This window comes from Lathyrus oleraceus, chromosome 3 (assembly GCF_024323335.1).
Source record: "Lathyrus oleraceus cultivar Zhongwan6 chromosome 3, CAAS_Psat_ZW6_1.0, whole genome shotgun sequence".
In the NCBI taxonomy this organism is placed as follows: Eukaryota; Viridiplantae; Streptophyta; class Magnoliopsida; order Fabales; family Fabaceae; genus Lathyrus; species Lathyrus oleraceus.
Genome location: NC_066581.1, coordinates 390,727,491 through 390,799,579, shown reverse-complemented (window position 1 = coordinate 390,799,579; position 72,089 = coordinate 390,727,491). Strand labels below are relative to the sequence as shown.

General features: G+C 37.4%; 1 protein-coding gene and 1 long non-coding RNA gene across 3 annotated transcripts; both read right to left on the bottom strand.

The window, feature by feature from the left end:
* Positions 1–19,976: 19,976 nt before the first annotated feature.
* Positions 19,977–25,123, bottom strand: LOC127127900 (SNF2 domain-containing protein CLASSY 3). Its single transcript, XM_051057175.1, has 4 exons — positions 22,782–25,123; positions 22,511–22,666; positions 20,317–22,287; positions 19,977–20,203 (listed from the first exon to the last, which is right to left on the bottom strand). The coding sequence occupies exons 1-3, from the start codon at positions 24,876–24,878 to the stop codon at positions 20,335–20,337; spliced, it is 4,206 nt and encodes a 1,401-aa protein (XP_050913132.1). The 5' UTR covers positions 24,879–25,123; the 3' UTR covers positions 19,977–20,203; positions 20,317–20,334.
* A 4,971-nt stretch (positions 25,124–30,094) lies between these two features.
* Positions 30,095–33,335, bottom strand: LOC127127901 (uncharacterized). 2 transcript variants are annotated; one of them, XR_007805517.1, is made up of 2 exons: positions 32,977–33,335; positions 30,095–32,131 (listed from the first exon to the last, which is right to left on the bottom strand). It is a non-coding gene; the product is annotated as an uncharacterized LOC127127901 (long non-coding RNA). The 2 variants fall into 2 exon arrangements; XR_007805516.1 differs by having other exon boundaries at positions 30,095–32,114.
* Between the last annotated feature and the right edge of the window lie 38,754 nt (positions 33,336–72,089).

Genomic DNA, 72,089 nt, shown 5'->3' with positions numbered 1-72,089 from the left:
TCTTCCATCTGAAGCAATTCGTACGTTCTTTTTTGAGTTTGTAACCTCACCTCTTTCACCTTCTCCGCGCCTTCAAACGATTTCTCCAGAATTTCCCATGCTTATTTCGATGACTCTGCATCACTAACCTTTTCAAAGTTATCTACATTAACACATTGATGGATTATAAAGAGAGATTTATAATCTTTCTTCTTCAATTCTTTATGTGCAGCCTTTTCTTGATCCATCGTGGCTTCTGCAACCGTTGCTACTCTTTCCTTCACAAGATCCCAAAGATCTTGATAACAGAACATAACCTTTATCTGCTTGCACCAATTATCATAATTGTTGTTCTTGAGAATCGGAATATTTTCTGGAAAATGCCCGTTTAAATGATTCGTTGCCATGGTGATTTTCTTCCCACAAATCGATTAAACCGGAGCTCTTGATACCAAATGTTGGAAATCTCCCAAAACCTATGGAGAATTTCAATCAATCTTGATGAACAAGATTGTTATTACCCACATAATGACAATAAAATAAAAGAATAATGGAGAAAGAAATAGTGTAAAGAACGATGAAGAAGAAGAAGAATAATTAAAATTCTGCAAAGTTTCTCTTTGCCCACAAACTGTGGAAAACTTGTTATTCATTTTGCAACTGCAAAATAATGTGAATTACAATATTATGAATACTCTATTCACTTCATTACAAAAATAAGGGTTACTCCCTCTATTCATAGATTTAGTTAACTTGGACCTCAAGCCAAAGTCCAAAACTATAAAAGCCCAAAATAGCTAACACTACTAAAATAGGCATAAGTCAAAATCCTGTGTGAAGCAACATGTTTCGACATTTTGGCACACTAACACAACTTAACATACTAGGTGGTTCGACACTTCCTTGTTCTGTCGAGCAACCTACTTCGACACAAGGAATTACAATTCAACAAATTTTGTTTTTTTTAAGCCTAAATTGGGAAGTGCCCGCAAACCCGCCCCGCTCCGCCATCCCCTTTAGTGTCGGGCGGATCAAACTTTTAGGCCGACACCCTGAACTATTTCTGCTTACTTTTTTGGGGTTTTTGTGGAGCGGGTCTAAACAAGACACTAATGTCCATTTCCCACCACTAATTACATTACCTACATATTGAGAGTTGAGGCGTATATGACGGTTATTTTGAATGTTATTGTTCATAACAAACAAACTCATGAAATTAAATATAAAAAAGGAAGGAGAGTATAATTACAACGTAAAGGTATTTTTAAATAGATTTTAAATATTTTAGAAAAAATAATATTTTATAACCTTAATTTGGTGAGGTGATCAATTATTAAAAAAAAGAATAAAAATAATTATTATAAAATACTGAAAATTTTATAAACATATATATAAAATATTGATTTGACTAAATAAAAAAATTCTATATATCAATGGCATAAAATAATGTTTTAGATCAGAAAATTTTCATATATTAATTGCTTACATTTATGTTTTGAATGAGATATTTTTCATGCATCAATACTAGAGACTTTGCACCATCATTTATTTGATTTGACTAAGCAAAAATACTGATTTGACTACTCAAAAATTGAATACAATCAATATTTATCATTTTTTTTAAATTGATGTCATTAAATAGAAATATTTATTTGACTAAAAAGATATATAGAGTATTTTATATATATACATCACTTACTTTTTTGAATTTTAATTTTTTAGTCACATCAAATTAAGAAAAGTAAGTGAGATTGAATTTTAAAATGGAAAGTAGTAAAATAAAATATAAAATAAAAAATAAAACATAAATATGCATTAATTATTTTTTTATCAATTAATTTGACAAAAAAAAATTAATGATTTGACTAACTGAAAAAGTTCTATATGTATATATATATCCATTGCTTAAATTAATGTTTTGGATAAGAAAATTTTCTTACATCGATTGATTGCTTATATTTATGTTTTGCATCAGAAATTTTTATGGCATGACATTAATATTTTACCTGAGTTTTTTTTTTTTTAATTTGATTGGACTAAACAAAAGCATTGATTTGACTACACAAAAATTAAATACCATCAATGTTTGTTATTTTTGTAAATTAATGTGACTAAATAGAAATATTGATTTGACTAAGATAAATAGAGGACTACATGTACATCAATTAATTTTTTGACTTTTTCTTTTGCAATATTAAGAATTTAGACATATGTAATGGTCATTTTGCATTTAATTATTAGTAACATATAAAATCATAAAATTAAAGGGAAAAAAGAGTATATAGTTACAATATAACAAAAAATAACTTTAACTGGATTTTAAATATTTAAATAAATAACTAAAACTTTACATATTATATAATTTTAATTTGGTATGGTGTTCAATTATTAAAAAATAAATAAATAAGTTTTTCACAACATTTGACTTTCTTATATTATAGAGATTTAATATCTAAAATTTATAGTGTTTTTTTTATCTATAGAAATCTTCTTATATTCCTTCATATATAATTAATTTTAATTTTCATTACGACATTCAATAAAACTTAATAGGGGATTTATGGTGTCGATTTTAAAATAGGAATATTATACATATTTTTTAAAAACAAAACGATTAAAATACCTAATAAAATTATTTTATTATAAACTAAGAATTATCTGAAACAATATTAACTAATTTTTTATAGCACTTGAAATCAATTTTAAATATGCTTTTTATACATATTATTTTTTTAACTTAAATATTTGTTTAAATACTATTTAGATTTTAAATCAAATTTATATTTTTGATACATATCAAATAAATATTCTTTTTAAAACTTATATATTTGTTTAAATACTATATAGATGTTAAATAAAATTTATATTTTGGATATGTATTAAATAATTAAGAGTATATTGTTTAAATTTATAGATAATTTATATGTATTTAGATATAATATTTACCATAAATTTAAAGAAATATGTAATTTTGAAATTCTAAAATGTATAAATATTTTAAATGTTTTAGATATTTTTAAATATTTTTTTAAAATAAGTATTAATAATTTGGTTGGGATCCTAGGGTTTTAAACAAAAAATATTGATTAGACTAAATAGAAAAATTCTATACATGAATTGCATACATTAATATTTGGCTTCAGACAAATTTCAATCATTAATTGCATACATTAATGTTTTGCAACACATAGTATCTTTTTATTGTTCATGACATTGAGATCGAACAAAAATCTTGATTTTGACTAAACAAAAAAAACCTTAAATTTTTGCATCATTATAGGATTTGACGGAACCAAAACATTTATTTGAGTACACATAGAAAAAAGAATATCATTTATATTTTATATAAATTACTTTTTATTATTGAACATGATTAAATAAAAATATTGATTTGACTACACATACAAAAAATAGAATATCATCTATACATCAATTACTTTTTATTTTTTATTTTGCAGTGTTTGATACATTTAGGATGATAAATTTGTTGAAAATCCACCACAACCTATGAAGAATTTCAATCAATCTTGATGAACAAGATTTTTATCACCCACACAATGACAATAAAAGAAAAGAACAGTGGAGAAAGAAAGAAAAGAACGAGGAAGAAGAAGAAGAATTAAATTCTGCAGAGTTTCTCTTTGTCCACAAACTATAGAAAACTTCTTACTCATTTTACAACTGCAAAATACTGTGAATATAATGTTATGAATACTTTATTCACTTCTATTACAAGAATAATGGTTACTTCCTCTATTTATAAATTTAGATTAACTTGGACCCCAAGACAAAACCCAAAACTATAAAATCCAAAAATATCTAACACTACTAAAATAGACATAAGTCGAAATCATGTGTGAAGCAACATACTTCGACACTTTGACACACTAACGAAACTCAACACACTAGGTCGTTCGAAACTTCCTTGCTTATGTCGAACAACCTGCTTCGGCACAAGGAATTACAATTCAACACTCCACCTAATTCATTGTGTCTAAGCTATCTACATTCATTATAGCTCATAGTCTTCTGAACAATTCGACTTGCACTCCCTTTGTCATGATGTCTGCAATCTGATTCTCAATTCTGCAGTGTTCCACATTCATCTTCCCATCTGCTACCTGCTCTCGAAGATAATGGAACCTCATTTCGATGTGCCTGCTTTGACCATATGTTATTGTATTCTTCGCCAGATTGATAGCTAACATGTTGTCGATCTTCATGGTAATTTCTCCATGACTCTTTATTGTTATCTCTTCGACCAGATTCACCATCCATGTTGCTTGACATGCACAAAGGGAAGCATCTATTTATTCTACTTGCACGACGATAATGCCACTACTGGATCTTTTCTCGAACTTCAAGCAACTAGTGCACTACCTAGCATAAACACATAGCCAACTGTGGATTTTCGATCCTCAGCATCACTACACCAACTTGAGTCGGTGAATCCCACTAATTTGCATTCTTTTCCTTCATCAACTACAGGAAATAGAATTCCATAGTCAAGAGTTCCTTTTAGATACCTTAGTATCGTCTTCGTCGCTCCTAGATGTGATACCTTTGGCTTCTGCATGAACCTACTCACCATACCTACATTGTATGCTAAGCCCGACCTTGTATGACAAATGTATTGAAGTGACCCAATAAGTCTTCTATATTGGGTTGGATCGACATCATCTTCATCTGAATCTTTCAACGGTTGTAATTTGGGCTCAGTTGGAGTCGAAGTTAGGTTGTAATCTTGCATCTCAAATCACTTGAGTATTTCACCTGCATACCCGCTTCGATGCATCATCAAACCTCTACCAGTCTTGTAGAATTCGATGCCAAGGAAGTATGAAATATCACTTAGATATGACATTTTGAATTCCTTGTTGAGTTCACCTTTGAGGTCTTTGATCTCCTTCTTGCAGCTACCTGTTATCAACAAGTCATCAACATAGAGACATAGTATAGGCAATTCACTCTTGCTTCTTCTTACATATACTCCATGTTCAAATTTGCACTTCACAAATTCCTTCTCCCTTAGAAATCATCTATATTTTTGTTCTAAGCTCTTGGAGCTTGCTTAAGTCCGTACAGGGCTTTATGCAACCTATACACCTTTCTTTCTTCGCCATGTTTCACCAACCCAGTTGGTTGTGCAACATAAACTTTTTCTTTTAATGGGCCATTCAGGAATGCATATTTCACATTCATCTGACACATATGCCGGTTGTTCATGTTTGCTAGGCCAACAACCAACCTGATTATTTCGATCCTAGCAACAGGTGCAAAAACTTCGTCGAAGTCGATTCCTTCTTTCTGAAGAAATCCTTTGGCCACAAGTTTCGCCTTGTGTCGAGTCACTTCTCCTCTGGGATTCAACTTCACCTTGTATACCCACTTCACATCGATTTCCTTCTTGTCTTTGGGCAATTCGACAAGTGACCAAGTGTTGTTGACTTCGATTGACTTCAGCTCTTCGTTTATTGCTTTCATCCACTTTGAGTCTTTCAATGCCTTAGCTGCATTGACTGGTTCGACATCTGCGTAGAAAACATAATGTACAAGCTCACCTTCTTCACTAACCACATCATTTGATGTAATTAATGTTTTAAAAACCGGACTGAACTGGACGGTTCAACCGGTTAGACCGGGAATCGGAGATGAATTTGGGTGGATCAACCTTTCAAAACCGTTAGTGGGTCAAAACTGGAGTAAAACTGGAAAAACCAGATTGAACCGTCCAAAGCCATTTGAACCAAAGAACCGGGGCCGATTTTATAAAAATCGCTCGGTTAAAAAAAATACATCAAATTAACCATTTTTTAATTTTAATTTTTAATTTTTAATATGTCAATATCAAAATTTAACATACATTCCTCACTCACCAAAAAGAATTCCATGTTTTTTTACAACAATACAAACTTCTAAATTTTGTCACTGCATTATAGTTTTTCTTTCAATCACACTCCATCATCGTCACACTGTCTCTTTTAAAAATAATGATATCCAACATAATATTCATTGTCGTTCAAGTCATGGACGGAGCCACATGCGATGGTAAGGGGGCATGTGCCCCCATTATATTTTCAAGAAAAATTTAATATTATTATATATTTATATAACAATTGATAAAAAAAATACATATTTTAAAAATAGTAATTTATCAAACAATTGAAAGAGTATTTTGCTACGAATTTATATTTAAAATTATATGTAAAATTATATGATATATAGGCAAAATTATATCAAAAGTCCTTTAAATTATTTTTGTATAATAGATTGGTCATTTAAGTTTTTGTGTGTAAAAATTCGGTCATTTAAGTTATCAAACATGTGTACATTAATTTTTTTAACAATATGAATGTGTAAATTGTGGATGTAATTACTTTGAGTGGTTATGAAAATGATGAACTGCAACCAGAAATACAACAGTCACAATTTTCTAAATGTTCTAAACCAGAAGAAAAAGATTTGAAATCAATCTAAATGACCATGTTGTTATAAACAAACAGTATTGACCAATTTATTACACAAAAATAATTTAAAAGGATTTAAATATATGAATAATTGTTTAGGATTTAATTTGTGAATTATTTATTTTAAAAGTTAATTTTGAATTTAAAATGTGTTTAGTTAAAATATGGTTAAATTGATTTTTTATTTAATTTCAAAATAATATTTTACTAAATATTTTTTTTAAATTGCTTTATATATTTTTATTTTAATACTAAGATGTCAGGAAAATTACAATCAACTACTCATATCATCATCAATTACTTATATATAAAAGTAGATAGATAAGATTGTTGTTGATAATAAAATTAAAAATATTACATAAATAAAAAATTTAAGTTTTATTAATTTTTTAAAGATAAATTTTATAATATAATATATATTTATAATTTTAAATTATATTCATCATAGATATATTATGTTACAAATTCATAAATAAATATATTATCCCCAGAACATAAAATTTCTGGCTCCGTCCCTGATTCAAGTCAATATTGTTTGTGGTTGTCAATTAAAAATTATTTTTCGTAGTTTAACTCAAATTCGTTTTTTTTGTTTAATGAAGTATAATGTATTATTTATTTTTAGTATTCTATCTTATTTAATTTATGTTTTTTTAATATTTTAATCTTTATTTTAGTATTATATTCTATTATTTTAATATTTATTTGAATTAGTTTAATTTATTTTATTGTAATTCTTTAATTTGGTCAAATTATTCTTAGATGAAGCTTGAAATGAAGTGTAGAACTATGTTATGTTATTATATGTATTATCAATATTGTTGTATTAACTTTGTAATAGATTTTTTAAATATTTATTTTATTAAGTTGTGACTGTATGATTATGTGTGACATATCTATGAAATTTAGTTTCATATTATTAGTTTATTTAATAAACGGTTTGATCGTAGGTTTAACCTGTTGAACCAATTAAACCTTAAACTGCAAGTTTCACTAGTTTCATATTATTAGCTTAGTTATGTACTATCTGTTGAATGTTTTATGTCGAATTCTAAATAAAGTATATTTATGTACTATTTGTTGTATTATGAGCAAGGTTTTATGTTTTTCTTTTGTATGCCTATCTGATCAAGGTATTTTCGTATAAGGTCTGTTAGAACTTACATCGTAATCTAAACAAGGTTTTATGTCTGTTGAATGTTGAATGATTATTAACATAGTTATCTGGTATATTCAAAGTTCTGGTGTAATTTTTGTTCTATGGTAACAAATTCAAGTTCTTGAGTAATGTTTGCATACTGATAAACATCTAAAAGCTGGTACATTTAACGTAATAATTACAATTGTAACAAATTCAAGATGATGAAAATTGTTTCATCATGACACATTGATATAATTCAACATGTACATAATTCAATTGATACATTTATTAAAACTTGTACATATTGACTTTTATTGATATAATTCAACTGGTATATAATTGCTTTGATACATTCAACTAAAACGTCCATTCAAGTAAACCAACTCTTATAAAACTAGTACATTCAAGTAAAACTTGTCTGGGAATTCAACTTGGTACAAATAGTAAAACTGATACAAGCATTCTAGAGTTCCAATAAATCTTCTAAAACTAAAACATCATGAATATTAATACAGTGAAAATAAGAAAAAAAACATAATCTTCAAAAAAATTCCACTTTATCATGTTCTTCATAGCCATTTCTAGTTCCAACAACTCTTGTTTATATTCCTGATTTGTGAGTCTTAGTTTTTTAACCTCCATGTTTGATTCATCATTTTCTTTTGTTAACTTTTTCAGCCTACATTTTTGCTTCATCATAAATTGGTCCTTCTCATCTCCAACTTCTTCATAGAACCAATCAAAGAGGTCACACCGAGTCTAATTTAAGCTTTGTGTAGATTAAGAAACCAAACAACAATGTCATACGACCAAAAGTTTCCTAGAACTTTTCCACGAAAAAGATTTACCATGAAAGTTTACCTTAAAATATGGTCAATGTAGCACCTCAAATTTGCACCTATCATTGTGCATACCATCTCATATTAGGTCATAGCATATCATGATCCATTGCATAGCATTTGCATTGTCCCCAGTTGCCTCAAGAGCAAGCAAGCAAAGAGTTAGGTCAAACTGATCAGGAGATCAGTCAACCAATCAAGCAAGGGTGTTTCTCAAGGAACCAAGGCCCTAGGGTTTGCCCAACAAGTTCACATGACTTGGAGGTCCATTTGAAGTGTTCAAGTCAAGGGTTGAGGGCTCAAAGGTCATCAGTCAATGCATAGCCAGGCAAAAACCCTAGAAAGTCAACAATCAGTCAAAGCAGTGGATGGTGGCCATTCTTGTGGAATTTGGGCACCATGATCAATAATCAAGAGTCCATACAACATGGGACATCATTTGAAGTCAAGGTCTCAAGGAGTTAGGGTTTGGAATTCATTAGTTCATGCACAGACAGTCCAAAACCCTAGAAAAGTCAAAGTTGGTCAACTGTGGTTGATTCTATGGTTTTGATGGATGGAAATGGTTTGAGAGAGCTTATTCATGTCCTAATAGGCCTCATATATCATGGCAATCAACATCATGGAAGAATTTGAAGCCAATCAGAAAATTTCCCAAAATAGAAACTGGACCTGTAATTTTAACTGCCAAAAATGGAAACTTCTTGATCCTCAACTTGCATCATGATACAAGCTTCAAATGAATTTTTGCCCAACATGAAAGTTGAAGATCTTGTCCTCCCATTTTCAAAAAGTCCAAGAACTCTCAAATCCCATGAATGGTTGTCAAGATATGATCAATTCAATTTCAAAAATTTGTGAACTTCAACAAGCCATATCTCATGAACCATAAGGCCAAATTTGGTGGGATTTTTTCCTACAATCTCCATTTAACACCATCTTTCCAAAAATTCATTCATCATGTCCTAAAACCCTACCATTCAAAATGGCATTTTTGGCCTTAACTTTATGCATTTTCAAGTTTGACCAACCATTGACTTTTTGAATTAAGACTTTTCAACATATTTGGCTATTGGGAAATGGTTTCATATGTCATTTGCAACTTGTCTAGAGCCCTAACTTGGCCAGACCATGCACCTCCTTGCCAACTTGGTCAAAATAAGTAAATTTTGCAAATTGGTTTCATAAGTAAAAGCAAGGTTAGCACTTCATGAGTAGACAACAAACAGCAAATTGGATGGTCTTTGCAGCCTGTATTAAGCCCAAATCGTGCATGATTCACACCTCCATATCCACTTGTGTGCACATTAGTAAAAAGGCAAATCACTTCATTAAGACAAAACCAGTTTAGCATTTCATTAGTGGACCTTAAACAGACAATATAAAGTGAATTTTCTGGACTTTCTAACCCTAGCCACAAGCCATACACGCACAGAAACTTCATTCTCTCCTCTCTTGCATTTTTGCATATTGGCAATTTCTGCTCATAAACTCAAAAGACTCGAGTTCCCTTCATTGTTCCATTATCCATCAACTATTTGGAAGCTGTTTGCACTATCAAATCACTGCTGTAACACCTTCATCGTGTCCTGTTTTCAAAAGCACTCTCCCATGGCAGCTTGGAGCTAGAGTCAAACCAAGCAAGGTTGAGCATAACTTCTTCAAGGATACATCATTTGGGACCAAGACCTCCATCTGTTTAAGCTCATAACAGCCAAAACATCACTGCATATCAGATTTCTTCAAGAATAGGTAAGTTTTCGAATCACACTATTCCCAAATTCGTGCCATGTTTTAGATAGATTACGTCTTGCTGAGTCCAAAGAGCCTTAGATTGTTGAAAATGGTTAAGTATGGAGTGAGTATTTTGATTTTGAAGATTGGTGTTCAAATAATTTTCTGTCTGATTCTTCCATGTGAGCTTGGATTGATGGTAATGGATGTTATATTATGTTTGTGTTTGTGTTGCTGAAGCTTTTGATAGGCTTGTTATCGTTTTCTGGAGAAATTGTTCATGGTCGATTGTGATGAAGGTGATGATACCCTGTTTGTTCATGTCTTTAAACTTGCCCAGAATCCACCTGAATGTGCTGGTTTATTGTTTGTTTGTATGTTACATGAGCCTACTGTACCAATGCCCTGCTGTTTATGTGTTGTTGTTGGATTTCGTTTTTGATTGATTGCATGAAGATGTATGATACGTGCTGATGTTGCTACCAAAACCCTAGATTGTATGACCATTCCCAGAAACTTGAATTTCGATTGGCTGCTGTTGCTCCTTGTTACTGTTCCATTGGTTGCTAACCAATTGGAACATTTCGTGGCCTGGCCTTAAACGCAGGCGTTTTGATAAGTGGAAGGCATATTTACATCTATGCCACTCGGTCAACCATGTTTGACCCTTCTTCCATGTTTTTTGCTCATGTTTTATCCATTTTGTTCATCAACTTCAACAATTCATTTTTAATTCATTTCAACTCCAAAAATTATGGGATTTTTTACATTGTGACCTGTGGGATGTCTAGTTTTTTACCATGTTTTTTTAATATTTTTTTCTGATCATTGGATATTAATTGGCCTTAGGGTTTTTGAAATGTGACCAAAAATGATACATGTTGCCAAAACAAATGTGAAATACTCATGTTGTATCCAATGACCTTGAATTTTTGTGTGGAGAAACTAGACTCATTCACCTTTGTTTCCATATAAAATTTGTGCATTTATCATATGTGGATTGAGAGCTTTGATTTTTTGAAGTTAGAGGTTACATTTGGTGCCACACCATGAATGTGCATTTTCCCAATTTTGTTTGACATGCTTCCTTACATCCAAATGACCCCAAATTTTGCATGATCCCTCACTTACATGTTTAGTTCATGTGTGATTTTTCCTGGAATTGATTGTGCTGTTTTCCATTTATTTGAGAATTTTCTTCCCTGCCTAGTCAAATGTTGACTTTTTGTGCTACACATTGCCATATCATTTGGGAAATTCTCATACCATATTGTATGACCATGAAATTTCATATGTAATAACTAGACATCTTGAGCTTTGCATTGGTGTTAATCTCATTCATTTCTCATCTGTTTTCAATTTGATATGATTTTTTGAAGTTGACCCATGTTTGTTGACCTTCATTATGCATGCTTGAATTTGGTTTGACTTCTTGATTTTAATTGACTGCTTTCCTCTCATCCAAATGCCATGAAATTTTACATGCCTACCATGCTAGATGCTAGGATTGAATGTGATTTATTTGATGATTTTTTGAGATTGTTTGGGTTGACTTTTGATGCAAGTCATTCTGTTGACTTTTTTGTGCTTTCATTTGCCTTACTTTGACTTCAAATGTTCATGAAATGATAATAATGCATGATTTGAATGTGGGCCCAATTGTGATAGCTTCTTAAATGTTTGACCTTGACTTTGGTTGACTTTTCTTTGCTGTTTTGACTTTTTCTTTCATCCTTGACCCTAGGCTAGTCCTAGTGGTCTTTTGAGCTTACAATTGAGTTCCTGTTTCAGGTTGAACATCAAGTGGCCATTGAGATCACTTTCATTTGTTTGAGCTTGCTTGTTTACATATGAGCTAACCTTTGTTTTGTAGGTTTGACTCATGTGTTTGAGTCTTGTGCCATGCACTTTGGTCCTTCTGTGGTTGACTGTTTGCCAATTTCTTTTGATTTAAACTTTGGAACTGTTTACTAATTGGTTTGACTTTTTCAGGTACTTTAGTTGCTTAAGTTCTCTGAACTTGCTTTGCTTTGCTTTTTAGCAACTTGCTTGAGGTATAATCTCTTTTACTTCATGTAGTCTGGAGACCCGGTCTGTTATTTGACCGGGCAAACTGTCTGAAGTCCTCCTTAAGAGGCCATGCTTGTGTGTGTTTAAGATTGTCCCTGTACATATTGAAAGTCCTTCAAAAAGGCAATTGGTGGAAGGTAGGGATATGCAATCTATCCCCCACTACTCTTATTGTGTCATCCCTCTGCTCACACTGCTGTGTGTTGATGCATTGGGATACAAACCCAAGATCTTGTACAAAGTGTACAGTGTCAGAGTCTTCGAGTATAGAAGGGTTCCCACTTTCTGGACCCATGCTCATTTGTCTATTAGCTCTCCCTGGCCAGGGATAAGAGCTGTGAGGTCTCATCCTCACCTCATCCTTTCATCTGCTTCACCTTAGCCTCTCAATGGCAAGGTTAAGAGCACACTTACCCTATTCTAGTTGGCCCTAGTGCCTAACCCTTGTATGAGCCTCTTGTATGCATATAGAGTGTGCTTCTTGTGATTGTGTTTGCCTGTTTGCTTTGCCTCTTTAGGTTTAGCTTAGACTTGCCCTTGTGCAAGATAGGTTGTGCTTGACTTGCTTCCTGTGCAAGTCAAGTCTGTGTGGCTTACTCCTTGTGTGAGCCATGCTTAGAGTTGTTTGGCCGAACTACGGCAACTCTGATTCTCATGTCCAGATGAGATACGTAGGCACGAGATGCGATGTCTTGTCGAGTTTGACTAACAACTAACACTAATTCTTTTCTCTCGCCCTCGTTGCGATTGAGACCTCCCCTTTCTCTTGCCCTAGTTGCAATCGAGACCCTTGCTTCCTGTGCAAGCCGTGTCTAGGATAGGTCGGCCCTTGTGCCATTTAGCTAGAAACCTTAACTTAGGGTTGACTTTGCATGACAACATCTAGGCTCGAGTCGTAGTCTCCCTAGAGTTGTGTCTCCCTCTGTTATCTGGTTAGGCTAGAACCTTTGTCCCTGCGTAGGGGAACTACATCGCCCTGATCTTCACACCAGATGAAGTATGTAGGCAGGAGATTGAGCTGATCTCTCCGGGCGCCTTTCTTTTCTTTTTGTGTTTTGTTTGACAGTCATAGGCTGAGTCCCCGATTCCCTATCTATCTGTTGTGTTGTTTTGGTTCGGATGCTGACATAAGTCCAGTGATTGGCAGTCGGGCTCCACGTTTGCCTTTGTCTTGTTTTGTTTGTGTGCGTGTCAGCCGAGCTACGAATGCTCTGATTCTTCTCTCGTCCGAGAAGATACGTATGCATAGGATGCGATATCCTAGCGAGCATGTGTCGTTCCCCCGGTCCGAACTACTTCGACTCTGATGTCTATGCTTGATAGACTAAGTAGGCCCAGGATGCGGTATCCTGCCGAGTCGGTTTCAGTCAGTCTCTTTTGTCTCTTTCAGCCAGTGTGTGTGAGTTTGAGCAGTGTTTTAGCAACCATATTCCTTCCTTTTGTGCGTGGATCCCGTAGAGTACTACGGATGCGTAGGGTGCCTAACACCTTCCCTTCGCATAACCGACTCCCGAACCCATCCTCTTTGGTCGCGAGACCATGTTCTTTCCTAGGTTTACTTCGAGCGTTTCCTTTCCCTCTTTTGGGATAAATAACGCACGGTGGCGGCTCTGTTGTTTCTTTCTTTTCCCGCCGGTTTTTCGCGCGATGCGACAGTCAACCCCAAAATTGTTTTCTATAGTTTCTAACTGTTGTTTCCCTCCAAAGAACATCAATGTTTCCACAACAACAACAAGGTTTCCATCGCATATTCGAACCTGTGTAAACCTTAGAATCAAAACTTCCAGAACTCTTCGTTTTCCCTAACGATGAACAACGCACATAACTCGTAGTTATAGGACTCACGATTTCAGTCAACAATGGCGATGGCAATCAGTGAAATTTGTGCCCTAATTTTATTTAGGGTTTGTTTCTGAGTAAACGCGCAGTGAAGACGAAGATGGTGATGAAGAAATGTCACCTCAAATGCCACGCGTGCAATAATAGATGATGTTTTTAGAGTTAGACTAAAAAGACTGATATAACGATGTTTGAATAGATAAAGGATCACATTGTTCTTTTTAAAAGATAAGAAACCAAAATAGACCCCGAGGTAAAGATAAGGGAACAAAAAGGATATTTAGCCATAATCTTTCTTACACAACCTAATATATCTATTTTGTAATGCATGAAGAGAAAATAAAAAGGCACTTGGGTTGAAGAACTTACCAATATGTAGTTGAAGTTGAAGCACTTAGATTTAATGGATGTTGAAGAATAAGTGATAAACCATTTGGATTGAATGGAGTGGAAAAGCACTTGGGATATTAGAGAAGCTTGAAAAGTGATTGAGAAGTGATTTTGTTGGAAATGAGGAAGGTCTGACACGTATTTAACTCAAAACTCGTCCGAAAGTATATTTTTGTAAGTTATACATATATGCATTTTCGTATTAGTTTTTGGAAAAATGAGGATATGACTTACTTACGAAAGGATGAGGTGTGGAATGAGGTGCATTCAAAATACATCTCCAAATTCTAAAGATATTTTTGTTTTCTGACAAGGGTGAACAAACTTCACTAAGAATACGAAAAATAATGCCCTAAGTTAAACTCATGTCTTAAAAATCTTTTACATTTTTAAAATAGAATTTAAATAGAGAATGATAAAAGAATATTTATTATTGATATAATTCTAAGATAATACTATCAAAAATAAATTATCTTACAAGGAAAGTCTTCACGTGCTCCTTAAATCATCTTGACATTTTCTTTACCAAAATCATGCTCATCTGAAAAGTATTCATTAATATGGGGTGAGATAATACTATCTCAGTAGGGTCCTACTTAAAACCACAAGTCCTCTCGGTCAACATGTCATCTAAGACTACTCACATTTTACTAGACTCTAGCACTCTCGTATCAAATGAATAAAATAAATGGGGATTTCAAGGCATAGTTATCCTCATATAATGTGTGAATGTTAACACGCACGCTCTATTATACCATGTACACTTTAGGAGAAAGTAAGCCTCATGGAACATCCAGTGCCTAGTAGTGCTCCTCATAGCAAACCTAGTATTACGGGATCAGGAACTTCCTACAAATTTGTTCCCCTAAGGTTGGTTTTCCGATGCAAACTACCACATTTACCTGAATTATCCTCCTTATTACGAGTGATAATTCAAGTATATGCAAGGAATCTCAACATTTATCACATATATCAATTGATTTCTTTCGAAACCAATACCCATGTATCCTCACTATCCCGGATTATGTTTAAGTATCCAAGATTTCATTACTACCCTTCTCTTAGATTACCCTAAAGTTGCTCACATTCCTCATTTCCTTTTTACTTAATCATCAATCAACAACACATAATCAATCCAATTATGATTTATCATAATCTTATTTCATATGCTAAATGAAACACATACTATTTTTATTTTTTAAACAAAAATTCATGACATAACACAAGTGAAATAGATAAATGACCAACATTAAAGTTAAGATAAATGAGGAGAAGAAGGAATTTGGGGTGATTATAGTCTGGTCATATAGGCCATTACAACCTGTAATCATGCCCATAACCTTTCACCATATAAAAATTTGGAGACCATTACGGACAATCCATAATGAGCATTGTGGATCTATAATGGCTCTCAACCATCCTCCATATATATAGGCACAAGGGACTATTATAGTCAGTCTGTAATGTATTTAATAGACTTATTCTTAATTTTAGGAGTGATTATAAAAAAAACTACTCTTTCACTCTCATATAAATTATCTAGTTTATCCTACATACACAATTTAATATTTAATGTGTTTAATGTCTCTGTTGTTTATATATTTTCTTAATTTATATGAAATATTGATTTGTGTCCTTATGCCACATATTAAAGATTGATTGCAAGCAGTGGCGGAGCCAGATAAAAAAATTTGGGATGGCCGCTAACGTAAAATAAAGATTATAAATAAAATGTAAATAGTATTTTAAATAAAACATTAAAGTTAAAATAAATACAAAGTTAATTACTAAAAATTTAAATTACATGACTTAAAACTACCTTAAAGTAATGCTTTACGTGTTTCGAATGACTTGAAATCGTCAATAATTGACTCCAAACTAATGCTTGCACTAATCTCCCTTTCAATATATATTGTCATGCTATCTCCAAGAAACCCATCATCCATCTTGTTTCTCAACTTAGTCTTAATAATTTTCATTGCTGAAAAAGACCTCTCAGTTGTGACCGTAGAAACGGGAAGAGTCATGATAAGACAAAGTAGTCTATCAATCAAGAAGTAAGCTCCAGCCTGTCCAGATGCAACCAAACATGAACATAGTTCTTGAATAATTGATAAATTATTCAAGTTTGATGCTTGACAAGCAACAAATAGAAAATGTTGGAGTTGAAATTGCAAATTATTCTTCTCTTGATCACTAAAATCCATAGGATAATATTTTTCAACTAAAGAACAAATAGTATCAATGCTAAAAGCTCTATATTCATCCTTAGGAGATAAAGAACAAGAAAGAGTTAACAAATCCATTGTCTGCTCACTGAATCTGCTATTCAACTCTTGTAACTGTTTGTCAATGGTAGTGAAAAAGATTTCAACTTTAAAGTAATGTTGAATTGTGACTTGATTCTCTTCAAGACGGGAGCGTCCAAATCTTGTTGTTGAATGAACATCATTAAGATCAAGAATCTCATTATCATGCTTTTCACAAAAAGATACCACTTTAGTAAACAATATATCCCAACCATTTTCTCTCAAACCTTGAATAAGATGTTTTGTTGAACGAACCAAGTTCATAGCATTAACTACATCTTGATTTTTTTTGTAAGGCTTGACAAAGCATATCTATTATTCCCATGATTTCTTTCATCAAGTGAAAAATAAATATAAAATCAAATGCCTTCAAGTAATTGTAACAACTATCTGCATCCCCACGTGTAGCATAACTCCCTCTATCTTTTGCAATTTTTTTAAAAACTAAACAAGTTGCTTCATACATGTTTATCAAGCTAGAAATTGAATCGTAATGTGATCCCTAACGAGTATCTCCAGCTCGTTTCAATGTACCAACTTGATTTGCACCTTTATCAGTTACAATCTCATCAATCTCTAACAAATAAGCAATTTCTTCTAATTGGGCAGCTTGTAACTCATCATGACGCTTTGTAGAAGAACAAACAACATTCACAACAAAGATCAGCTTCTCAAAAAATTTATGAACATGTTTGACTTCTCTTGATGATGTAACTAATGCAAGTTGCAATCGATGAGCAAAACAATGAACATAGTATGCATAAGGACAATCCTTCATAAAGAGAGCTTGTAAACCATTCCATTCTCCTCTCATATTGCTAGCACCATCATACCCTTGGCCATGAATGTTAGAAACATCAAGGTTATGTCGAGAAAGTATATCACATATTGCTTCCTTAAGAGTTAAAGATGTGGTGTCTTTAACATGTGCCACATCAAAAAATCTCTCTTGTATTAAACCAACTTTATCAACAAATCTTAATACAAGAGCCATTTGTTTCTTTTTTGACTCATCACGAGTGTCATCAACAAAGATACAAAATTTGGAATCACCAATTTCCTCACGAATACTCTTTTTCACCCTACTAGAAAGAATTTGCAAGAGCTCTTTTTGAATTTGATGTGAAGTATACTTGCAATTTTGTGGAGCATTTTCCAACACAACTTTTGCAACTTCATCATTGTAGGATGCTAAAAGTTTCAATAACTCAAGAAAGTTACCTTGATTTCTTGATTTGCTACTTTCGTCGTGACCCCTAAAAGCACAAGCTTGTAGTGTTAACCAACGAACAGTGTCAATTGAAGTCTTGAGTCGTAACCGATTATTCATTCTTTGACTTGAACTTTGCACTTGAATAACATTTCTAATATGGCCATCTTGATTCAACAAGTCTTGACAAACTTTCATTACATTGTTGTGTGGTGAGCAAGGATCCTTCCTTATGTGTTTAAGAAAGGAACAATGTTTTCAATTCCTAACTTTCTTCCAATTTCTAAAATCCATAGAAATAAAGACAAGTGATCAGGGACGTTCACTTAGTTTTTTGCTAAAAAGTAACATGGTAAGCAATATGCAGCATCTTCAGATGGTGAATATTCTAACCATGATGGAAATATGCTAAACCAAGTATGTTGAAACTTTCTCGGATGATCCTCGTTATCGGACAAAGGATAGTTTTCTAAATGAATTTGATATGGACCCCATTTTAGATAAGCTCTTCGTATTGCATCCACTTGATTTGGTGGATATTGCCAAATCGGAGGACGCTTTCCAGGATCGTGTTCCAAAGAATTTTCAAAACCATGATGCTCTTCAATTGTTGGATTCTCAAGAATTGTTTCAGATTCGGATGTCGGGATTATAATTTCTTCATCTCTCTCTTCTCTTTCAATTTCACATGCTTTCCTTTTGAAAAAAGAATCAATTTTCCTATTATTCATCTTTACTCTTCCTATAATATTATATCAGATCCAAAAATCAATTTAGAGAACATAAAAATTAAAAGAGAAAAAATTAATAAACTTAATTAATCAACTTTAATCTGTTTTCAAATACCGGTAACTACACTATTAGAAATTAGCAGCAACAATGATTAAATAAACCTTATTACAGTGTATAACTATATTTGTAAATTACAGTGTTATGAATTTGCTTAATAAACCTCATATAGATTATTTTAACACATCAAGAAAGAAGAACCCTAAAAATCTCAAAAACACAAATCAAGCAATCACTTTAATTTGTTACTTTTTATAAAAGAAGAATGAATAAAGTTTTTACCTGTTAGATGCCGATCATTTTAATCTGTTCCGATTCCGGTAGGAGCTTTTTACCTTATATGTATTTTAACCTAACTTTGAATAAAAAAGAAAAAATAAAAATTAATTTTAATTTAAAATAAGGATGTTTTAGTAATTTAATATATATGAATTAAAAAAAAGTTGAAGGGTGGTCGTGGCCTTCCCACTTCCCCCTCAGTTTCGCCACTGATTGCAAGCTTGGAATAAAGACGTTGGCAAAATTATGCATTCAATTCAATTATGCATTATTAATTCATAAAAAAAAGTACATTTTCAAAAATTATGCATGTTCTTAAAGTTTGTTCTTAAAAATTATGCATTCAATTCATAAAAAAGAAAAAAATTACATTTTCAAAACCAAATTTTTTAGTTTCAAAGTTTTTAATTCATTATTAAGATTGATTGCAAGCTTGGAATGAAGGCTTTGGCAAAATAGACAATGAGAAAATAAAGAACAAACTTTCATACTTTTTAAAAGAATATTTTTATATATAACAATAAATGAATGTTTATCTTAATATTATTTTAAAAATATTAAAATAACTTAAATTATATTTAAATAATTTATCTAAATCATCATTCTATACTCTCTTTTTTTCAATTCTCCAAAATTTTACCAAAATGAAAACTCAAATTATATTAAAGAATTCTAAAAGGTTTAGATAAATACTTTTATTTCAATATATACTGATATAATATTTTAAAAATTAAAATTAAATCAATAATAAATATTCTTTTATCATTCTCTATTAAAATGCTATTTTAAAAATGTAAAAGATTTTATTAACTATAGTAATAAATAAAAACTATGAGTCCTATTCTTATGCTTTAGAGTCCTAGTAGGTTAAAAGTAGAGTTCAACCATGCAAAATTTGTTAGTAATAATGACAAAAAGAAACAGAAAATCTCATATAAATATCAACACCATATTGAAATAAAAACCAAAATAAATTAAGGTTGTTCAGCAAACTCCCCAAAATGGAATTTCATTGAAATTCTAACTCTATCAAAAATCGACCACTTAGTAGAGTTGTTCAGATATCTATTAAGTACAACCATTAATACTAGATCAGACATAGTAACATAGTGAGCTTCACATAAACTTGTTTTGCATAGTGAACAATGTTGAAGAATCTGCAAAAACAAACAAAGTTACATTAGAAACATGAACTCAATTAAACAAAACAGTGACTAATAAATCTAATCAAAATGGTAGAAATAAGATCAACCAGCAGATATTATTTTACCTTGGACATTCATCATAATCAATAATAATAACTCTCCACCAAATCTCTTTCCTTCGGCTGTACCACACAATCAACAAACATGTCTTTAAGTTTTTCATGCTGAAGCATTAGATCAAGAATACCATCTTCAAAGTTCATCGAACGGTTTTTGCCCCCGTCATTATCTGAAAATACTAGTTCAGACAGCCGGTCCTTTTCTGCCTGTTTGAAATATTTGACGCACTCGGTAGTCTCGTGCGTGAGCAGATGGTAAGTGTACACAACTCTCTTTTGTCCAATCCTATATGCTCTACTGATAGCCTGTCGCTCGACAGAAGGATTCCATAGAACATCAAGTAGCACAACTCTTGACGCTCCAACTAAGCTAATTCCCTCGGAACAGGCTTTTGTACATGCAAGTACAATCTTAGCTTTGCTGTTTGCATCATTGAAGTTGTGGATTAAAGACTGCTTTTCCTTCAGATCAATTGTGCCATCCATGTAGAGTATTTCCTTCCCCTCAGCCCAATTAAAGGATGAGCTTAATTGCTCTACAATTAAGCGTAAAGGGGCGGTGAATTGGCTGAACACAAGAACTTTTTCATTAACAGCAACACAAAGATTAACAAATTCCACCAAAAATTTTGTTTTGACGCCGAGATATGGATCCAATCTAAGTTTTTCTAGCTGTTCCTTGTCGACAACAGATTCTTCTTCTTCCAAAAGTTTGCATTCAAGGAATAGAGACGGATGGACCGATGCCAGTATAAGCTTACGCTCAAAGTTTAATATGTTCTGAGAACTTTTAATGCTCTCAAGAATTTGCTTCTGAAAGCTGTCAGGCTTCAAACGAAGAACACACTCTCTTAACCCGAAAAGCTTCTTTTGAAGAATCGCGCCTTTGTAAACATGAACAAAAGGATCCATTAGCAACTTCAAATGCTTGATCTTATCATCAGAAGGATTTCCTGTTGTACAGTTTCCAGTAACCGGTTCCCAACTCCATTCGTTTGCTGCTTTCTTATGTTTCTGGCAAAACCTTTTGAGCTTGTGCGGTATAGTGTTAGGAAAAGAAGGCTTCACAATGCTGAAAGTGTTGTACAGTTCCAAGAAATTATTCTGGAAAGGAGTTCCAGAAAGCATAATTCGCTTCTTTGTTTGAATTTTTGACAACACCTTCCAAACATTACTTCTTGCATTTCTTGGCGTATGTCCTTCATCTAGAACCAACAAACCAGGAGCTTCAAGCAAAGCCTTCCTCATATAACTGTTTTCTTTTCTCTTCTGTTTATTCTCTTTCTTATCTTCAGATTCCCATTCCCATCCTCTCGCATGTTTATTCTTTTTCTTATCTTTGCATTCCCCTTCTTCGCCGGCTAGCACCTTGAACAAACTGTAACTGATTCCCAGAATGCTTGTTTCTTTGAACCACGAAATCAGTTTTGCCATTCGTGTCTCGTCCATACTATGCCGTCGTGAATTAGACCAATTAGTTGCATTAACAACATCATCATGCTCTTTAACAGATAACTCAGGATTGTTCAAATTGTGAAATGGAACACCTATGTCCCATTTTTTGAATTCGTCTTCCCAAGTAAGCAACAGACCTGCAGGAGCAACAATGACCGGCAAGCATTTCGGAAAAACTTTTAAATAAGCCTTGAGAAACATTATTGTCAGCTTTGTCTTTCCAGTTCCAGGAGCATGTGAAATAATGCAACCACCCTCCCTTTGAAGATTGACATTCTTTAACCCTTGAAGCTCGACGTTTCCTACTAACTTATTCCAAATGAACTCAAAACCTTCTTGTTGGTGAGAATATAAGGTCGGTTTTACATCAGGAATTAGGTCCCAAACTGTTCTTTCATCGTAAGAGAAATTAGTCCCTGAGTCATGATCAGAAACATTGAACTGTGAGTCATGAAAGTGTGAGACATTTACATCGCCAAACGAAGCCCTTTGTCCCGATCCTTCATAGGGAAATTTATCAATCTGTGTCACACAGAAAACAAGTATGCAAAAACTCAAAGTCAAATCAGAGCAATTATATACAACTCAGTTCAAATCCAAAAATTAAGCTACTTTTTACATTAATCAACATCAAACCAAAGATGCAAACATCAGTGGCTCCCACCAACGAATCCCATTATCAAATCAGAACAAACATAAATGGAAGATGGTATTTATATAAATCAACATCAGAGGCCATTCTTACCACTTGTGGTGAGACATCTTTAATATCAGTGACAACCCAACCACACCGCCTGCAATATACACCAATCTCTTCGTCGAGATAGATGTCATGTTCACAGTCAGAGAATGGACTTCCGATTTTTTCCTGAGAAGCTTCATTGATCCCCAAATTTCCGATCTGCGGATAGTAACATAACACATATAGGTGGTCACTTCTACTGATTTCTCCTTAGTAAACAATTTATATTAAAAATCAAAATCAAAATTTAAATGTTGTTAAAGAGAAGGATTACCATGGATTCAGCTTCAAGTTCTCTAAGGCTTGTATCCATTTTATCCCATAGTACTTCCTCCTCTTCCTGGCTCTTGGTCTTTTGCACTTTCTCCACCTTTTTAAGGCTCCATATCAATGGAGCTGTCTCGTTACAAACAGGTGGTGGGCGTGTATCATGTCGAATAACATCTTTCATCTCCAACACAGGTGAATCATTCTGAACTTTATTATTCTTGTTTCCCCAATAGTATTCAGCAAGGAGTTCGACTAATCGCAACTCCTTCGGCATAAAAACTCTGCTTTTTCCCCTTTGATTCAAGCCATTTTTATCAATGGATTCCTTCTTCTCGCCACTATGGGTGTTAGCTCTACCTTTATAATCCCTTCCCTTCATCTCCATCTTTTCCTGTTTATCTGAATCCTTAGTCTTCTTCGGTTTTGCTTGAATAGAAGAATCACTTTCATCCTCAAGAATAACAATTTCTTTAGGTTTAACACTGTCTTTGGATTTGGATTTGGATTTGGATTTGGCAACATAAACATTATGATTATCTACATCTTTCACTCTCATTTGCACACCTTTTGATGTCAGAGTCTCTGATGTTTCATGCAGTTTAGAAGAAGGAGCCTCCATTGGAACAAAAGAACCCTTTTTCTTGAAGGCATTAGAGGTTCTTATGTTACCATCAACCGCATGCGCCAATTCATCATTGTTTACAGAAGATGAACTATTATGAATCTTTACCTCCTCATTATTACTATTTTGACCCTTGGCTTCTCTCACCATCTCTGCCAGCACATTGTCATATTCTTGCCAATCCATTTCCAAATCCACCTCCTCCCAGCCCATTTTCTTCTTCTCCTCCTCCTCTTCCTCCTCCTCCTCCTCCACTTTCTCCTCCACCACCACCACCTCCTCCACCTTCTCCTCCTCCACCACCTCCTCCACCTTCTCCTCCTCCACCACCTCCTCCACCTCCTCCTCTTCCACCTTCTCCTCCTCCTCCTCCACCACCTCTTCCACCCTCTCATCCTCTTCCTCTAACACCACCACCACCTCCTCCTCCTCCTCCTCCTCCTCCTCCCACCCCATTTTCTTCTCAACCTCCTCTTCCCAGCCCTCTTTCTCCTCCTCCTTCTTCTTCTTCCAAACCTTTTTCTTCTCTTCTTTCTCGTCACCATTATCATCATCATCATCATAAGAAGAACTACTATTATCACTGTCAGAAACTTCATTCACCTCGTCAACTAGAAATTCCTCATCACTAGTCTCAATTTCCTCACTTTCTTCACTTTCATCATCATCACATTCATCATCATCATCACCATCATCAGATTCATCTTCATCATTTGAATCTGAATCTATAATGGGGTTTTCAGATGTCAAACCACACTTTTCATCATCAAAGCTTTCATCTTTTTCATCTAACTCACCAATTCCTCCATTTTTCTCACTCTCTACTTCATTTTCAACACCAACACAACCCTCTGAACCCTTCTTTTCACAATCTTCCAACACTCCTTCGTCTGAATCTATAATCAGGTTTTCAGATATCAAACCACACTTTTCATCATCAAAGCTTTCATCTTTTTCAACTAACACACCAGTTCCTCCATTTTTCTCACTCTCAACTTCATTTTCCTCTAAACTGTTTTTTTCACAATCTTCCAACCCTCCTTCACCACCATTATCAACACCATCTCCACTCAGTTCCTCATTTTTAACATCAATTTCGTCAACCTCAAATTTGCTCTTGTTACAATATCCCAACCAATCCTCATCTCCAACCTCATCAGCATCAGCATCAACACAACCCTCAGAAAATTTCTCATCACGAAATTTCAACCCCTCTCGATCTCCTTCCTCGTCACCATCAATGCAAATAACATCAACATCTTCATGCAACACAAAAGAATCTTCATTTGGCTTCCTTTTTTTAGGCCTCAAACCCATATCCATTTCATTACTTTTTCTACGCTTGGATTTCAATGAACACGAACACGAACCATGAAATGGAAGACTACCGAACAGCGGAACATTCTTGCTCCGAGTACGACTCGAAACACCATTCACTGTGACATTCTTGCTTCGAGTTCGACTCGAAACACCAGCCATGTGACAAACACGACAAAACACGAGAGCAATAGCAAAAGAAGAAGAAAAAACTTTAGCTGTGTATTGTTTGTTTTGGAGAGAGAGAAGACAGGGCGTTAGGAATGTAATGTGATTGAGATACCTTAAGAATGGAAGAAAGAAAAGCGTTGGTAAGAAGAGTATTTAAGAGAGAGAGAGAGAGAATGGAATGAAGAAAGTATGGCGCCAAAGCAGAAGAAGAGGAATCAATCAATCACGGAAGACCAAACTAAATACACTAATCTTTTCGTATGTTAGAATTTATAATTAATGAATAAATTGATTTTTATATTCTTCTTTCTTTTTTCAATGTATATTTAATGAGACTTTCAGTTCAATACTAATTAATTGTGAACGTACAATCTTTTATGTACTTTTTAAGGTAAAGTACTAACAAATACTCCCTCCGATATATTCAAGAAATATAATATTTATGGTATGAAAAAAATAAATTATAAAAGATTTTACAAAATTATCCTTCATTAATGATATTGAAAAGACAAATTGAAATAATTGAAAGAAGATAGAATAATAAATATTTAAGGATAATATTAATGATTAATTGATATTATAAAACGATTTATATTGTGCTACAAAATATTTTTTCAAAATAACATATAATAAAAAAACGGAGGTAGTATGTGTTATTACAAGGCTTCTTGTATGAATTTGTGATCGCAATTTAATATATCTATCAAAATGGTTAATTGTAAGTGTATAGTTACAATTCTATCACGTAGTTTTAAAAAGATATCGAATTTAAAGGACCAAAAATCAAATTATCATTATCTAAAGTTACTATGTAAAGGTAAAACTAATGAATTTTTTCTTCTTTAAATTAGATTAAGGGAAACTAGAAATAAAATAGAATGGGAAATAATAATAAAATGAAAATATTTAATAAATAGGCATAAATTACATCATTTTTTTAGGATTCGGTAAATAATTAACATAAAATAAGATAAATCAATTTTCAGTAGAAAATATCAAATTAAAAGACTTTGTCTCACACTCTCGTGTTATTGACTCGGGTTATACTCTTAAGCCAAAATGTTTTGCTCTCGTTCACCCACCTGAATTAAAAGTAATTTTTGGAAATTGATAAATTCTAATTAGTCCTAAAGCGCTTTCGCTGTGTTTAGGATTAATGCCTAGAAACCACTATTCGGTTAAAATCTCAAACTCTCGTTTTGTTGATTTATAACCTTAATGACTTTTCACTCTCGTGCAAAAACCTTTTTAAATTAGAATTGGAAACCACTGCAAAAAAAATATAATTTATAAACATTAACAATAATAATTACTGAATCTCGTCGGAACGATGGTCCTTACATACTGATGTCAAAAGGTTTAGTTATACATGGTTTAGAACTTAATCATACAGTTATAATTATTAAACATAAACATAATCATGATCAAAATTCAAAATTCAAAATTTCAAGCATACAAATTATATTATGCAATTAGGCCAAATGAAAGCGGAGAGTAGAGAGTTATGCAATTAAAAGAAACCTGATGAATAATAAAAACTGGATTAAACTTCGGAGAATTCTTCGAGTACATATAACAATTAGAAATACAACGATGTCGGCATGTTTGATCAAAGCAACAAGTAAACTTAAGAACTAAGGTGCAATAGCCTCCCGATGTGGAAGAACTATCACTTTAAAGGTATTTTTTCTTAAGCTAAAAATCAAAATTATACGATAAAAACTTGGATACTTTTTTTTCTTTTGGTTATGTCTTTTTATACTAGTAAAAAGGAGTTGAACTTTCCTAAATTCGTGTGGAAGTGGTTGAGGAAAAATAGGGGGACCCTTGACCATGTTTTGTACAGTTGCTGAAAAACTGGATTGCGTGCCTGTGACGAACGTCACGGGGCCATGGCGAACACCATGGTACTAAAACTTTGAAGTGACGTGGCAAGGGGGTGTGGTGAACGCCACAAGTCCAGAACCTGCATTTTCAGCGTTTTTCTTCTTTTCTTCCCTTTTTCTTCATTTCTTCTCTTTTCTTTAATTCTTTCTCACATGTGAGTTCTGCATCGACAAGTACCTGAAACAGGGCAACAACACTAGCATAATACAATAAAACATACATAAAATTATACTAAAATCCATGTGAATCGAGTCAAATAAACGGTATAGTTTCACGTTATCAAACTCCCACATATTTGAACTTTTGCTTATCCTCAAGCAAATGTTACACTTGTGACATGAAAATTTGGAGACTCGTAGCATATAGATCCATGAAAAAACACATAAACAATCAAATAATCATTCTAAAGCTACAAACTTCGCGTTGGTTATAATTGCTTAAATAGGTACTAATTGGTACACTAAGGATATCGTAATAACATTATTCCGTAATTGCGGTCATGAGTCTCCCTACATGCAAGCAAATCTAAATGATGGCATTATATCGCAAACTTGTCAACTCACCTTTTATTTTTCCGTTCAAGTGCGATCACATTAAGTCGGTTATCTTTCACACTTATAGTAGGAAGATCTGTTAGTGACTTTGGTCTTATCTTTTACATTCGATTTTCCGGTTCGGGGGTTGATTATGGCATCTAAGTGGTTTAAGCCCCCTCCCAAATCGTAATCGCGGGGGATCAGATCATAGTCCGTCTTACCAAGTTTAGCGTCAAATACCATTAAACCAACTACGATTGGTATTGGTAATTCAAGTCTCAACATATTTCATTCAATGTCATTTTTATTCTTTGGATTAAACACTTATTTGCATCAATCTCCTACATAAAGCATGACTGAGATGGTGTTGACTGTCTGAACTATTTCATTAGGTAAAGATACAAGATTTTTGACATAATGAATATTCAAATTAATTCGCATGTTTAGGAGACTTAAGGCGTTAAAACGATATCGATCTTGCACACAAATTTCCCAAGATTTTACAATTAAACCTCAATGTCATTTGTAACTTAGAACTTTCTAATTATGAAATGATTTTCATGGGAAAAAATTGTTATGGCTCAAGAAACGGGAAGATCAATAAATAGTGGAAACCACACATAAAGACTCGACATCGCATGCATTGACTCAATCAACACTAAATAATTAAATTAGAAATGGAAATGGATAAAACAATAAATCTACCTAAGAAAGTTGTAAATAAAAGCGGTAAAGTTTATCCCTCACACTTAAACCGAACATTGTCCCCAATGTTTCAATAAAAGATAGAAAAGGAAGATAGAAGCTGAATGGATTACTCAATGACGGCCTCGGCCTCGTGCTCGTCCATACTATCATACCCCAAAATCCGCCCCCCCATTTTTGCTTTTGCCTAACCCATGACTCGAAACCCGTTTATACCCATTTATATCTCATTCATATACATCATTCCGTCATGGATAACATTTGTTGACAAGCATCATGGATTCAAGGTTTATGGCTGATAAAAATCAGGTTTCTTGGCCTGAACATTTTAGTATCGCGCATCGTGTGGGTTGCAACCCTAATTCTTGGTCTCGAGGGATCTTGTTGCTTGGCCTTCGTGCATGATCTGGGCTTCTAAACCCTAGTTGTGGGCCTATGGTCAGAGAAGTTATTGGTGGAGCCTTGTGCTTGATCTGAAATCCTAATCAGGGATGATCGATGTTCAAATGCCTCGATTGGTAGACTTTTGGATTGGAGATTAATCAAAACCCTAGCTTGTTGGTTCATAAGGGCTGTGAGCCTCACTATTTGATGCGTGCTTAAAACCTTGACCAGACATACCTGAAGTTGTTGGTTAGGGTTAAGGGTTGTAAAATCCTACCTCATTGGAGGGATTATTTGGTCGTCATGATCTGTATCATACCATTCATTAAATTCACTCGAGGATTATGGTTTCACAGTACTGACGGTTCAATTCTTCATATGGATCTTTCCAGATTCATGTATTGGTTTGAAAAATCATGACACATCCAAGCTTCTCATGCTTCACTCATGATTGATCCATTGATAAAGGCTTTATGGTGCTTACAGGACCGTTGATCTAAGCTGATTTCAAACCACATTTTGAAAATATGTTACCTCCAATACAAGTTTCATTTTCCACCATACACATTCGCGTTCAAATTCATTCACACTACAAAATCCCTATAAAAATTCAATTCTACACAAAAAAAAAATATTTTTTTACCCAAGTTAACTTTTGGTCAACTATTGACTTTCTGGTCAAATGTTGACTTTCTGGTCAACGGTTGACCAAAGTCAACTAACCAAGATTTTTCATCTCACCAAATTTCTCCCAATTTACATTCAATAATTCTATTTCAATTCAAAACAATGCCATATCCAATTTTTCAAAACCGAATTCTATTACTTCAATTCATTTGTCCATTGTCCACAATCCACTTACAATACGAACCTTAGACCATTATCCAAACAATGATTTGCAGACAACATGAAAATGAAACTTCTTTGGAAACAAACAAGAGTGTTAAAAAATAAACAGATTTCTTGGGCCAAAAATGAACTGAGCGCTGGTGAATAAAAATTCCAATGATAGAATAAAGAAGCACGGTGGCTCCAAAGCTGGATCTCGTGCAGGTTTGTGTCATGATGAGAGTCGAAGTTCAGCTCATGTGTGTAATGTCGCCAAAGATCCTTTTAAGAAGGACAAAGGAGGTGGATAATTATCTTTGATCTGAAACCAATCACACCAAGCTAAGAAGCAACAATTCGGTTTACTTGATCTTCTGCAGCAAGTCATGGGAACTTCACAAAGAGGAACGCAATCTTCAGAGACCCGTGTACACGACCTTGAGTTGGAATTGGATGATATCCCTTATGAGTTGGTTGTATAAAATGGAAGGATAACTAATCCTAATGTCCCTCACTATCTGGAACATATTTTTTCAGCTCCGAATTCAGGAAAAGGACATAGTGCCAGTATTCATCCCCATTGTTCCCTAGACATACCGTCGCTTCATCACCTGCTTCCAAGCGCTACCCAGCTGGAAGGAATGATGGACTAACTTTATAAGCCAAGGATTCATGCTTGATGGATATCGCATCACCAACCTGCATAGTTCGTCGTAATCAAACAACAGCGAACGCAACCCGACTCACTGTCTAAAACTTCGAGTCATGTTGGACTTCCTTCCACTACTACAGATGGCAGTTTGTTTGCTTCTAGTTGTAGTATACGCACTGCATAACAGGAACTACAAAACCAGAAAAAAATTCCAATTCCAAATTCCAAAATTGTTCATAATTTATTTCGTCATACTTGCATTACAAAGATGATTCAAATTAACATTTCATTTGAAAATCCAAGATACAAATTTACAACTAATAAGGGTTGTAAAGGTATTGGAGTTTCCAATGGTCAGGATGAGGATTCCACTAGGACTTATGATGGAGAAACACCATAAGCATTTTAAGCCAAGGCCAACAAGCCGATCGTGATCCGAAGAAGAACAATAAGGGTCTTGAGACGTTCAAGCAGATAGTCAGGAACCAAGTTGGAGCAGCTACATTAGAGGAGAAAATGTTAGACAATGGTAACATTTCAGTTGGAATGTTACCCTCGCTTATTGTCGCGACTTTATTCGGTTGTGTTAATGTGCTACTGAAAAATCTGATATGGCTAGTTGCTACTCGCATACAGTCGTATAAAAAAGGAGTTGAGGAGAACTGTCCCATATCCGCGGCTGTCCGACGCCACTGAACAAAAATCGCTTCCTACTGTTGAGCCTCATGCTTATGGAACTAGCCATGTCATTCAAGAAGTTTGTGACAAATCTGGAGATTTAGGGAGGGTGTGTATTACCAACATTGGTCATGGTTAGAAATCCTTCCATATAGTTCATGCTGTACAAAACCTTGTGGTGGATACCTTCCAGTCCTGGAAGAAGCCAGACTCGTTGTGGTGGATATTAAGCTAGATTGCATTGTGTTATTCTTCCAAGGATCTTCCACTCAAGCATGCAGTATCGTGTTTAATCATCCCTGGCTTAATTGACCGGTTAAATATCATGCAGAACTTTATGCTACCAAGCTTATTGGTACACCATCCTCACTCATTTTAACCGATAATCCAAGGAATGAACAGACTAAAGCAACCACACTCCAATTAATCTAATTTCACTTCCTAACTAACTGATAAATGTCAGGCAGTACGGATGTAGCAGAGATGACATTTTCTCATTCATTAACACAAACCTTTATTAGCCACTAACACGACGCTAGCTCACTTGGCATGAATTCGAACCATGCGTCATTCTCAAACTTGAGCCCAAATCAGCCATCAAATAAGAGTCCCATAAGCCTTCCATCGATCATGCCAAGCCGCCCTGCATAGGCATAGCTGTAGCCCTGCATATCCATCGATTTGCAACAAGAGAACCTCCCAACAGTTCAGATTAGACACGTAATTTTTTAGCACGACTAGTCGTCATTCATCTCACTGAAAGTAGAATTTCATTACATGTGCAAAGGGCGACTAACGGTTGGAGTTCATTTGAATTCTACTTGGGCAAAACCTGCAGATTTCATAGAACAAAGTCAGCATTTCGTCATTACAAGCCTAATCTAAACCAAGAGGATAACCAAAACTCTCTCATAAACCTCCCTCAGAAAACGGATATGACATGACATTCCAAACTCGATAAATTCATTTAACCATTCGCAACTCAGAATTACCCTATGCACCTGCCAATTCTGTTAAATCAAAGATAACAGTCATAGGGTGGTTTTAGGAATTGCAAATACATTAACCAATAAGCATTCAAATATATAAAAAATGAATAAACCATGTCACTCTCCGCCTCAGTAGAAACACAAGAAGAGTTGGAGCTGCCCAAGCCATATGAGGATAACATGTCAACCTGCATCTCTGGCCAATGCTGCAATGTCGCGATCATGTTCATCATTCTCTATCACGAGCTCTTCAAGAAGGAACCATTGAACCTGACCTTTCTAAAGAAGAAGTCGATTCTGAGGAGTTTAATAATCCTAACAAAGGTAATGCTGACAATCTACGGAGAAAGGCCGCACCCAACATGAAAGTCCACGACTTTCTAGAAAGAAATTCGGGTACTGGTCCAACCAAGGAGGATCAAGATCATCTCACCTTTAGTTTCCAAGGGAACCGAGACCAGTTCGATGGTAAACGTGATTTTAACATGGAGGATAACATTGTTTGATAGAGGACGGTGAAGTTCCGGCACTGCAGAAGGACATTGCCCCTTGATCAAATTTGTTCATCCTGCAAAAGAAATTCACCTGCATAATAAATTTCCAACCTGCATCTTTTTTCCTAACAGAACTAATATATTTCATTTCCTAACTTCACATCCAAAACAGAAGATTAACTGTACATTTCAATTAACTACAAATGAATCAACTAACCATTTATTTAGCAATTCTAACAAGCCATCATTTAACCATTCGAATTCATAACAGAACTGCAACAAATAAATTCATTCAATCACATCCATTCTCTAATTGATTCGACAACGTCAGAATCCAACAAATTTCCAGCGGTTTAGTTCATAACGATAGTTAATGATCGAACCCACCATCACTAAACTCACTCCATGTTTGCAAATCCGTTCCACACCATCAAACTTCCCAACTCCTAACAGAACATTCTAACTGTTTTTTTTATAGAAAAACTAACAGAATTCAATAATAAATTAACAAACCCCTAAATCCTATAACTAACTGAGTGAGTATCCCACAACTAACTGAGTTTGTGATCAACTCAGTGAGTTTAATCTAACAAACTCCCAGCCTAACTCCTGACCAAAATAACTAACTCTGAAGCTATCTCCAAACTTCCCCATCCCAAACCTTGCCTCTATATAAACCGTCCTTCACCCATACTCATGAGGATGGCTGGACTCACACAGAATTTCTCAACAAAATCTTTCAATCCCTTACTACATGTTCATCACCATAACTATTAGAGATTCAGCATCGGAAGCTCTAATCAGTGAGCTTCAACCCCCTCACCTCTCACACCAAAATAACAACAGAAACACACCAAAATAGAAAAAAGGAAGAAGAAGATGAATCTGTTAGAACAAGCATGAAAGGAGAATAGGATCAGGGATTGAACACATCACCTGGAAGTTAGAGGATTAACGAAGACTTGATTCACATCAGCGTATACGGTGGCGGAAGATTCGGGAAGAAGCAGTAGGATTTGAAATCAACAAAAGGAGAATCCAATACTCGTTCACGTTGAGACTCTATTACAGTTAGTTTTCCTCGTGTCAATTTCAATTCCCTCGTTTCCATTTCGAGCGCATATTGGGGGGATCGATGTGAAGGCTGAATGATAGACGGCGTCTAGATGCCACGGACGCAAGAGGCGAAGGCGGCTTGAAAAAGAGAACGTCGAAGAGCGTTGCACATCGAAACGCGAAAAGCTTTCTTCAACGTTGCTGAGTTGTGCATGGGCACCAACGCTTGGACTCAGTTGTCCCGCTTCATGTCTCAACCGTTTGGGCCTAAGGCCCAAATGAGCTTTTTCGGCAGACACCCCCAAAATCGGGCCTACACCCCCTGATAAAAGGCCCATTTTCTTTTTCTTTGCTATTTTTGTTACTTTGTTTTGTTAATTAGATTTAGGTTTTGTATTGGGTGATTTTTAGGATAAATTGAAGTTTAATTAGGATTAGTTGAATTAATTGGAGATTAAGATATTAATTAGGATTTTAAAGTGTGATAGATTAATTAATGTGAGATTAGAGTTAATTAAAAAAAATAGGTTAGGTTAAAATGTAGATAATTAGCTTTTTAGAATTTTAATTAGGATATTAATTATGTTAGAAAATATTAGAAATGTTATTCTTTAGAGTGTTAGAGTATTAGAATTAATCAAGATTAAATAACAACTTTAGAATTGTGGAGTTAATTAGGAGTATTACCTTTAGAATTAGAATATGTTAGAAATATTTTTAGAAATATTAGAAGTAAATGGTCTTAGAATTGGAAGTTTTGGGAAATTAGAAAAGGATGATTAGAAACATTAAATTTAGCTTAGAATTGAATTGTTTTTAATCAGGATTTTCATGTATATAAATTAATCCATAATTTGTCAAATGACTGTTTTGCCCCTGGGTTAGAAATAACATAATTTTTGCATGTTCCCTCAGTTTTAGGACTTAGAAATAATTCCAAATAAACATTAACCCTTTATGTAGTTGTACATTCACTTTCAACTAGTTTTTCCCCACCAATTAAGTTGATCAAAGTATACTTTGATTAACTAAATCCTTTGACTGTGCTAAATTCCCCAAGCTTAGTCAAGTGATCAAAAGACCCTTGATCACTTGATGAAGCAAGTCCTTGCGATCAAGATGCTGGATATTGGATCTCCAAGTTCAATCAAGATACAAAGATCAAGATCAAGAGTTCAAGCTATTCAAATCAGTACAAGACAGAACTACTATTCGAGCACTACATAGGTCAAAACTCAACACTTGTTAACCATGAGGCAAGTTGTGTGCCATGAGTCTTAAGTAATAGATAAGGAATGGGACTGGAGAATTCCTACCCCCATTCTGAATGTCTTTGGGTATGAGATGAATAACCCAATGCTCATTGTATTCACCTCTATTCATAGGGTTTAGCACAACTCGATTCTAGTTGATTAGTAAGCCTCTTCATCATTCAAAGACAACCCTTCATCATGGGAAGTTGCAAGGAAATTCAACTTCAACACTCATCGATTATGATGCAAATTGCACGTCATGAGCCTTGAGTAGTAGAGAAGGAATGAGACTGGAGGATTCCTACCCCCATTCTGAATATCTTTGGGTATGAGACGAATGACCCATTGCTCACTGTATTCGCCTATGTTCATAGACTTTAGTGCAATTTAAATTGAATAATTGATAAGTATTTCTACATAGATTGAAACCAGATTGAAGATCAGACTTCAACCTCTTAGGGTTTCACCTTCTATCCTTTTGTTCTCCCACTAAAACAAAAACCTTTTTATGAATAAACCCAAAAACAATAAACCCTATGATTAGGATTCTATGACACGAGCCTTAAGCAATGGAGAAGGAATGAGACTGGAGAATTCCTACCCCTATTTTGAATATCTTTGGTTGCGGGACGAATGACCCAGTTACTCATTGTATTCATCTTCATTCATAAACTTTAGTACGATTCAAATCATGACTCTGATTTCAGAATAAAATCAAACTCACCTCATTAAACTCAGTTTTGCCTTTGGGCTTCTTTTCAGTTTAAAACCTTTTCAGAAAGGGCGTGTTAATTCCGTTCTACCGTGAACGAAGCTTAAGCCTCCATGAGCGAGCAAGCAATTCTAACTGCTAAAGTGCGATCTAAGTTCATCCATTCTACCGCAAACAGATAGACGCTTAAAGCTCTCATGCTCGAGCATACAAGCCAGTCGACAGTAGAATACCAATGTTAATACTGTCCATTAAAAATAACTAACACATCCATCCTAGTTCCACGAACTACGGAGCTCTGATTTCCTCACTGCACGAATGAGGATACGTAGGCACGAGGGCCCAAATCCTTGGCGAGCACAATTATCTATTCATTTCATTTTCCTCACACCTATCTATTACCCCCCGTTTCCACCTTTTCGTGAGTAATCCTCAGATAATAACACTTATTCTTGCAAAGAACATTCAAAATGGTTCCCATGGAGTACCATGGATGTTTGGGGTGCTAACACATTCCCCTTGCATAACTGACTTCTGTAACACCTCAAAATTTGCCCTCCTCTCTTGGGACTAGTTTAGCATTTTGCATTTCATGTTTTAGGAGATTAGGCATTTGCATTGTTGCATATCATCTGAAATAAGCAGGCCATCCTCCAAAGTCTTTTTCAGAAGATGGAGAGGTTATGTGTTCAAGCCTGAGGGTTTCTATGGACTGATTGTCAACAATCTGAGGGTGTGCACTTCAGTTAGGGTTTTCTTGGTCCTTCAAGAAGGTTGAGTATTATCTTGTTGGCAAGGATATATTACCATCATCATGGTTATGTCATCATCCAGGGTTTCATTGTGCTTAATCAGTTTCCTTTGGATTAGGGTTTTGACCTCTGGTCAACCCTAACCACTGACTTCCTTCCAGCCAAGGTTTCTCAAGGAAATGAGGTATTCTATTGAGTTTAAGATCACATGGTTATATGGAGAATCTTATTTGAGTTAGGGTTTCATTTCTGAGCCATTTTATCAAGTGGTGAAGGTTCAAGCTGATCAAAGCATGTCAAGGTCATCTGAGGACCTATACAGTCAACTATGCAAGAGCTGAGGGCAAGGAGGGGGAGAAATGAGTTTAGACATCTCATTCATGTTCAAAAGAGGTTCGTTTGTCATTATAAACATCTACCTTGAAGATTTTGAAGCCAAATCAATAGTTTCCCAAAATGGAAAGTGACCTATAATTGAAAGTTTCCAAAAATAGCAAGTTTTTGGACCATCTTCAACTTGACTTTCCAACATCAAAGAAGCTTCAAATGGAATTTTGTCCAACATGAAAGTTGAAGATCTTTCTCTCCCATTTCCAAAAAGTCCAAGATTATGAGCATCTGATGAATGGTTAAGGAGTTATGAGCAAATGATCATCAAGGGTGCATGGAATTTCAAAATGCCATAACTTTTGTTTCAAAACTCCAAATTGAGTCCCTCTTTTTGCATATTGCTTCTCATGACCAATATTTTTCAAATCCATCATTGCATTGCATGAAATAATATCACATGATCATTTGGCCATGCATGTGCTTTTTGGAGGGAAAATCATTAATTTGAAATTGGTTGATCACATGAACTTAATTCCAAGCCAATTATGCTCATGGGATGATTTTAAGGGTATTTGAACCATGCATGTGTACTGTTCACGTTCATATTGCCATGCATAAGGTGAATTTTGCAATTTGGTAATGCACCTCATATTTGATTAACTTTTCATTAACCATTGCTTAATTAATTTTTCAGCATGATTAACACATAGTATAAAGCCTTAATCATAACAGAATTCTTCATTCTAACACATTCTAGATCTAGATCACATTTTTCCCTCCAATTTTTCTCTCAATCCAAATTCAAAAATTCTTCACATAACACCTTGATTTTATTACATAATCATGATCATTAAGCTCCATTGAGTATGAATCAAGCATTGGATTGAAGGTTTTGGTGGAGAATCAAGTTGTGCAAGTACATGAAGTTGAACATGGAAGTTGAAGTTTAAGCAAGATCCAAGCCATTTCAAGAGAGATTCCGTGCATAAAGCTTCATCATATCAATATAGGAGTGGATCTGCATCGTTTGAACACTTGAATCTACTGTTTCCATTAACTGTTCTTCAAAGAGGTTAGAATTCGAACCTCATGATTCTCCACTTTATGCACATGTTTAGGTAGATCTTTGAATGCTGATGATTCTGATCTAAATATTATTGAATTTGGATGAAAATTGAGAGAGTTATGTTGAATTAAAGTTTGTAGATCCAATTCTTCTTTCCTTCGATTCTTGAAATATATGATGTTTTAGGCTTAGCTTTTATGATATTTGGAATCTACGTGATGAGAGCTTTCCATTGATATATGCCTTGAAAAATTCTGCAAAACATCTCATGAATGCGCTACTGTTGCGCTTGTTGAAGAAGACGGTGGAAACCACCGCCTGGCCGCCGTCTGAAAACCCTAGGGCCGGCGCTCTGAAACGACGTTGTTTCAGTCCTTAGCGCGCCTTCAACCAGCTACCTCACTTCGATTCCCACCTCCAGCGTTTGGGAATTTTATTTTTGCCAAGCGCGCTTCCAATTTCTGAACACGGTTCGATACCTGGCCAGGGCGTTTTCCACATTGCATTTTCCATTTCATTTTCCAATTATCATGTGCATTAGTTCATTAATTCATAATATTTTCATCACACTTTGAAAAATCATAATAAATTGAAAATTAATCCAAATCACTTCCAATTTTTTGCTACATGTTCATATGGATGTCTATTATTTTTTGGTTGTGATTTCATGATTTTATCATTTTTGGATTTTTAATTGTGGACTGTTATTTGAACATGTATGCCAGTGTGACATGTTACATGTTGTACCAATTCTTTTGTGAAATGCTCATACATTGGCCAATTGATTTGAAATTTGGTATGATGATTCCTAACATGTGGCATGGTTTTTGAGGCTTGGTTTTGCATTTTTTTATCATTTTCCATCTCTGTTTTAGGCACATGAGCTTAGGGTGTGACAATGTGTGTCACACATTTTGATGTTGATCTTGTTCATTTTCACTTCTATGCCATTTGACCTCTTCTGATTCCAATTTTTTGCATGATGCTTGGGTTTGACATGTTGTATGCACATAAATTTTTTCATGATTGTTTGATTCATTTCTGTTTTAATATGGAATTTCTACTCTTAATGTTCAACTGTGTGCTTTGTAATTGCCTTTGCCTTAACATGCTCATTAGATGACCTAGCCTTTTGATTTGAGTTTGATCCTTTTTAGGACATGTTCTTGCTTGATTAAAGATGCTTTTTGTTGAATATCAACTTCTGTTTTGACTTTTTTCTTTGCTTTTGACCCTAGGCTTTGCACTAGGGGTTTGTACTCATCTTTTGAGCTTTGTATTTCAGGTTCAAGCTATTAGCTCTAGTGGTTGATGCAATCTTATGACTTGAGATGCAAATTTGCTTTGTCTACTAATCTTTCTTGTGTTGTAGGTTCCTTGGTGTTGAACTCACTTGAGTTGTTTACTTGTTGACTTGCCTTGTGTACATATTGGTTGTAACACTGTTGACTGTTTGTTGGATTTGTCTGAATGTGAATACTGATTGTTTAGCTTTTCATACAGGTACCTTAGCTGCTTTAAGCTCATTATTTGAGTTTTGCTTTGCTTGTGGTTGGCATACCACCTAGGTAATCAATCTCTAACTCCATGTAGTCTGGAAGTCCTGCTATCTTTGGCAGACACCTGTCTGAAGCCCTCCTTAAGAGGCAATGTCTGTGATTGTTTATATTTGTGCCATGTACTTCAAGACCTCCTAAGTGAATAGGCGATTGGCAGATAGAAGGGATTTGCAATCAATCCCCTGCTATTCAGTTGAGTCTTTCATTATGCTCGCACTACGTGCTGATGCATTTTGAATAAACACCCAAGATCCTTGTATATAGAGTCAGTCAAGTGGAGTAGGGTCCCACATTCTGGACCCCCATGTTTTCATTAATTTGAAGCTCACCCAGGCCCGGGTTAAGAGCTATGAGGTCTAACCCTCATTACTTTTCATCTGCTCACCCTGACGGTCAATGTCAGTGGTTAAGAGCCCCAGACACCCCTTCCAGTGTTGGCTTGTTTGTTGAGGTTGATATGACCCCTTGACTAAAGCCCAGCCTTGTATGAGCCGCTTGTGTGCATATAGAGTGTGATGATTGCTTTTGATGTTTATCTGCTTTTGCTTCTCATCTCCTTTCTGTAGGAGTCGTATGATCAACTTTCGAGGAAGTTGAACGTACGTAGAGATAGACTTGAGTTGACTCAATGCCTGTGTGAGTCAAACTTTTGTTAGAGACCTCAACCTAGGGTTATAATTTGCATGATGACTATTAGGCTCGAGTCAGTCTCCCTTTTAGTCTGTTATTCCCTTGGTCTCTAGTTAGGAGAGAGTTTCTCCCTTGTTAAGGGGAACTACGTCGCCCTGATCCTCATACCAGATGAGGTACGTAGGCAGGAGATCGTGCGAGATCTCTCCGGGCCCTTTTTCTTTTTTTGTGTGTGTTTTGCTTGACAGCTATTAAGTCCGAGTTCCTGACTCCCTTTTAGTCTGTGTGTTTAACTTCTTTGTTTCTTCTGACGTCTTAGAGTCTTCTTGGTGTTTGCTTGACAGCTATTAGGCTCGAGTGCCAGACTCCCTGTTAGCTTATCTGTTTGATAACCTTTTTGCATGTGTTTGGAGTCGGATGTAAGACCAACCATTAGCATTCTGTTTCCTATTTGTGTTTGTTTGTTCGGAGTTGGATGTAAGACCAGTGATTGGCATTCCGTTTCCAGTTGTGTTTGTTCGGAGTTGGATGTAAGACCAGCCATTGGCATTCCGTTTCCAGTTGTGTGTTTCTTTTGACGTCTCAGCGTCTTTGTGTTGTGTTTGTTTCGGTGTGCGTTAGCCGAACTACGGTAGCTCTGATTCTCATTCCCGATGAGATACGTAGGCATAGGATGTGATATCCTAGCGAGCCCGTTTCCCATTTCCCCGAACTACGTCGACTCTGATGTTTGTTTCTGACAAACTACGTAGGCCCAGGATGCGACATCCTGCCGAGTCCCCTTCCTCCATCTTCTTTCACCTGTCTTGTTATTCTAGTGTGTGTGCATTTTTTGAGCAGTTATTCAGCAACCTTTTTCCTATTCTTTTGAGCGTGGATCCCGTCGAGTACGACGGACGTGAGGGATGTTAATACCTTCCCCTTGCGTAACCGACTCCCGTACCTTGCAATCTCCGGTCGTAAGACCATTCCTTTCCCGATTTACTTCGAGCATTTCCTTTCCCTCCTTTGGGATAAATAACGCACAGTGGCGGCTCTGTGTCTTTTCCCGCCGGTTGTTTTTCGCGTTGCGACAGCTGGCGACTCTACTGGGGACATACAGAAGTTGACCTATTGCTGGTCCATCTTCCCTAAGCGAGTCAATCCTAGCGCTCTCTAGGATAGTTTTGGTTGCTTTTACTGTTTTATTTATGGCATTTATGATTATTATACCGTGATTGTATATATTTGCATATATGTTTGCATGCATCATATTATCATCGTGCTGGATTCTGTACAGGTTTGGTTCCTCTGATTTGGGGTGGGTGTTCTGAGTGGGGCTAAAACCCAGGCCCGAGTATACACCTAAGATTAGTGTGGTCTCACGTTTCCTCACATGTTGGATCAGCATGTTGTTGCGACGTGACATACCATAAGCCGGACGAGGTTCATCTGAGAGAGTCCTTCCGGGTGGAGCATTCCATTTTGGTTGGGTTATCTCTTTTGAGTTGTTGACTTCGGTGACCGTTCTTTCCCGGATCTTTGGTTTAGACGATCTTATAAGAGCTGCAACGGCACACCCGAAAGGGCAAACCCGTTGAGTATCTTGTCCGATTGTTGAGACCATTATCCGCCTTAGGATGACCTTATTAGAATTCACCTGTGAGGGGAGGGTTGATTCCTGCAGATGCATGTTCTGATGGTGACTATTGGTTCAGTTATTGATCTGGGTCCTATTTATGAGTTGGATCATGGATATTTATTTCTGAGACGCCGGAGTTCTGTCCGCGGTATTTATCAGTGGGGATCCGTTTATTTCAGGATTCCCTGGGTTGATTCAGATGATTTTGTTGTTATCAGATCGGTGATTTTTTGGTGATGATGGTGATATATCCTTCAGTTCCGTTTATTTCGGAACCTCCCAAGTTGGATTTATGGTTATTCAGTACCTCAGATGGTTGTGATCAGTTCAGAGACCGGAGTCCAGTGCAGTTGATGTTCAGATGACTTGGAGGATGGCGCAGTGCATTGCATTCATACATCAGTATCATTCACATTTTGCATTTATCTGCATCTAACTCATGTTTATCCATATGCAGGGGACATTCTTGATTGAGATCCTGGTTGAGAGACTTCTTTGTTCCAGATATGAGGACCGGCTTGAAGGATGATGTTGTATACAGTTTCTTTGATCCATAGATTGATGCACTGAAAGAGATGATATCATTGATTACACCTGACCATGTGGGGATGTTCCGTGAGACTTATGGTGGTATTCTGAAGGTGGTTTTCAGGCTTACAGATACAGATAGGAGTGCCATCCATACTCTTCTCCAGTTTTATGACCCGGGCTTGAGATGCTTTGTCTTCTCGGATTACCTGTTGGGGCCTTTGATGGAGGACTATGCCAATATCCTGGGTGTTCAGATCAGAGACCAGATTCCATTCCATGTCACTAAGGGGGAACCTGATGTTGCTAAGATCTCTCGTGCTCTTTATTTGAGCCCAGAAGTGACTAAGGGGGATTTGAAGGAGAAGGGAAAGTTGCCTGGTTTTCATCTGAGTTTCTTGGAGGCCAAAGCCAAGGAGCATGCTGTTATGGGTAATTGGAGGGCCGTTTGTGTTTTGATTGCTGTAAGCATTTATGGGATCATCCTATTCCCTAATCAGAAGAACTTTGTGGATATTAATGCCATCCGGTTGTTTGCTCAGAGGAATCCTATTCCTACCCTGGTTGGGGATGTTTATTACTTGGTTCATAATCGGAACGAGAAGTGGCGTGGGGGATTGATTAGGTGTTGTGCTCAACTGTTGCATAAGTGGTTCATGGGGTATTTGCCTTCCAGAGGTGCCTTTGTCTTTCTTGACCATGCGGTTAACTGGGCGACCAAGCTGATGGGTTTGCGAGCCAAGGACATAGCTTGGACTCACAATGGTGTGGCTGGACGAGACTTCATTTACAATTGTGGGAGCTTTCCCAATGTGCCTCTCATAGGAGTTCAGGGTTGCATTAATTACAACCCGACACTTCTTAGGAGACAAATGGGGTTTGCCATGGAGGTTCCTCCTCTTGAGCGAGAGATTCAGGAGTCTTTCTACTTCCCGACTGAGGGTAATTCGACACGGTTGAGGCAAGTGTCTGGAGCATGGCGCAACATCCAAAGGAAATGCAAGGTTCCTTTTGGTAGGGTTAATAATAGGTCTTTTCCTCTGTTTGACGATTGGCTCAGAAAGAGGATTTAGCTCACGCATCTACCATTTCCTGGGGGTGATCCTTGGTGTCCGTTGATTGAGGGGCCACGTTCTTCTGTCAGCATGGAAGAGTTTCTTGAGATGAAGAAGGCCAGAGATCAACTGCAAGCAGAGAAGACTGAGCTGGAGATGAGTGTTGCTAGGATCCAAATGGCTAATCAGGAAATCAAAGGGAAAATAGAAGACCAGGATAAGAGACATGCCATTGAGGTGAAGCGCTTTGAGATAGATACCGCTTATTATGGCAAGATCAGCCAAGCTTTAGAGTCATCTACGAAGGAGCACGACATTACCAAGGAGAAGTTGGCTAGAGCTTTGAGGGTCATTGAAGATGAGAAGAGAAGACAAATCCTGGTGAAGACTCAGAGGGAAGCTAGAGCCAAAGTTCTTTCCACAGAATGGGAAGCAAAGCTGAAGATTAAGGAAGAAGAGAACGCGAAGATTATTGCTGAGAGAGATCATTATCTTGCTGAGAGGGATCATTACTTCCGACAGATGAAGATTCACCAGAAGGAGATAGGAAGACTGCAGCAGGAGAACACTGAGCTCAGGTTTGCTGTGAAGTTTACCAAGATGGTTGATGATGCAGAGCCTTCTGTGGGGCCTTCTTCAGTGTAGACTTTTGTTATCATGTGTTGGATTACCGTCATGCTTGTTGACGGAATTCACTTGCTTGTATTTTCTTTCTGATGCTGGAGAATTGTAATTTGCTTTATATCAGCCTGATGTATGATTCTTGCACGTATAGTGCACTTTTGATATACAGTGGTTGTTATTATTCAGCGATTGATCTTCAAGCTTTATTTGCTTTCCTGTATGCACTCGCATAGCACACACATGGTCGGGTGATATCTTTGCTAAATCATAATTCTCCGATCTGTATGGTGAAACCAGATGATTGATGTCAGAATGGTGTTGTCGGATTATTATCTCTCTCGATGAAACCAGGATCGAAAGACAGAATGTTCCTCATATGGATAGACATTGCATTCATGCGTGAGTCATAATAACCTGTCTTCTGTTTTGCAGGTGTCAGTTTCTAACATGTTTGATTGACGCAGGAATAATGAATCCACCCAACGCTGACATTCTCGAGCTGAAAGAGAAGATGAGTGAGCTGATCAGTGTTATGCAAGAGTTCGCCTTGGGGCAGAAAGCTATCGCTGAGAAGGTGGAGAGAATTGAAAGTTGGCTGAGAATGGGGGAAATACAGGGAAACGCTCCGCCGTCTGGAGTAAAGAAGCCCTTTGGTGATAGTCAGCGCAAGAAGGAGGGAGAATCGAGTGATGTGTATGCCCAAAGGGGACACGGTAGGGATCGTTACCACCCGTATGCTGCGGTAACAATTCCTACTGGTAATCGATTTGCACAACAGCAACAGCAATCACCTCAACAGAGAACACAGAGAGCTGGGTGCCAAGTGAGAAGAAGGATGACTGATCGTTAGTTCGATAAGCCACCCGTGGCGTATGCCTTTCTGTTCAATAGGTTGAAGGATCTTGGGTTGGTTCAGCCGAGGACATTGGCTCCGGTAGGATAAGACCAAAGGCTTGCAGGTTACAATGAGAACATCAAGTGCGAGTTCCATTCTGGTGCACCCGGGCATAGCATTGAGGGTTGTAAAGCTTTTAAGCATGTCGTTCAAGATTTGGTGGATTCTAAAGCCATCAATTTTGCACCGACACCGAATGTTAATGCTAACCCCATGCCGGCACATGGTCCTATGGGGGTGAACGTGATGTCAGAGGATAAGAGAAAAATGGAGGTGGCGGATGTGAGTCAGTTGAGGACTCCAATGTCTGTGGTCAAGAGGCATCTGATGAAGAGTGGAGTTTTCCCTGGTTGTGATAATCGTTGTGCTGCTTGCACCGTCACTGCGAATGGGTGCGTAATGCTGAGGGAGGCGATTCAGAGAATGATGGATGAAGGACGTCTCCGATTTGAGAAAGTTGATTGGGGGGAGGAGGAGATCTTTGTCAGCCAACTGTCATCGTTCAAGTATGTTGAAATGGACGGTGAAATATTTGAAACACCGAGTCAGGCATTCAGAACCGTCAAGGTGGAGAATGCTGTTTTTGCAAAAGAAGAGAAGAAGCCGTCCATTTCTTCTTACAAGCAAGCTGCTGAGGTGGTGAAAAGCGGAGAAGCCCCAGGTTGGGGAAAGATGATAGACATCGCCGCCAAGGAAGACAGGTTTGGTGTTGGTTATCAGTCGGGCCAAGGCTCGTCTAGACAAAACAAGGGACGTCGTCAGCCATTCACGTTCACCAGTGCTGGAATGCTGGATCCAAGTCACGCCTGTGCGGTGGGTGAAGAGATTGACAGTGACTGCGAACTTGACTCGTGGATAAAATCGTGCGTACCAGGGAACTGGAAGGCCTTAAAGATCATCATTGTCACTCATTGTGAAGAGTAATATTTCTGTGTTTCAATTCTGTTTGCATGAAAGCCATACGTTTTTCCCGAAATGTAATGGTCCATTGTAAGGTCCACCTCATGTGTTTCATTGTGCAACATTTTGCATCATTAATAAATTGATGTTTTTCACATTAAAAGCGGTGTTCCCTGTTTTTCATTTATTTTTGCAGTTTAAAAACAAAAATAAAAATGGCAATGTTTGTTTTCATTTTTCCTTCCTTTTGATTGGCTTCGTTCCGACTTTTGTATTCTCCGGATCTCGTTGATAACATTTATGTTACACCCTTATATGACTTCGACAATCCAATCTATCATGCTGAAGAAGAAGGCGAAGAAGATTGTGATCTGCTGGAAGATTAGCCAGGTTGTTGAGACAAGAGGAGAAGGTGATTCAACCGCATGAAGAGCAAGCCGAGGCTGTTAATCTAGGGACCGACGTGGTCAGAAGGGAAGTAAAGGTTGAGGCCGCCTTGGAGGCGAGTGTCAAGAGCGGAGGTGATGCCATTCGGTCTCAAGAACGTCGGTGCCACGTATCAGAGAGCCATGGTGACTTTGTTTCATGATATGATTCATCATGAAATTGAATGCTATGTTGATGACATGATAGCAAAGTCCCAAACAGAAGAGGGGCATCTGGTAGATCTGGCCAAATTGTTTGACCGGTTGAGACAATTCAGACTGAGGTTGAATCCGAATAAGTGCACTTTCGGAGTGCGGTCCGGTAAATTACTGGGGTTTATTGTGAAAGAAAAGAGGAATCGAGGTCGATCCTGCTAAGGAAAAAACAATACAAGAAATGCCTGAACCGAGAACAGAAAAGGAGGTTCGTGGTTTCTTAGGTAGATTGAACTATATTTCCTGGTTCATATCTCATCTAACAGCGAAATGTGGACCCATATTAAAAAAAAAGAGATCAAACGGTCAGGTGGAATGATGATTGCCAGGCGACATTTGAAAAAAATAAAAGAATATTTGCAGGAGCCTCCGATTCTGATGCCTCCCGTGGAGGGACGACCGTTAATTCTGTACTTGATAGCCCTCGAGGGGTCTATGGGGTGCGTACTGGGGCAGCATAACGAGTCTGGTCGAAAAGAGCATGCAATTTACCTTAGCAAAAAGTTTACCGACTGTGAAACAAAATATTCACTGCTCGAGAAAACTTGTTGTGCTTTGGCATAGGCTGCTCGCCGACTAAGACAGTATATGCTGGTTCATACCACTTTATGGATTTCCAAGATGGATCCGATCAAGTATGTATTTGAGAAGCCAGCATTGAGAAGCCAGCATTGACCAGACGGATTGCGAGATGGCAGATGATTTTGATTGATATGATATCCAGTACACCTCTCAGAAAGCAATCAAGGGGAGTGTATTGTCTGATTACCTCGCCCAACAACCCATTGAGGATTATCAACCGATGAAGTTTGAATTCCCTGATGAAGACATCATGGTTCTCAAATCGAAAGATTGTGAGGAACCAATCCCGGAGTAGGGGCCTGACCCTGAATCCGAACGGATTTTGATGTTTGATGAGGATATTCACATGGATGGTAGTGGAGTTGGAGCTGTTTTGGTTACGCCGAAGGGATCCCACATTCCTTTTGCTGCCCGGCTAACATTTGAATGCACCAACAATGTGGCTGAGTGCGAAGCTTGTATCCTGGGTATCGACCCTCGGTGCGTCTACTGGGGCAAAGCCTTTCTCGCTGTGTATAGGACGGAAGCCGTGCTACCAGTCGAGATCCAGACTCCGTCGTTAAGAGTCCTGATGGACGTGAAATTGAAAGAGACGGAGTGGGTAGGGACTCGGTACGAAGAGTTGAGCCTAATTGAGAAAAAGAGGCTGACAACTGTTTGTCATGGGCAGTTGCGCCAACAGCGAATGAGACGTGCTTTTGACCGAGAGATGCGACCTCGTGGGTATCGTGTGGGAGACGTGGTGTTGAAAAGGATCCTTCCTCCTCAAAACGATCGTCGGGGCGAGTGGACCCACAGTTATGAATGCCCATTCGTTGTCAAGAAGGTTTTCTCTAGCAGAACCTTGTTGTTGACGACCATAGATGGCGAGGATTTTCCATTCCCTGTGAATGCAGACGTAGTTAAAAAATACTTCGTATAAGAGACTCGCTGGATGAAAAGAATAAAAGAGTCCAGGAAAAAAAGGGCATCCCGGCGAACCAAGAAAAAAAAATGAATAAAGGTTCGGGCAAAAATTAGGGATAAAAAGAAAAAAATTGTACACCTGGCAAGTCGAAAACCCTACAAGGGCGACTTGGGCAAAAAAGGGTATCCCGGTGGACTGAAAACCCGAAAGGGCGGTCCAGGCAAAAGAGGGATTGAAACGAACAACTGCGTCTAGCATGACCGTTTGTGCTTTGGATATGACATGGATAATCCCCGGCAGAGATCGGTCGGAAGCGTCTTGTTCAGAAGGCAGAAAGCACGGAGAGTCTTGAGGACATATGGGGTGTAACCGAGTTGGAACTCGATGAGATCACAGGTTCACATTGCCATTAGGATAGATTTTCCTTTTGTGCGCAGTTACCTCTTTTCAGGAATTGCTTCCTGTGTATTGCTCGATTTTTGAGCCACCTTTTTCAATCAATAAAGTGCATATTCAGTCAAATATTTTTGTTTTTATTTTCATTACCGCTTTGATTGCAAAAACATCCGTTTATTTTGATAAGAATATTTGCATTTTAAGACATACGGGTCCCTTCCAATGCATGTTTATAAGATTGAAAACTTGAAATCTTATTCGGAAGGTTGAGTGACCCAGGTGTTGAAATTTTGGCACGCCTGGGGCACGTTTTTATCTAACGATCTCTTTTGCAGGTGCTATTAGATATTTTCACTCATTTGCAGGTTGTGATGTGAAGCCTTTTGATAAAAGATCCCCGTGGAGTCCAATCAGGGACGAGGAATGGAGGAACGGTGAAAAGACGACGGAAGAACGTGCGACGATCCTGGAGGATTAATCAAGAAGACTCTTCAAAGTCTGAAGAATTGGAAAGTTGATACCAATTTGAGGGGTTCGATCTTCGTAGAGTACGGAGAAGTCAAGAATACAAGGTGATGAATCAGAAAAGTCCAAACGAGTCTGGGAGTTCTCAAAAGTGGAAAGCTGACACTGTGGTTAGATAGTGAATGCCAGTGTTCGACGAGTCGACAGGTGTGCCATATCAGATATGTTGTTCTCCCCAGCAGATTCGAGATCGATGTTTCTTAGGCAGCCAGGCCTGAAGGTTGCTGTTCTCCCCAGCGGATTTGAGATCGGTGTTTCTTCGACAACCAGGCCTGAGGTTGTTTCCCTAGCAGGGTAGAGGTTGTTATTTCCCTAACAAGTCGAAGATTGTTGTTTTCCCTGCAGAGTGCGTTGGTAGCTGTTTCCCAACGAAGTCCCCAAGCGGATCGGGCTCAGCAGAGGTCATCCCTGGTGAGGGTGGTCCTTTCCCCAGCAGCAGTGCTATTCCCTAACAAGGTGGAGGTTGGAGTTGTATCGAGTTCCTCTGCAGAGTGCCTTGAGCTTCCCAGTAGAGTCCCTTGAGGGGGATACTTGTTTATGCATTCATCATTTAGAGAAGCATAGCATATTGCATAACTCATTGCGTAGCATTTCCATGGTTATGGAGCATTACGCTGAAAAAAACTCATGCATAAGCATTGCAAGCATAAGCTAGTCTCAAGCCGTGCTTACCGTTTGAGAATCAATTTATTTGGTTGGAAGATCAGCCTCAGCATTGCAAGCTTCAGCTAGCCTCAAGCCGTGGTTACCGTTTGAGTTTTGGTTTCGCCGGATGGCGAATATGTTACTCTAAGGAGTTTAGCATCGTGACGTTGGGTCAACGGTATTCCCCAGTAGTGCGATACTGGAGGAGATTTCTGTGTGTGAGATGGAAGGTGGAAGATGTTACTCTGAGGAGTTTAGCATCGTGACGTTGGGTCAACGGTATTCCCTAGTAGTGCGATACTAGAGGAGATTTCTGTCGTGCGAGATGGAAGTTGGAAGATGTTACTCTGAGGAGTTTAGCATCGTGACGTTGGGTCAACGGTATTCCCCTGTAGTGCGATACTGGAGGAGATTTATGTCGTGTGAGATGGAAGTTGGAAGATGTTACTCTGAGGAGTTTAACATCGTGACGTTGGGTCAACGGTATTCCCCAGTAGTGCGATACTGGAGGAGATTTCTGTCGTGCGAGATGGAAGTTAGAAGATGTTTCTCTGAGGAGTTTAGCATCGTGACGTTGGGTCAACGGTATTCCCCAGTAGTGGGATACTGGAGGAGATTTCTGTCGTGCGAGATGGAAGTTGGAAGATGTTACTCTGAGGAGTTTAGCATCGTGACGTTGGGTCAACGGTATTCCCCAGTAGTGCGATACTGGAGGAGATTTCTGTCATGCGAGATGGAAGTTGGAAGATGTTACTCTGAGGAGTTTAGCATCGTGACGTTGGGTCAACGGTATTCCCCAGTAGTGCGATACTGGAGGGAATTTCTGTCGGGCGGAGATGGAAATGATAATCAAAGATGTTCCGGGGTTCAAGAAAAGTGAAAAAAAAGAAGTAAAAAGAAAAGTGAAAAAAAATCAGAAAGTTGTGGGGTTCAAGAAAAGCAAAAAAATATATAATAATAATCCCCAGCGGAGTGCAAATTGTTCGTCTGTTCTTGGTATTCAATCACTCTTCACCCTGATCATCTGAAAGCCGAGGCTGTTCATATCGACAGGTGCACAGTGGATTGAATAGGGGCAGCTGTAACACCTCAAAATTTGCCCTCATGTCTTGGGACTAGTTTAGCATTTTGCATTTCATGTTTTAGGACATTAGGCATTTGCATTGTTGCATATCATCTGAAATAAGCAGGCCATCCTCCAAAGTCTTTTTCAGAAGATGGAGAGGTTATGTGGTTCAAGCCTGAGGATTTCTATGGACTGATTGTCAACCATCTGAGGGTGTGCACTTCAGTTAGGGTTTTCTTGGTCCTTCAAGAAGGTTGAGTATTATCTTGTTGGCAAGGATATATTACCATCATCATGGTTATATCATCATCCAGGGTTTCATTGTGCTTTATCAGTTTCCTTTGGATTAGGGTTTTGACCTCTGGTCAACCCTAATCACTGACTTCCTTCCAGCCAAGGTTTCTCAAGGAAATGAGGTATTCTATTGAGATTAAGATCACATGGTTATATGGAGAAGCTTATTTGAGTTAGGGTTTCATTTCTGAGCCATTTTATCAAGTGGTGGAGGTTCAAGCTGATCAGAGCATGTCAAGATCATATGAGGACCTATACATTCAACTATGCAAGAGTTGAGGGCTAGGAGGGGGAGAAATGAGTTTCGACATCTCATTCATGTTCAAAAGAGGTTCATTTGTCATTATAAACATCTACCTTGAAGATTTTGAAGTCAGATCAAAAGTTTCCCAAAATGGAAAGTGACATGTAATTGAAAGTTTCCAAAAATAGCAAGTTTTTGGACCATCTTCAACTTGACTTTCCAACATCAAATAAGCTTCAAATGGAACTTTGTCCAACATGAAAGTTTAAGATAATTCTCTCCCATTTCCAAAAAGTCCAAGATCATGAGAATCTGATGAATGGTTGAGGAGTTATGAGCAAATGATCATCAAGGGTGCATGGAATTTCAAAATGCCATAACTTTTGTTTCAAAACTCCAAATTGAGTCCCTCTTTTTGCATATTGCTTCTCATGACCAATATTTTTCAAATCCATCATTGCATTGCATGAAATAATATCACATGATCATTTGGCCATGCATGTGCTTTTTGGAGGGAAAATCATTAATTTGAAATTGGTTGATCACATGAACTTAATTCCAAGCCAATTATGCTCATGGGATGATTTTAAGGGTATTTGAACCATGCATGTGTACTGTTCACGTTCATATTGCCATGCATAAGGTGAATTTTGCAATTTGGTCATGCACCTCATATTTGATTAACTTTTCATTAACCATTGCTTAATTAATTTTTCAGCATGATTAACACATAGTATAAAGCCTTAATCATAACAAAATTCTTCATTCTAACACATTCTAGATCTAGATCACATTTTTCCCTCTAATTTTTCTCTCGATCCAAATTCAAAAATTCTTCACATAACACCTTGATTTTATTACATAATCATGATTATTAAGCTCCATTGAGTATGAATCAAGCATTGGATTGAAGGTTTTGGTGGAGAATCAAGTTGTGCAAGTACATGAAGTTGAACATGGAAGTTGAAGTTTGAGCAAGATCCAAGCCATTTCAAGAGAGATTTCGTGCATAAAGCTTCATCACATCAATATAGGAGTGGATCTGCATCGTTTGAACACTTGAATCTACTGTTTCCATTAACTGTTCTTCAAAGAGGTTAGAATTCGAACCTCATGATTCTCCACTTTATGCACATGTTTAGGTAGGTCTTGGAATGCTGATGATTCTGATCTAAATATTATTGAATTTGGATGAAAATTGAGAGAGTTATGTTGAATTAAAGTTTGTAGATCCAATTCTTCTTTCATTCGATTCTTGAAATATATGATGTTTTAGGCTTAGCTTTTATGATATTTGGAATCTACGTGATGAGAGCTTTCCATTGATATATGCCTTGAAAAATTCTGCAAAACATTTCATGAATGCGCTACTGTTGCGCCACCGTCTTGTTGAAGAAGACGGTGGAAACCACCGCCTGGCCGCCGTCTGAAAACCCTAGGGCCGGCGCTCTGAAACGACGTCGTTTTAGTCCTTAGCGCGCCTTCAACCAGCTACCTCACTTCGATTCCCACCTCCAGCGTTTGGGAATTTTATTTTTGCCAAGCGTGCTTCCAATTTCTGAACACGGTTCGATACCTGGCCAGGGCGTTTTCCACATTGCATTTTCCATTTCATTTTCCAATTATCATGTGCATTAGTTCATTAATTCATAATATTTTCATCACACTTTGAAAAATCATAATAAATTGAAAATTAATCCAAATCACTTCCAATTTTTTGCTACATGTTCATATGAATGTCTATTATTTTTTGGTTGTGATTTCATGATTTTATCATTTCTGGATTTTTAATTGTGGACTGTTATTTGAACATGTATGCAAGTGTGACATGTTGTACCAATTCTTTTGTGAAATGCTCATACATAGGCCAATTGATTTGAAATTTGGTATGATGATTCCTAACATGTGGCATGATTTTTGAGGCTTGGTTGTGCATTTTTTTATCATTTTCCATCTCTGTTTTAGGCACATGAACTTAGGGTGTGACAATGTGTGTCACACATTTTGATGTTGATCTTGTTCATTTTCACTTCTATGCCATTTGATCTCTTCTGATTCCAATTTCTTGCATGATGCTTGGGTTTGACATGTTGTATGCACATAAAAATTTTCATGATTGTTTGATTCATTTCTGTTTTAATATGGAATTTCTACTCTTAATGTCCAATTGTGTGCTTTGTAATTGCCTTTGCCTTAACATGCTCATTAGATGACCTAGCCTTTTGATTTGAGTTTGATCCTTTTTAGTACATGTTCTTGCTTGATTAAAGATGCTTTTTGTTGAATATCAACTTCTGTTTTGACTTTTTTCTTTGCTTTTGACCCTAGGCTTTGCACTAGGGGTTTGTACTCATCTTTTGAGCTTTGTATTTCAGGTTCAAGCTATTAGCTCTAGTGGTTGATGCAATCTTATGACTTGAGATGCAAATTTGCTTTGTCTACTAATCTTTCTTGTGTTGTAGGTTCCTTGGTGTTGAACTCACTTGAGTTGTTTACTTGTTGACTTGCCTTGTGTACATATTGGTTGTAACACTGTTGACTGTTTGTTGGATTTGTCTGAATGTGAATACTGATTGTTTAGCTTTTCATACAGGTACCTTAGCTGCTTTAAGCTCATTATTTGAGCTTTGCTTTGCTTGTGGTTGGCATACCACCTAGGTAATCAATCTCTAACTCCATGTAGTCTGGAAGTCCTGCTATCTTTGGCAGGCACCTGTCTGAAGCCCTCCTTAAGAGGCAATGTCTGTGATTGTTTATATTTGTGCCATGTACTTCAAGTCCTCCTAAGTGAAGAGGCGATTGGCAGATAGAAGGGATTTGCAATCAATCCCCTGCTATTCAGTTGAGTCTTTCATTATGCTCGCACTACGTGCTGATGCATTTTGAATAAACACCCAAGATCCTTGTATATAGAGTCAGTCAAGTGGAGTAGGGTCCCACATTCTGGACCCCCATGTTTTCATTGATTTGAAGCTCACCCAGGCCCGGGTTAAGAGCTATGAGGTCTAACCCTCATTACCTTTCATCTGCTCACCCTAACGGTCAATGTCAGTGGTTAAGAGCCCCAGACACCCCTTCCAGTGTTGGCTTGTTTGTTGAGGTTGATATGACCCCTTGACTAAAGCCCAGCCTTGTATGAGCCGCTTGTGTGCATATAGAGTGTGATGATTGCTTTTGATGTTTATCTGCTTTTGCTTCTCAACTCCTTTCTGTAGGAGTCGTATGATCAACTTTCGAGGAAGTTGAACGTACGTAGAGATAGACTTGAGTTGACTCACTGCCTGTGTGAGTCAAACTTTTGTTAGAGACCTCAACCTAGGGTTATAATTTGCATGATGACTATTAGGCTCGAGTCAGTCTCCCTTTTTGTCCGTTATTCCCTTGGTCTCTGGTTAGGAGAAAGTTTCTCCCCTGTTAAGGGGAACTACGTCGCCCTGATCCTCATACCATATGAGGTACGTAGGTAGGAGATCGTGCGAGATCTCTCCGGGCCCTTTTTCTTTTTTTGTGTGTGTTTTGCTTGACAACTATTAGGTCCGAGTTCCCGACTCCCTTTTAGTCTGTGTGTTTAACTTCTTTGTTTCTTCTGACGTCTCAGCGTCTTCTTGGTGTTTGCTTGACAGCTATTAGGCTCGAATGCCAGACTCCCTGTTAGCTTGTCTATTTGATAACCTTTTTGCGTGTGTTTGGAGTCGGATGTAAGACCAGCCATTGGCATTCCGTTTCCTATTTGCGTTTGTTTGTTTGGAGTTGGATGTAAGACCAGCGATTGGCATTCCGTTTCCAGTTGTGTTTGTTCGGAGTTGGATGTTAGACCAGCTATTGGCATTCCGTTTCCAGTTGTGTGTTTCTTTTGACGTCTCAGCGTCTTTGTGTTGTGTTTGTTTCGGCGTGCGTTAGCCGAACTACGGTAGCTCTGATTCTCATTCCCGATGAGATACGTAGGCATAGGATGCGATATCCTAGCGAGCCCGTTTCCCATTTCCCCGAACTACGTCGACTCTGATGTTTGTTTCTGACAAACTACGTAGGCCCAGGATGCGACATCCTGTCGAGTCCCCTTCCTCCATCTTCTTTCACCTGTCTTGTTATTCTAGTGTGTGTGCATTTTTTGAGCAATTATTCAGCAACCTTTTTCCTATTCTTTTGAGCGTGGATCCCGTCGAGTACGACGGACGTGAGGGGTGCTAATACCTTCCCCTTGCGTAACCGACTTCCGTACCTTGCAATCTTCGGTCGTAAGACCATTCCTTTCCCGGTTTACTTCGAGCGGTTCCTTTCCCTACTTTGGGATAAATGACGCACGGTGGCGGCTCTGTGTCTTTTCCCGCCGGTTGTTTTTCGCGTTTCGACAACTGGCGACTCTGCTGGGGACATACAGAAGTTGACCTATTGCTGGTCCATCTTCCCTAAGCGAGTCAATCCTAGCGCTCTCTAGGATAGTTTTGGTTGCTTTTACTGTTTTATTTATGGCATTTATGATTATTATACTGTGACTGTATATATTTGCATATATGTTTGCATGCATCATATTATCATCGTGTTGGATTCTATACAGGTTTGGTTCCTCTGATTTGGGGTGGGTGTTATGAGTGGGGCTAAAACCCAGGCCCGAGTATACACCTAGGATTAGTGTGGTCTCTCGTTTCCTCACATATTGGATCAGCATGTTGTTGCGACGTGACATACCACAAGCCGGACGAGGTTCATCTGAGAGAGTCCTTCCGGGTGGAGCATTCCACTTTGGTTGGGTTATCTCTTTTTAGCTGTTGACTTCGGTGACCGTTCTTTCCCGGATCTTTGGTTTAGACGATCTTATGAGAGCTGCAACGGAACACCCGAAAGGGCAAACCCGTTGAGTATCTTGTCCGATTGTTGAGACTATTATCCGCCTTAGGATGACCTTATTAGAATTCACCTGTGAGGGGATGGTTGATTCCTGCAGATGCATGTTCTGATGGTGATGTTCTGATGGTGACTATTGGTTCAGTTATTGATCTGGGTCCTATTTATGAGTTGGATCATGGATATTTATTTCCGAGACGCCGGAGTTCTGTCCGCGGTATTTATCAGTGGGGATCCGTTTATTTCAGGATTCCCTGGGTTGATTCAGATGATTTTGTTGTTATCAGATCGGTGATTTTCTGGTGATGATGGTGATATATCCTTCAGTTCCGTTTATTTCGGAACCTCCCAAGTTGGATTTGTGGTTATTCATTACCTCAGATGGTTGTGATCAGTTCAGAGACCGGAGTCCAGTGCAATTGATGTTCAGATGACTTGGAGGATGGCGCAGTGCATTACATTCATACATCAACATCATTCACATTTTGCATTTATCTGCATCTAACTCATGTTTATCCATATGCAGGGGACATTCTTGATTGAGATCCTGGTTGAGAGACTTCTTTGTTCCAGATATGAGGATCGGCTTGAAGGATGATGTTGTATACAGTTTCTTTGATCCAGAGATTGATGCACTGAAAGAGATGATAGCATTGATTACACCTGACCATGTGGGGATGTTCCGTGAGACTTATGGTGGTATTCTGAAGGTGGTTTTCAGGCTTACAGATACAGATAGGAGTGCCATCCATACTCTTCTCCAGTTTTATGACCCGGGCTTGAGATGCTTTGTCTTCCCGGATTACCTGTTAGGGCCTTTGATGGAGGACTATGCCAGTCTCCTGGGTGTTCAGATCAGAGACCAGATTCCATTCTATGTCACTAAGGGGGAACCTGATGTTGCTGAGATCTCTCGTGCTCTTTATTTGAGCCCAAAAGTGACTAAGGGGGGTTTGAAGGAGAAGGGAAAGTTGCCTGGTTTTCATCTGAGTTTCTTGGGGGCCAAAGCCAATGAGCATGCTGTTATGGGTAATTGGAGGGCCGTTTGTGCTTTGATTGCTGTAAGCATTTATGGGATCATCCTATTCCCTAATCAGAAGAACTTTGTGGATATTAATGCCATCCGGTTGTTTGCTCAGAGGAATCCTATTCCTACCCTGGTTGGGGATGTTTATTACTCGGTTCATAATCGGAATGAGAAGTGGCGTGGGGGATTCATTAGGTGTTGTGCTCAACTGTTGCACAAGTGGTTCATGGGGTATTTGCCTTCTAGAGGTGCCTTTGTCTTTCTTGACCATGCGGTTAACTGGGCGACCAAGCTGATGGGTTTGCGAGCCAAGGACATAGCTTGGACTCACAATGGTGTGGCTGGACGAGACTTCATTTACAATTGTGGGAGCTTTCCCAATGTGCCTCTCATAGGAGTTCAGGGTTGCATTAATTACAACCTGGCGCTTCTTAGGAGACAAATGGGGTTTGCCATGGAGGTTCCTCCTCTCGAGCGAGAGATTCAGGAGTCTTTCTACTTCCCGGCTGAGGGTAATTCGACACGGTTGAGGCAAGTGTCTGGAGCATGGCGCAACATCCAAAGGAAATGCAAGGTTCCTTTTGGTAGGGTTAATAATAGGTCTTTTCCTCTGTTTGACGATTGGCTCAGAAAGAGGATTGAGCTCACGCATCTACCATTTCCTGGGGGTGATCCTTGGTGTCCGTTGATTGAGGGGCCACGTTCTTCTGTCAGCATGGAAGAGTTTCTTGAGATGAAGAAGGCCAGAGATCAACTGCAAGCAGAGAAGACTGAGCTGGAGATGAGTGTTGCTAGGATCCAAATGGCTAATCAGGAAATCAAAGGGAAAATAGAAGACCAGGATAAGAGACATGCCATTGAGGTGAAGCGCTTTGAGATAGATACCGCTTATTATGGCAAGATCAGCCAAGCTTTAGAGTCATCTACGAAGGAGCACGACATTACCAAGGAGAAGTTGGCTAGAGCTTTGAGGGTCATTGAAGATGAGAAGAGAAGACAAATCCTGGTGAAGACTCAGAGGGAAGCTAGAGCCAAAGTTCTTTCCACAGAATGGGAAGCAAAGCTGAAGAATAAGGAAGAAGAGAACGCGAAGATTATTGCTGAGAGAGATCATTATCTTGCTGAGAGGGATCATTACCTCCGGTCATAAGACCATTCCTTTCCCGGTTTACTTCGAGCGTTTCCTTTCCCTCCTTTGGGATAAATAACGCACGGTGGCGGCTCTGTGTCTTTTCCCGCCGGTTGTTTTTCGCGTTGCGACAACTTCCTTACCCATTTCTCTTTCCCCCGGGTTTTATCGATGTTTTCCCATTCCTTCGAGAATAAATAAAGTTTGATGGCGACTCTGTTGTATTTTTGAGCGTGCGATGCGCTCAGGTATAATTCACGTAGCTTCACATACCTACCATGATGGGGAGGTGGTATACATACGTGCTGCATGTACTCAAGCAGGTCCTCGGTCCCTACACATATGCCTTCCATTTCTTCAATCAGGACAAATAAGTTATGCTCGGTCCTTCCTACATAGCCGTGTTGTTGATCTTGTATTTGCTGGATCTGTGCCATCATATCGACCTGTTATCTCTGTATATCTCTCAATAGTTGGTCGCGTTCGACATCTACATCGTTATGGTGTTGCAACTCACAGAGGACATCGTCAAGTGAGGTCCTGATGCCAATATAATCATACTCTTCTTGGGACTGGTGTCAGGGAGAGGTACCTGCAAAAGTGTTAGAAGGGTCAGGTGTGGTGTGTGCACGTGTAGTCGGGTCAGAGAAAGTGGGAACATCTTGCTCCATCTCATCAAATTCATCATCAATCTCACCACCTTGGTTATCCTGTAGATGTATGTCATTAGAGGCAGAATGACTGGGATCAGTGGCGGTCAGATCATAAAGCCAATTGTTCCTGCTACGCACATTTGTGCGTGTATGGCAGGGTAAAATAATACTCTTAATCTTGCGGTTACCAGCCATGAGAGAATATTTGTCGTCCCGCCTGACCTTAATTAAACGTTGGGCTCGACAGAAATCGATATCCAGGGAGGGCGTTTGTATGGGCTGTAGAGTTGAAAGTTCATTACCTAAGCCTAGTGTGTGAGCTATGGAGGTAACCAAACCTCCAATACAGAAAGGGGTGGGCCATCTTGCGCAAATCAACTACATGTGTACCAACATGAAAGGAGTCGCATTGACTCGTGTCGGTGCGAATGCAACATGTAAAAAGAATAACTCTTTAGAATTCACCCTACCATTGTTTATTCGGCCAAAAATCGTGTTAGCTAATATGTGATGCACATAGTGTATGACCGTGTTATGGATATGCGAAACTTTTAGCCCATCCCAATCAGATGTTCTCTCACCTATCAATTGTTCCCAGAAACGGAACGCTTCATATTGTCATTCTTCTTCTAGAGGACATGCATAAGTTATACCATTCCCACGGGGGAAATGCAGTATGTCCCTAATAGTATCTTGGCTCAATTCATAATCCATATTAAATAATCTAAACCTTATCGTGATAGAAGAGTATTGATTTACCATAGGCGTATAGTAAGTGAAAGAACTCAAAAACTCCAAAGTCAGCTTCTTGTAGGTAGCATCATTCAAAGAACAGAAGTGTGTTAAATTTAATATATCCAGTATCAATTGCACACTACTGAGTAGTCCTAACCTACGTAGACAAGGTTCGTTGCCATACCTTGTTGGAGTGACTGAACGTTCGTAGAACTTCAAGTACCTCTCTTTTTGTCATTTTTCGACTTCACCCTCACTGAAGATGATGTTGGACAAATATACCATTGGCCTTTTCATCTTAGCTTAAGCTCTTGAAGGCATGGTGATAAGGAGAAATATTTTTAGAATATGGTTGGAATTGTGGTTTGGCAATGGGGTTGGATTGAATGGTGAGGTTTTAAGTAGTTGGATGGGAGTGAGAGTTTGAAAGATTGGAGATAAAGGGTGTGAGTGGGTGGGAATTAAGATGAGTTAATATGGAGAAGGTGGGTTTTGGAAGTTGAAAGAGTGGAAAACATGGGGTTGCATGTTTAAAACTATATTTTTGGGTTTCTGATGTTTGTGGAGAACACCATAGGACTGTGGTGAACGCCACGAGCCTAAAATAAGAAAATTTTCATTTTAGCTCTCTGATGAACACCAAGAAGGCTGTGACGAATGCCACAAGCTTTAGAAACAGGGTTTTTTGTTTTATTGCTCAGAAAAAGGCATATTGGTGGTTGTTAATTACTTTTAAGGGTTGATGAGTCATATATCGCTGCTTAATGGAACATTTAGCCTTAAAAAATAATTAATTAGTCAATTGAATTTTGAATGCGACGAACCAATAAAATAAAACTTGAATATAAAATGGATAGATAGAAAATGACATTAAACAAAATTGAAATATTCGCTATGTTTTACATCGGTAGCTCGACAAAATTAAAAATTAACGTAGAAGCATAAAATCATAGTCTAGAAAAACATGAAATCTTAATTAGAAAGCATAAAATGGTATCCTTCCCTACACTTAAACAAAGCAGTGTCAACAATGCTTCAATGTCAGGCAGGAATGCGAAAACATTTGGTAGATTAGCCACTACGACGACCGGTAGGATCGGAGACAGGGCGCCTGGAATACACCACTTGGTGAAGGTGATCAAATTGTTCGTTAGCTATATCCATGAAGCCATATAGGTCTTGGAAAGTGGTAGTAACATCAACTCTCATAGTAGCAACTTCAGTCTGAAGGGTATCTAGTGCCAGATTATGGTTGTTAAGAGAAGTGGCACGAGTAGCAATGACAAGTGTATGTGCATCAGAGAGAGGAAGACTATGGCACTCATAAATAGGAGGGGTTCTAGGAGGTGAAGGTGACTCACCCTGAGCTTCTAAACTATAAAGCCAATTGTTACGGTCGTGTACACTGGTTCATTTAATGTTAGGCAGGGTGAATTGGTGAACTACCTTATTACTGATTAACAATTGGAACTCTCTAGGTCCAAGGTTTCTTATTGGTCTGTTATTAAGACAAAATGTTATGTTCATTGGTCGGATGCCTCCTAGAGGGGTTAGGCGGGAGAGTGCGGTTCTTAGGGATAAGGTTGCATCAATCATCGTGACTTGTCCACCAATCAGGATGGGACCATGAGTAACACAGGAAATCCTATCTAGGTTTGCAAGCATGAAGGTCACATCATTAACTGGCCTAGGCTGAAAAATACAAAACATAATGAATAATTCATCTCTAGACATAATGGTACTGCTTTCCAGTTTTCCAAAAAGGGTGTAAGTTAAGATCATATGGAAATAACGAATATCAGGGTTATGGATTTGGGTAGAGGGCTTGGAATTGGTTTTAGTGAGTGTTTCTCCAGAAATGCTACTCCAAAAATAGTCAAGTTCACGGGCCATAAATGCATCCTCTTATGCCATTGTGAAAATGTTGGGTCCATTAGGAAATCCTAATAGGTCCGCCATCTCACGATGGTTAAAATTATAGGTGTGCCCAAAAAGCCTAAATGACACTCATCCTCTATTGAATCCCATCCCTTGGTTAGGTCAAAGAAAAAGGAACTTAGGAATTATAGTGTTAGCTTATGGAAGGTTGTGAGTTTATTCCTAGTAAAACTTTCCCACACAAGTTGGTTGAACATAAAATTGATGCTCTCTCTTATACCTAGGGTAGCCATGGTAAGTCCATCAGGATATTTGGTCAGTGTCACCTCTCTCTGAAAAGGAGTTGCGTAATGTTGCCTTTGTGCCATATTTCTAAAAGTAACAACCATATTATCTATGTTCTCCATTCCTAAAGTCAATATGAAGTTGGTAGCCTGAAAAGAGACATGAAAAGAGTTAGTACTGATCAAAACAAGTAACCCGCTTATTGGGAAATTAGTAATTAGTAATCGTGGGTTTCCTCCCACGCAGTGCTTTATTTAATGTCGCAAGCTCGACATAGATTAACAAATCACTAACTTGTTGAAAGAGCTAGCAACTCGCCTAACTTTAGACTAGTATAATAATCTCTATTGTCAACAGAATCATAATGTTTCAAATGTTGTCCGTTCACAAAAAAGGATTCATTTAATTTACCTTTTATTTCTATAGCTCCATTTTGAAACACTTTGGTTACTTCAAAAGGGCCAAACCACATAGAACGTGATTTTCCTGGAAAAAGTCGTAGTCGAGAGTAAAATATTAAGACTAATTCCTCCTCGTTAAACTCTCTCCTTGAGATACGTTTATCGTGCCATTTTTTTGTTTGTTCCTTATAGATTTTGGTATTCTCGTAGACGTCCAATCTTAGTTCCTCGAGTTCATGTATTTCTAAGACTCGTTTTTCACCTGCGGTTGCATAATCCAAGTTTAGGGCCTTGATGGCCCAATAAGCTTTATGCTCTAGCTCAACCGGCAAATGGCAAGACTTATCATAGATTAGTTTAAACGCTGTAGTTCCTATGGGAGTCTTATAGGCTGTACGATATGCCCATAGAGCTTAGTGAAGCTTAGAGGACCAATCCTTTGTTGGTGTAAGCCCTAGAGGCCAATACTTTTGGTACTTGTATCGAATTATTTATTAATAATAAAAGGCTTTTTCTTTATTATGTTTGTTTAATAAAGTCCCTGGAATAGATAGTCCGTTTAATGTATCAAGTGTGACTTAATCATGAGAGCACATTAAATATAAGGACACTATTCTTAAAGTATCCGTAGTCAAGCTTTATTGTGAAGTGGGATAACATTAAAGCATGAAGACTATTATGTTTGTAGACTGATGATCACATCTCATGGATCGTGGATAAAGAGTTATCAAGTCTTAAACATAGGTATGAATATTAAGAGTAATATTTATACTGGATTGACCCACTATGAGAATACTGTATAAAATGTTATGCAAAGTGTCATAAGTTATTCTCATGGTGATAATGGTGTATACCACTCTTCGACCTGAAACCACTATGGACCCTAGATGTAGAATTGAGTGCTTTATTGCTGATCCAACATTGTCCGTAACTGGATAACCATAAAGACAGTTGATGGGTACTCCACAAAGCATGCTAAGGGACATGAGTGACCTAGATGGAATTTTCCTATCCTGCGTAACAGGATAAATGTCTATGGGCCCAATATTAAACTGGACAAGGATGACACGGTCTATGCCTTGTGTTCAATATAGACATAAGGGCAAACGGGTAATTATACACATAATTATTATCACATAAGGATTTGTCAGATCACATGACATTTTCGTGACTTGGGTAGCAATGATGTGTTGCTAGATACCGCTCACTGTTTATTATGTTAAATGCGTGATTTAATATAATTGCCAACGTCGCGAAAACCTACAGGGTCACACACAAAGGACGGATTGATGAGAGATAGAGTAACTAAGGAACACCGTAAGGTACGGTGCACTTAAATGGTAAGGTACCACACACTTAAGTGATTTTGGGCATATTATAAGATATGGGCCAAAATACACTTAAGTGAGCTTTTTAGCTTGAAGCCCACACAAGTGGTTCTATTAAGCATTGTCACTCTTGCATTTTTGTTTCTCTCTCTCTCTCACTCAAAGCCTTCACTCGTAGCAGCTAGCACTGAGATTGAAGGAATCCGTTCGTGTGGACTGAGTAGAGGCGTTGTCATCGTTCAACGTTCGTGATCGCCACAAGAGGTAACGATTCTATCACTGATCATGCCCATTCGTAAGGATCATTAAAGGAGAAATTTTTAAATTCCGTTGCGTTTTGGATCGCCATTCTCCTTCATCCTTCCTAGAAGTCACAACTATTTTTTCTAGTATTTGTTTAATTTCACTATTGGAAACTTCAACTTGGCCACTTGTTTGTGGGTGGTAGGGTGTTGTTATTCGGTGTCTAACTCCACATTTGAGCAATAATTTCTCGAAGATTTTGGAAATGAATTGGGATCCTCCGTAGCTAATGACGAGTCTCGGCACACCGAATCTAGCAAAGATTTGATTCTTAAAGAGCTTAATCACAACTCGTGCATCGTTTGTAGGTGAATTTATTGCTTCGATCAATTTTGACACAAAGTCGACGACAACGAGTATGTATTTATTACAAAAAGAGGATGGGAATAGGCTCATGTAGTCAATGGCCCACACATCAAAAACTTCTACTTATAAGATACCTTTTAGAGGCATCTCATCGCGTCTAGATATGTTCCCAATGCATTGGCACCGATCGTAATTTATAACCGTGGAGTGGACATCTTTCCACATATTAAGCCAGAAGAAGCCGAATTGTAAAATCTTTGCAAAAGTTTTCGAGGTGCTTGCACGCCCCTCATAGGGTGCAGCATGGCAATGATGTATGATGTTGTCGACTTCCTCCTCTGGGATGCAGCAACGGAAGATACCATCGACGCCTCTTTTGAAGAGAAGGGGATCATCCCAATAGTAATGTTTTAAGTCGTGAAAGAATTTCTTCTTCTACTGGTAAGTTAGCTTTGGAGGAAGTACTCTGGATGTTAGGTAGTTGACAAAGTTGGCATACCATGGCATAGTAGTTTTAGTAAATATGGCATCTATAACTTCATCAGTTTCTATGTTATTATAGATTAAAGAGAATTAGGTTGTGTTACCTTCAAGTTGAGCTACAAGTAGATCATAAGGGAAGTCATCGTTGATTGGTTGTTGCTCGATTTTCATATTCTCAAGTCTAGACAGGCGGTCAGCAACAACATTCTCAGTTCCCTTCTTGTCTTTGATCTCCAAGTCAAATTCTTACAAGAGAAGAATCCATCTTAAGAGTTTTGGTTTGGCATCTTTTTTATTCAATAAATACCTAACTGCAGCGTGATCAGTGTAGATAATTATTTTATCTCCTACCAGGTAGGAATGAAATTTATGTAATGCGAAAATGACGGTTATGAGCTCTTTTTTTGTCGTGGCGTATTTCATTTGTGCTTGGTCCAAGGTTCTACTTGCTTAATAGATTGCATGAAGCTTTTTATCAGTTCTCTGTCCCAAGACCGCGCCTACGACATAGTCACTAGCCTTACATATTATCTCAAAAGGTTTGCTCCAATCAGGTGGTTGCATGATAGGCGCGGTTATTAGGGCGTTTTTCAATAACTCGAACGCCTCTAGACATTTTTCGTCAAAGATAGATTCCACGTCTGATATGCACTAACCTTTGAGACTTATGCATTTCCTTTAAAATTCCTGAAACAACTTTGTTAACTTTTGGAATATTAATTCTTTTGTGACTCAGAGGAAGTAATCTGCCTTATAATTGAAAGAATGACAGAATTTGATACATGCATATAAAATAAACGAGATTGATATGAAATAAAGGAGAAATAAGAAATGGAATTAAGTAGAATGGGCGCCACACTCTTTCTAATCCAAGAGAGAATGATAAGCCTATGGATGAGGATCACCACAAGAAAAGGATTTCTTGATAGGATCAATTTTGGTCCAATCCATAACCTAAGAGCAAATACTCTCACTTACACAATGTGTAAACTTGCCAAAATTCATTGATCCAAAAAGAAGATACATGCCTCCTTTATATAGGAATGACTTAAGATGATGAAATAAGTAAAAATTAACTCCTAAGAAAACAAAAGGTTTCAACCACTAATTATAATGATAGTGGGTTGAGTTATTACAAAGAAAGTGCAAAATAAAGAAGAGATAGTGGGATTCTTGAAAGGGCAGAATAATGGCAATTCTTTATTTACCACTTCTCTTGCAATTTTCGTCCATTATAGTGTGCTTATTGGTATTTCCTTTATTTTTTATTTATTTATGCATTATTGGGCCTTTTATCACATGCTTGGATGATAAGAATAAACTTGGGCTCTTTTTCTTCAATCTGGCCCATGCATTCTATTGACTTGATCATGAAGTGAACTAAAGCATCATTGACTCTTCTTGCACGTGCCCTTGTCATAGGACCTCCTAAGCTTTGCATTGTATCATTTATGTCTTGGATTATGTCCTCATCATTCCCTCCTTCTTGAAAAGAATTCAACCTCGAATTTAGACCATCATCACCTACATCAAAAGGAGATAAATCAGCCACATTAAAAGTAGTACTTACCCCATACTCACCTGGAAGTTCTATTTTGTAGGCATTGTCATTGATCCTTGAAAGTACTTGAAATGGTCCATCTCCCCTAGGTTGAAGTTTGGACTTCCTTTGTGATGGGAATCTCTCTTTTCTCATATGTATCCAAACCCAATCCCCGGGTTCAAAAATAACTTTCTTTCGCCCTTTGTTTGCACTTTTTGCATAACTTTTATTTTTCTTTTCAATTTGCAATTTTACTTGTTCATGCAATTTTCTCACAAATTCAGCCTTAGCTTTCCCATCTTTATGCTTCAAAATAGATGTGTTAGGCAATGGTAACAAATCAAGAGGTGTTAAAGGATTAAAACCATACACAATCTCGAAAGGTGAATGTTGTGTAGTGCTACGGACAACCCTATTGTAAGCAAACTCTACATGAGGTAACCATTCCTCCCACATTTTAAAATTCTTTTTAAGAACAACCCTAAGAAGAGTAGAAAGAGTTCTATTTACTACTTCAGTTTGTCCATCTGTTTGAGGATGACAAGTAGTGGAAAATAATAACTTTGTACCCACCTTTCCCCACAAAGTCCTCGAAAAATGGCTTAAGAACTTGGAATCACGATCAGAGACAATGCTCCTTGGTAAGCCATGTAGGCGCACCACTTCCTTAAAGAACAAATCAGCAACATGACACGCATCATCCACCTTTTTACATGGAATAAAATGTGCCATTTTTGAAAACCTGTCCACAACTACAAAAATAGAATCTTTGCCATTCTTTGTTCTAGGCAGCCCCAAAACAAAGTCCATGGAAATGTCAATCCAAGGAAATTCAGGTACAGGCAAAGGAGTATACAAACCATGAGGCATAACTTTTGATTTAGCCTTTTTACACACAATGCATCTTTCACAAAGCTTTTGGACATCAATTTTCATGTGAGGCCAATAAAAATGTTCTTTTAAGAATTCTAGAGTTTTAGAAACCCCAAAATGGCCCATTAGTCCTCCCTCATGCGCCTCTTTTACAAGTAATTCTCTAATGGAACCTTTAGGCACACATAGTTTTTTTTTCTTAAATAAATAGCCATTGTGCCTAAAATACCCATTGAAGGCAGTATGCTCACAAGCTAAAAATTTTGAAGAAAATTCAAGGTCACTTTTATACAAATCTTTAATATGCTCAAGACCAAAAACTTTTGTTTCAAGAGTAGAAAGCAAGACATGTCTTCTTGAGAGTGCATCTGCCACAACATTAGATTTACCTTTCTTATGCTTGATTACATAAGGAAATTGTTCAAGAAACTCAACCCACTTGGCATGCCTCTTATTCAACTTACCTTGTCCCTTCAAATGTTTCAAGGATTCGTGATCACTATGAATGACAAACTCTTTGGGCAGCAAGTAATGTTGCCAAGTTTGTAGAGCTCTCACCAAGGAATACAATTCCTTACCATATGTAGACTAATTAAGGGCAGCCCCTTTTAGCTTTTCACTAAAATAAGCAAGTGGATGACCTTCCTGCAACAAAACATCTCCAATTCCCACATTAGATGCATCACATTCAATTTCAAAAGATTTAGAAAACTTAGGCAATGCAAGAATTGGTGCTTGGGTGAGCTTTTCCTTTAGGGCAGCAAAGGCTTGCTCTTGTTTTTCACCCCATTTAAAAACAACATACTTTTTAACAATTTCATTGAGGGGTGCTGCCAAGGTACTAAAGTCCTTCACAAACCTCCTACAAAAACTAGCCAAACCATGAAAGCTTCTTACCTCACTTACATTTTTGGGAGGAGGCCATTCTCGAATGGCTTTCACCTTTTACTCATCAACGTGGACTCCTTTAGAGCTTATAATGTAACCTAAGAAAATCACATGATCGATGCAAAAGACACATTTTTCTAGGTTGGCATACAAATTTTCATATCTTAGCACTTGCAAAACAACCCTTAAATGAATGCAATGATCATCTAAGTTCTTGCTATAAATCAAAATATCATCAAAATACACAACAACAAACTTACCCAAGAACTCCCTTAACACATGGTTCATTAGTCTCATGAAAGTACTAGGTGCATTAGTTAATCCAAAAGGCATAACCATCCACTCATACAAACCAAATTTTGTTTTAAAAGCAGTTTTCCATTCATCCCCTTCCCTTATTCTAATTTGGTGATATCCACTTTTCAAATCAATTTTAGAAAATAAGCATGCACCAAATAATTCATCAAGTAAATCATCTAGTCTAGGAATAGGATGCCTATATTTAATGGTAATATTGTTAATGGCCCTACAATCAGTGCACATCCTCCAACTACCATCCTTTTTAGGGACTAGAATAATAGGGACAGCACAAGGACTTAAACTTTCTCTTACCCATCCTTTACTTATCAATTCAGCAACTTGCCTTTGTATCTCTTGAGTTTGTTGTGGATTGCTTCTATATGCTGGCCTATTAGGCAAAGATGCACCTGGATTGAGATTAATATGATGTTCAATTCCTCTTATAGGTGGTAAACCACTTGGCACCTCTTCCGGAAACAATTCTTTAAATTCCTGCAAAAGAGACTCAACACAATTTGACAATTTTTTTCATTAGAAATAGTGGTTAGCAAAGGCACCTCCTTGCAAAAGAGCAAGTACAAAGGCTGGTGTGACACAATTGCTTTTTTCACATCTCTTTTTTTTGCAATTAAACTTTGTTTCTTTTCTCTTTTATCATTCTTTTTCTGTTCATTCTTTTCTTTTTCTTTTTCTTTTTCTTTTTCTTTTTCTTTTTCTTTTTCTTTTTCTTTTCTTTCTTGATCATATTTTTCTCTCATTTTTCTTTGATCTTCTCTCACCTCACTAGGATTTAACGGTACAAGATTGATCTTTTGATCATGATACATAAAAGAGTACTTATTGGAGTACCCATCATGATTGGCTTTTCTATCAAATTTCCAAGGCCTACCTAATAACAAATGACTAGCTTCCATTGGTACTACATCACACAACACTACATCCTCATATTTTCCAATTTTAAAACAAATCTCAACTTGTTTATTAACAAGCATTTCTACACTTTCATTAAGCCATTGGAGTTTGTAAGGCTTAGGGTGAGCTTTTGTTTCCAATTTTAGTTTAGAAACCAGACGCGTGCTTGCAACATTTGTACAACTTCCTCCATCAATTATTAAAGAACAAACCTTTCCTTGCACAAAGCATCTTGTATGAAAAAGGTTTTCTCTTTGACTTGTATCCTCCTCCTTTATTTGGCTTCCTAACATTCTTCTCACCATGAGTAAATCTCCACTAGGTATTTCTTCTTTAAACTCCTCATCATAATCACCATCCTCCTCTTCAACAATTTCTTCATTTTCTTCCATAAGCATAGTTCTCTTTGTTGGATATTGAGATGCAATATGTCTTTGGCCTTGACACTTGAAACACTTAACACTTTTGTTAGTTGAAACACTTGAAGAAGAAGATGTAATAGTTTTACCTTTGTTTTCAACCGTGGCTTCCTTAGATGATGAAGCACCCTCCTTCTTTGTTTTGTCCTTCCAACTTTGAGAATTGAAAGTGGTGGAATTTCTCCTTGCTTGGCTCTTTCTTTTGAGTTATTGTTCTACTTTGATAGCTTGGTGTACCAATTCATCCATTTCAACATAGTGATGAAGTTCCACTATGTCACTAATGTCATGATTTAGACCATGGAGAAATCTAGCCATAGTTGCTTCATCGTCCTCCTCTACATTAGCTTTAATTTTGAGAACTTCCATCTCCTTGAAATATTCTTCAACACTTTTAGAACCTTGAGTGAGTCTTTGCAATTTGTTGTGCAATTCCCTATGATAATAGGAAGGGACAAACCTTCTCCTCATGATTCTTTTCATCTCTTCCCAAGTATCAATTGGTCGTTCTGTATACCTCCTTCTATCTTTGGTCAATTGATCCCACCAAACTAAGGCATACTCCTTGAACTCAATAGAAGCAACCTGCACTTTTTCAAGATTAGAATAATTGTGACAATTAAAAATTTGTTCAAGTTTAGTCTCCCATTCTAGATATGCCTCCGGGTCACTCTTCCCAACAAAAGTTGGAACTTTAATTTTTATGCCCCTCAAATTATCTCCCCCTTGTCTCCTTCTACGTCTTCTTTCCTCCTCATCACCACTACCATCATTAGAATTTTGGGGCCTCCTTTCCAACTCATCAATTCTTTGTTGAAGTTGTTCACCTTGTTCTCTTAACAATCTTTCAAAATTGTCACGCATGGCTGCGATCTGAACAGTTAAAGCTGCTGTTCTAGGTGAAGATGGACTAGACATAATTGTGAAATATTTGTGAAATTAGGAACAAGTGTTTAAAAATGGACCTCACCACTCTACTCACGTGTTTACACTCAATCACTCGTGTTTCACTCAATTTTTTTTTGGCTTTTTTTTGGTAATAATAAAAACACTCTGCCTTTTACCACTCAATTTGCTCTTTTAGTTCTTTAGAGAAACCAAAATGAATCAACACAAAGAAATCAATTTCAGATGATAATCAACACAGAAAAAACTTAAAAACAGCAAACAAAAAAAAAGACTCTAAAACAAAGGAAACCAGGAGAATTTTAAGAGTGTGGCAAGAAAAAAAATAGATTTTTTTTAATCACAATCTTTAACAATCAGATCCTTTTTTTTTATACCCCTTTTTTTTCGAATTTTTTTTATAATGATAAATGGATAATAATGAAGAACAAGAATATAGACAATTTACCACATTTCGGCCCTTTTTTTTTTGGAATATGCTCTGATTACCACTTGATATGCACTAACCTTTGAGACTTATGCATTTCCTTCAAAATTCCTGAAACAACTTTTAACTTTTGGAATATTAATTCTTTTGTGACTCAGAGGAAGTAATCTGCCTTATAATTGAAAGAATGACAGAATTTGATACATGCATATAAAATAAATGAGATTGATATGAAATAAAGAAGAAATAAGAAATGGAATTAAGTAGAAGGGGCGCCACACTCTTTCTAATCCAAGAGAGAATGATAAGCCTATGGATGAGGATCACCACAAGAAAAGGATTTCTTGATAAGATCAATTTTGGTCCAATCCAGAACCTAAGAGCAAATACTCTCACTTACATAATGTGTAAACTTGCCAAAATTCATTGATCCAAAAAGAAGATACATGCCTCCTTTATATAGGAATGACTTAAGATGATGAAATAAGTAAAAATTAACTCCTAAGAAAACAAAAGGTTTCAGCCACTAATTATCATGATAGTGGGTTGAGTTATTACAAAGAAAGTGCAAAATAAAGAAGAGATAGTGGGGTTCTTGAAAGGGCAGAATAATGGCAATTCTTTATTTACCATTTCTCTTGCAATTTTCGTCCATTATAGTGTGGTTATTGGTATTTCCTTTATTTTTTATTTATTTATGCATTATTGGGCCTTTTATCACATGCTTGGATGATAAGAATAAACTTGGGCTCTTTTTCTTCAATCTGGCCCATGCATTCTATTGACTTGATCATGAAGTGAACTAAAGCATCATTGACTCTTCTTGCACGTGCCCTTGTCATAGGACCTCCTAAGCTTTGCATTGTATCATTTATGTCTTGGATTACGTCCTCATCAGCGTCTTTCATTAACAAGTTGGTTAATGGTTTGGTTATTTTAGAGAAATCTTTAATAAACTGTCGGTAAAAACCGATGTGTCCTAAGAAGCTTTATATTTCTCTAATAGTTTTCGTGGGTTGAAGGTTTTCTATAACCTCTATTTTTGCTTTGTCGACTTCAATCCCCTTATCAGACACTACGTGTTCAAGTACTATCCCTTGTCTAACCATGAAATGACACTTCTCTCAATTTAGCACGAGATTAACCTTTACGCGTCTATCAAGTACCATTTCTAGGTTTGTTAGACAACCTTCAAAACTCTACCCACAAACGGAAAAATCATCCATAAATACTTCCATGATGTCGTCTATATAGTCAGCGAAAATTGACATCATGCATCTTTGAAATGTTGCATAAGCGTTACAAAGTCCAAACGACATTTATTGGTAGGCAAATGTACCATGAGGACATGTGAAACCGGTCTTTTCCTGGTCATCAAGATGGATAAGAATTTGAAAGAATCCCGAGTAACCGTACAGATAGCAAAAATGAGAATGTTTAGCTAATCGTTCCAACATTGCTCGATAAAAGGCAAGGGAAAGTGATCCTTGTGAGTGTCTTTGTTTAATTTTCTGTAATCAATGCACATCCTCCATCCAGTTACTACATGTTTAGCTACAGTCTCGCCCTTTTCGCTATTAACAATTGTAACACCACCTTTCTTGGGTACTATATGTACTAGGCTGACCCATTTACTATCAGATAAGAGATATATAATACATGCCTCTAATAACTTAAACACTTCCTTTCTTACTACATCACTCATAATCGGGTTTAGTTGCCTCTGGTGTTCTCTAGAGGTTTTCGAGTCTTCCTCCAGCATAATGCGATGCATGCACAAAGAGGGACTAATTCCTTTTAAGTATAAGATGTTGTAGCCTAAGGCATTAGGATATTTTCTTATGACATGTAATAGTTTTTCAGTTTCTATTTGTCCTAAATCGACATTGACTATAATGGGTTGCTCAAGCTCTGTGTCCAGGAATTCATATCTTAGATTTTTTGGTAGTGTTTTAAGTTCTATGGATGGTTTCTACGGTCATGGCATATGATTTAGAGTTAATGCTAGACATTCCCTTAGACTGACACTTACGGATGGTTCTTTCCATTGGTCATCCTCAAGAACGGTTGATGCTAGGATTTTTAGGACTTCAGTATCCTTCGATGGTTCCATTTTTATTTCTTTTA

Bases quoted from the DNA above. Each gene is read 5' to 3' on its own strand.
- LOC127127900 (XM_051057175.1), bottom strand. From the start codon at position 24,878: ATGGCTGGTGTTTCGAGTCGAACTCGAAGCAAGAATGTCACAGTGAAT. The intron at 22,667-22,781 runs GTAATCCTTCTC...TACTATCCGCAG, and splicing joins AACTTGAAGCTGAATCCATG to ATCGGAAATTTGGGGATCAA. The intron at 22,288-22,510 runs GTAAGAATGGCC...TGTGTGACACAG, and splicing joins AAGATGTCTCACCACAAGTG to ATTGATAAATTTCCCTATGA.